The 70,920-nt window shown below is 45.0% G+C and overlaps 7 protein-coding genes across 7 annotated transcripts; 5 read left to right on the top strand and 2 right to left on the bottom strand.

The window, feature by feature from the left end:
• Positions 1-16,571: 16,571 nt before the first annotated feature.
• On the top strand, positions 16,572-18,572 carry PtA15_10A16 (uncharacterized protein; the record flags this gene model as incomplete). Its single annotated transcript, XM_053160319.1, has 10 exons — positions 16,572-16,653; positions 16,773-16,938; positions 17,005-17,434; positions 17,542-17,556; positions 17,647-17,667; positions 17,734-17,829; positions 17,910-18,011; positions 18,087-18,290; positions 18,362-18,437; positions 18,517-18,572. The coding sequence occupies 10 exons, from the start codon at positions 16,572-16,574 to the stop codon at positions 18,570-18,572; spliced, it is 1,248 nt and encodes a 415-aa protein (XP_053024152.1).
• An 805-nt stretch (positions 18,573-19,377) lies between these two features.
• On the top strand, positions 19,378-21,482 carry PtA15_10A15 (uncharacterized protein; the record flags this gene model as incomplete). Its single annotated transcript, XM_053160308.1, has 13 exons — positions 19,378-19,539; positions 19,624-19,720; positions 19,806-19,816; positions 19,923-19,946; positions 20,015-20,110; positions 20,186-20,250; positions 20,331-20,423; positions 20,514-20,565; positions 20,636-20,658; positions 20,742-20,756; positions 20,821-20,872; positions 20,955-21,096; positions 21,175-21,482. 13 exons carry the CDS (start codon positions 19,378-19,380, stop codon positions 21,480-21,482), a joined length of 1,140 nt encoding a protein of 379 aa, XP_053024151.1.
• An 8,583-nt stretch (positions 21,483-30,065) lies between these two features.
• Positions 30,066-30,784, bottom strand: PtA15_10A14 (uncharacterized protein; the record flags this gene model as incomplete). Its single annotated transcript, XM_053160297.1, has 3 exons — positions 30,066-30,405; positions 30,471-30,584; positions 30,696-30,784. 3 exons carry the CDS (start codon positions 30,782-30,784, stop codon positions 30,066-30,068), a joined length of 543 nt encoding a protein of 180 aa, XP_053024150.1.
• Positions 30,785-31,525: 741 nt separating this feature from the next.
• PtA15_10A13 (uncharacterized protein) lies at positions 31,526-31,729 on the top strand (the record flags this gene model as incomplete). Its single annotated transcript, XM_053160286.1, has 1 exon — positions 31,526-31,729. The coding sequence occupies one exon, from the start codon at positions 31,526-31,528 to the stop codon at positions 31,727-31,729; it is 204 nt and encodes a 67-aa protein (XP_053024149.1).
• Positions 31,730-33,170: 1,441 nt separating this feature from the next.
• PtA15_10A12 (uncharacterized protein) lies at positions 33,171-38,219 on the top strand (the record flags this gene model as incomplete). The annotated part of the gene is made up of 22 exons (XM_053160275.1): positions 33,171-33,764; positions 33,827-33,937; positions 34,006-34,076; positions 34,147-34,235; positions 34,343-34,681; positions 34,746-34,766; positions 34,848-34,859; positions 34,936-35,108; positions 35,199-35,606; positions 35,677-35,732; positions 35,814-35,864; positions 35,938-36,010; positions 36,079-36,196; positions 36,284-36,295; positions 36,370-36,616; positions 36,703-36,788; positions 36,859-37,071; positions 37,150-37,367; positions 37,450-37,565; positions 37,625-37,796; positions 37,884-37,949; positions 38,043-38,219. 22 exons carry the CDS (start codon positions 33,171-33,173, stop codon positions 38,217-38,219), a joined length of 3,423 nt encoding a protein of 1,140 aa, XP_053024148.1.
• A 1,745-nt stretch (positions 38,220-39,964) lies between these two features.
• PtA15_10A11 (uncharacterized protein) lies at positions 39,965-43,006 on the bottom strand (the record flags this gene model as incomplete). The annotated part of the gene is made up of 8 exons (XM_053160264.1): positions 39,965-40,004; positions 40,078-40,156; positions 40,231-40,995; positions 41,069-41,340; positions 41,713-42,385; positions 42,451-42,702; positions 42,787-42,862; positions 42,992-43,006. 8 exons carry the CDS (start codon positions 43,004-43,006, stop codon positions 39,965-39,967), a joined length of 2,172 nt encoding a protein of 723 aa, XP_053024147.1.
• A 2,128-nt stretch (positions 43,007-45,134) lies between these two features.
• PtA15_10A10 (uncharacterized protein) lies at positions 45,135-51,347 on the top strand (the record flags this gene model as incomplete). Its single annotated transcript, XM_053160253.1, has 8 exons — positions 45,135-45,952; positions 46,029-47,322; positions 47,397-47,599; positions 47,668-50,425; positions 50,545-50,698; positions 50,802-51,011; positions 51,088-51,134; positions 51,231-51,347. The coding sequence occupies 8 exons, from the start codon at positions 45,135-45,137 to the stop codon at positions 51,345-51,347; spliced, it is 5,601 nt and encodes a 1,866-aa protein (XP_053024146.1).
• Positions 51,348-70,920: the final 19,573 nt, after the last annotated feature.

Raw genomic sequence — 70,920 nt, 5'->3', positions numbered from 1 at the left:
TTCCAAGAGTCCACCCCCTCTCATCAAGAATCCTTTCCTAGATCCTTTCCCAACAAACCAAACCGCCGCCGAGGATCTGAACCCCGGCAAAACAACTCGAAACCACTTCCACAGCTATCAATTCGAATCCGTACAACTCTTTCTGGACCAATCCGTGAGGGCAGTCACCCCGACACCTTTTCCCCTCCCAGCGCTGCCGCTGGCCTAGCACCAAGCAGAGCTCCATACCGCTTGCCTGGAATTGAAGAAAGCCTTGATCACGGCTCCTGTCCTTCTCACTCCGGATCCTTCTAAACCTTCCATCATTGAGACGGATGCCTCTGACTTCACCATTGGCGCGGTTCTCCTGCAACTTGGCCTTGACAACAACAACCATCCTGTTGCTTTTGAATCCAGAAAGCTAAACTCCGCCCAACGGAACTACCCTGCTCAGGAACGCAAACTGCTCACTATTATTCACTCTTGTCGCAAGTGGCATGTCTATCTGGACAGCGCCGTAGCCACGACCATCATCTACACGGGCCACACCTCTCTCCAGTATCTTCACTTGCAGAAATTGCCTTCTAAACGCCTCTCTCATTGGATTGAGGAGTTCTCCGAGATGGACATCAAAGTTAAATACAAGAAGGGTTCCAAGAATATTGTTCCCAACGCTTTGTCCCGACGATCCAATATTCTTGTCATTCAGGAAGTTTCTGAAGAGCTTCATCCTTCTGATTGGCCCCTGCTTATCCCTTACATTTTGGACAACAACCCTATCCCTTCTTCTATCTCTGACGTTCTGGTTGAGACCACTAAGGAAAACATGAAATATTTTTCTAATGATGCCAAAGACAAGACTTTGATCTATGTAGGACGCCCCGGAAGAACTGAAAAGTCTCCTTTTGTTCCTTTTCTCCATTGATTGGACTTGCTTACTCAGGTTTATGACTCTCTTGGCCATCGTGGTCGGGACACAACCTTATCGCTCCTTCGCGGACGAGGATGATGGCCTCATAGGGCCACAGACGTTAAGGATTACATCTGCACTTTCTTGGTCTGTCAAACGTTTGAACGACCTCGTCACTCACAGCAAACTGCCGAGCAGGTCCCCTTGCCCCTGGTTGGACCTTTTGAGCACTGGTCCGCTGACTTTATCTCAATGCCCAAGAGTAAGCCGAGTGGATTTAAATGGATCCTGACAATCATTGATCACTGCACTTCTTGGCCAGTGGCAGTTCCAATGAAGGAAGCCACCTCCGCTGCCATTGCAGACGCCCTCCTCCAACATGTCATCATTCCTTTTGGCACGCCAAAACAATTTCTTACCAATTGCGGTTCCAACTTTCTCTCCAAAGGGCTTCTCAAATTTCTCAAGAGTGGAAAAATCAACAAGCTCAACACTTTGGGATACCACCCTCAAACAAACAGAGAAAACAAGTGCTATAATGGCATACTTGAGGCGGCTATTTTTTGTCTCAACACAACTGGGGACCCCGCACAATAGGAATCCGTTCTACCAATTGCTCTCTATTTGACTCGGATTCATGTTAGAAACAGCAGTGGTTTTTCCCCTTTTGAATTGACCTATGGCGTTTCCCCACCTCTGGCTTTTGAGCAAAAGAAGATGATTGCCTCCAATCCTGTCTGTCCCGGAGAAACTGAACTCTGTAATAAAATCAAATTACTTAATGAAACCCGCTGCAAGGCTCTCTCTCCAACGTAACAAGACGTTCTCTCAAGAACAAAAAGGCTTTCAATGACAAACTTGGTTTGGATGTCATTACTTACGACTTAGGCCAATCGGTTAAGCTCTGGAACAAAAAATACACCAAAGGACAACCTTGGTGGTTTGGCCCTTTCAAAATCATTGACAAACTCAACAACAATGTTTATATCCTTGAATCTCTGGATGGCAAAAAGTATCCCCGTCCCGTTAATGGCAATAATCTCCGCCTTTTTTCTCTACGCTCCCTTATCTCAAACAATATGTGGGTGACGCCTCCTTCTATAGCAAAGGATATCCGCCAAAAAGACGCGCAAGTTGCAATGCTAAGGAAGCCCTTGTGAAGACAAAAGCTATTGCCAACCTTAAAATTCCCCCTCAACACCTCGGTGTTAAATTTGATGGTAAATTTATCAACGGCGGGACTAGGTCAGCCCCTTAACTTAAGGGGGGATGTTGTAGCCATCGGGCTAGCTTGGTAACCCGACCGCTACTTAGCGGCTGGTTGGCCTGGCCTGGCCAGGCCCCTTAGCTCACCTTGGTTATGGTAACTCTGGCCCAGCCCAACCTGGTCCGCGTTTCAGCCACGTTCCTTGTTTCCTCTCTGTTTCATACTCTGTCTTTGCTTATGTCATGCGTGCATCTACCCTTGTATCTTTCCTATAAAAGGTTGTCTCTTTTGCACCTTCTTGCGAATCATCCTATTTTCAATCTACATACTTCTATCTACAAACGTTCCAAAGCTAGAATCTATTGAGCCCACATCCTGTGCCCTGCCCGCCACACCAGCCATCAAGTGACACAACACTCAATGGCCGGTTGGGCCTGGACCGGCCTTGCAAGGGTGTTAATGATTTTTATTTGAATACGTCTCTGAGTTGGAAGAAGCTTGTCACATGTACATGGTGACAGTGACATGTGGTCCTTCCAGAACCCGACAAAAGGGATTTGTGCCCAAATTTTTGCAGGTTGAGAACTCCTGGGTGCAAGATCAGGAGATTCTTGCATTTGGGGGCATTCAAAGTAGTGAACTTAACACAAGTCCCTCCCGTGCTCGCGGGGTGCGAGCACCTCTCCTTCGGAGACGCTTTGCGCCTCTAACTTAGCTAATTTCCCTCCTCGGGGGAGCGCAGCAACCTCCGAAGGAGGGACTTACGTGCTAAGTCGACTCCGTGGCCTGAGAGCATTTCAGCTTTTGGTGGGCAATTTTTCACAATCAACCTCACGCACTCGTCTCTGGACGCTTTTCCTTCTAGTTTTCATTTCTGGGACCACGCAAGCGGTCCCCATGTACCTACTATTTTTTTTGTCTCCATCCCATCAGCTGCCTTCACTATCCTGATGTGTAGATTTTTTATTTCCTCTTGGGCATTACACTTGAATTCCAGGCACTTCCACACATTCAAACTGTATTCACTGCTGAAACATACTATGCTGTGTAAATTTTCAGACAATGCAAAGAGTTATGAAGCAGTAATGACAATCCTTTTAGTAAACGCAACGACGACGGCAAGACAATTCAGACTCCCAGCAACACACCTTATGAAGCAGTAATGACAATCCTTTTAGTAAACGCAACGACGACGGCAAGACAATTCAGACTCCCAGCAACACACCTGCGGTAACGCAGGGATGAGTTTTGTTTTTATTTTGATGATGATGATGATGAGGGACGCGTGCAAGAGATTTATGTTAGTCTCTTCCTCACGGTGATTATGGTGTAAACGCGTGTATAAATTTCTTTTGATATGTAAAGGATAAAACTATGACAAGTATAATGAATAAGAAGAATAGCGGACCTTATGAAGCAGTAATGACAATCCTTTTAGTAAACGCAACTACGACGGCAAGACAATTCAGACTCCCAGCAACACACCTAACACACAGAAAACAAGTAATAAAGAAATAATGGAACAGGAAAAATAATTGTTAGATCCAAGATATAAACGCATAACATTAAGACATAGAGAGAGGCATACCTGCGGTAACGCAGGGATAAGTTTTGTTTTTATTTTGATGATGATGATGATGAGGGACGCGTGCAAGAGATTTATGTCTATATGAATCAGAAGGGGAAAATGGAAAAGGGAATAGGGATGAAGAGAGTTTTGAGTTAGTTCGGGTGGTTCGGATTCTTGATGATTGTTAGATGGGTTTGATGTGCTTACTAGTCTCTTCCTCACGGTGATTATGGTGTAAACGCGTGAGGAAAAGACTAATAAGGTTGGGCCCGCACGGTTTGTTTTTGATAACAGTCGAAAAAGAGGTTAGGGTTCTGGGCGATACTTTTTCGGATGCTGATGAGAATTGAAACTCTTTTTCTGCGTATTCATAATGGGAACGCGGGGTATTCATAATTTAACAGTCCCCCTCAATTCGAACAGCATCCTTCAATCCGATCATATTCCGAAACTTGTAGAATGGGGTTTTTCCTAGGTTTTTGGTGAGAATATCTGCTATCATATTTGAGGCGTATGTATGTTTCATCTTGAATGTCCCTGCCTGAACGTGTTCACGGATCCAGTGATGTTTGATGGCAACATGCTTGACGCGTCCGTGATGGACGGGGTTCTGGGCTAGGTGAATTGCGCTCAAGTTGTCACAGATCAGCTCTAGTGGAGTTTGAATAGGAATGTTCAGTTGCTTCATTAGTTTGGCGAGCCAAAGCGCTTCTTGTCCTGCTTCAGTTATTGCTCGATATTCAGCCTCCGTAGATGAAAGCGCGACTGTCGGCTGTAGACGACTGCGCCAGCTAATCGCGCCATTCTTGAACTTAAAAACATAACCAGTGGTTGATCGCAGCGTAGATTTGTCACCTGCCCAATCTGCATTTCTGGCTACCTCAGGGAAGGCCCATCCAGGATTTGCCGATAAGTTTTTCGCCACGCTGAGATTGATAGACTATTTTTAGTGTTGAGGTCCCCTTGAGATATCGTAAGACGTGAATGAACGCGTCCCAGTGCTTTTGATTTGGCTTCTCAAGAAAACGGGAAAGAACACCAACCGCGAAGCTGATATCCGGTCTGGTGCAGATAGCTATATACATTAACGATCCAATTGCCTTGCGGTAACGTTGATTCCGTCTGGTGAACTCCGAGGATTCTTCATCTGTTGACTTGAGTAATTTGACGTTGTAACCAAAGGGGGTGCTAGCAGGTTTACAGTTGAGCATATCGAATTTTTCCAAGACGTTTTGAATCATGCCCTGTTGATGTAGAGAATAGTTTCCGTGATTGTCGCGTTTGATCTCAATTCCGACCGCAAATTTTGCAATTCCCAGGTCTTCCATGGCCCATTTCTTCTTGATCTCGCTTTTTACAGACGAGATTTCATTGCCAGTGATAATCATGTCGTCCATGTGTAAATATATGATGCTTTCTTTCCCACTTCTGGATCGGTAAAAGACGCACGAGTCTGCTTCAGTTTTCTTGAAACCAATTTCCTTTAGATATTTTTCCACCTCTAGATGCCATAGCCGCGCGGATTGTTTCAGACCGTATATAGATTTGTGTAATCGCCAGACTTTTTCCTTTCCGCCTTGTTCAAAACCTTCAGGTTGTTCAAGGTAGATTTCTTCATCAAGGTCGCTGTTAAGGAAAGCGGCGACTGCATCCATTTGTTCAATGTCCCAATTGTTCCTTGAGGCGAGCGCCACGATGAGTCGGAGAGATGAAGGTTTACCGGTAGGGGAGAAGGTTTGATCGTAATCGACACCTTCTTCCTGAGTATATCCTTTGGCGACAAATCTGGCTTTGTATTTAGAAATACTTCCATCGGGAAGAGTCTTGACTTTGAATACCCACCTTCCCTTGATTACTTTCCGATTTTGGGGTCGGGTTGTGAGACTGAATACTCCTTTAGATTTCATGCCGTCAACCTCTTTGGTGGACGCCTCCAGCCAGCGTTGTTTGAATTTGGATTCTTGAATGTCTTTGAATCTTTTGGGTTCAAATTTTGGATCTTCAGAGGATAAGGTGTCAATCTTGAATTTGCTGTTAGCCAGGTACGCACGGCTGGGGAGCTGACTAATTCTGGTTGATCTTCTGACGTAGTTAGGGTGATCAGGATGTGTGATCGGGGGTTTTGGAGGGATGACTTTGATCCTTTGGACGGCAGATGAAGGCGGATCCGGGCTTTGACTGATATCAATGGCGTTATCGTTAGAATCATCAGAATCATCAGATTGGGATGAATTAGAGCTAAGAGGAGATGTAGGTGGATTTTTGCTAGTCTCCTCCTCAATGAAGAATTGATCTGGATCCGTATCGCCTCTTTCCAGAAAGGATGTCTCGTCAAAGGTTACGTCATGAGTGTTGATGATTTTGTGATTCTCGTAATCAAAAATGAGATAATTTCGATTGAACTCGTCAAAACCGACAAGGAATCCTTTTCTAGACGTAGGACTGAACTTATTATCCATGAGCTCCTTCCGGTTATGGATGAACGCCAAACAGCCAAATGTTTGAATGTATCTGAGGTTGGGTTTGTGTCCATACCATAGCTCGTAAGCACATTCAGGGAAACCGTTCCTTGACCGATTGAAAACACAGTTTTGGATGTACACCGCCGCAGCGCAGGCTAGGCTCCAGTAACGAGTAGGAACACTGCTCTGCAGCATTAAAGCGCGCGCCTTTGTTGAGATTGTCCGCATGAAACGCTCCACAAGTCCATTCTGTTGGGGAGTGTAGGGGGCTGTTGTATTCTTCACGATGCCGAGTGATTCGCAGAAAGGGATCAGGAGCGAATTGATAAACTTGCTACCACCATTGGTTGTTATCATTTTAACCTTCTTCTCACAGTGTCGCTCAGCTCGGAGAATAAATGAATTAATTGCATCGAATACTTCTTCCTTAGTTTTTGTTTTCAGGAAGTAAATGAACACCATTCTAGTATATTCGTCAACTATTAACATGAAGTATGAATGATTGAAGATACAAGGCGCTCTAATGATTCCACTGAGATCTATGTGGATGTTGTCTAACGGGTGCTGAGAGTATGGTTTATTGCCCAAGAGAGGAAGTTTTGTTGACTTGCTTATCTTACATGTTTCGCAGTTGATGTCGGGTACCGAGTCAGTCATTAGAGTTTTCTTGAGATAGGTTGGATTGATATGTCCTAGTCTGTTATGATCTATGTTGCAAGCGTTCTGGTCAGTTTCAGTTTCAATCAAGAGTTGAGGTGAAATGTTGCTAACCGGTTTGATCTTGACTACCATGAGATTATTCACGTATTGCCCGCAGAGAAAAGTTTCATCGTCGAAAGCAATTATGAATTTCTTCGGGTCGCTAGGGTCGGCCACTTCAATTGCCCCCTTTTGCTTCAGAGCACCGGCAGCAATAAGATTGTTTTGAAGAGATGGAATGTATAGGGAGTTTCTGAGAGTGAATTTGTTAATGGTGACGCCTTTGATAACAACGTCTCCACTGGCCTCCACTTTGAGTTCTTCCGCACCAGCTGTCATAATCGAGTCGGGTTGAATTGAAGTGTTATCAACATTCTTGAAGAACAAGTATTCATTGAACATGTGACTAGACGCGCCGGTATCCCATATTGCTTCGAATTTGGGATGCACTAGATTGGCCTCGTGTCCGTAGGCTACGAAGACATAGTTCTTCTTCTTGGGGGCTGTTGAAACACCGGTATGACTCGCAACATTGACAGGCGGGCTAGTAGGCTCTTCGTCAACAGGCTCGGATGATTTAGCTAGATTTGCGTGATTCTTCAGTGGATTAAGGCCACGTGATTCAAACCACTCTCTCTGAGCCTTCGCATTCTCCGGTTTCTTAAAACATTTGGACGCGGGGTGAGGACCTACGCATTTGGGTTTATCAGAATCTCGTTTGAAAGTGTTGTGTGCCATCTTGAGGTTGCTTATGCCTTCGCTGAGTTTGTTGCTGGATGTGAAATCGAATTCGCTATTCTCGTCTTTGTATTGCTTAAGCGCTGCGATGACGGCTCGACTAGTGATAGGTTTAACAGTCCGTAGAATATTGCGGACTTCTGGCATGTGGCTGCTATGTAGGGAGTGAAGTAGTCGTCTTCCAAGGTATGATTCATCGAAATTTCCTCCTCTGTTGAGAAATTCGTTTTTAAGTTTGAGGAAGTTGTTGATGTGGCTGGATATGGAGGTCTTGTAGTCTTGTTTGAATTTTTCAATCTTTGCTTGAATTAAATAGATATTCGCTTTGTTGTCGGCTTGATGGAAATCTCTGACTATCTTCCATAGATGTGCGGGTCCGTGTTCCATTTCTGGAACCATTTTTCCGGGTCTTGCTTGTGCGTCTGGGTTTTCTTCTAGTTCTTCTTTGGTTGGTTCAATCATTTCTTGAATTTTGGCGATCTTGACATCAAGAATTCCGGATCGGAATCGATTTGAATTGTCTTCATCCATCCGAGAGAACAAGAACTCGAGAATACATCTGCAATTTATCTCGTTAATCTCGGGGACAACAGCGTAGTCTTCATAGTATTTGTCCTGGAGATATGGATCGAAGTAAATGATCTTAAGAGCTCCCGTGATTTGTTTCAACCAAGAGGAGTAATTGTCGTCTGTTAGATCTTCAATCCCTTTGATTTTGTTGAGAGTTGAGGACATGGCGAATGCGTGCGCTTGATCAGTTCCAAGCACGAGACCTCCTTGACCGATTGCATTTTTCGCGGCTGCCTTTTGAAGGTTCGCAATTCGTGTCTGTTCTGATTGTGGTTGGTCGGCCATTTTGATCTCTCGCTACCATGTAAATTTTCAGACAATGCGAAGAGTTATGAAGCAGTAATGACAATCTTTTTAGTAAACACAACGACGACGGCAAGACAATTCAGACTCCCAGCAACACACCTTATGAAGCAGTAATGACAATCCTTTTAGTAAACGCAACGACGACGGCAAGACAATTCAGACTCCCAGCAACACACCTGCGGTAACGCAGGGATAAGTTTTGTTTTTATTTTGATGATGATGATGATGAGGGACGCGTGCAAGAGATTTATGTTAGTCTCTTCCTCACGGTGATTATTGTCAGGTTGCGAAACCAAGCGCAGAAAGCTTCCTAAACTGTAAGCTTCCAAATCAAGAAGAAACTTGCGCTGTTGCTAAACCATGAAACCAGCCCTATCCCAAAAAACTAACAATACACCAAAATACCTTACTTACCGCAGCCTTGGCCAGCGTTGTTTCAGCCTCTAACCCTGACCCTTGGTCAGGTGCGGCGCAATCCCATCCTGAACCCTGAATACATCAGCAAGAAAGGACGCCCGACTCGTCGGGTCCCTAACCTGTTAGTACAGTGAACTTTGCCTATAAAAGAGCCTGCTCGACCAGCCCAAAATGCTGACACCAGCCTCATTCCAATCTTTCCTTCCTCGCAAAAGATCCAAGCAAAACTTGCACGCTCTTAAACTTTGATTCCCGTCACTACCTCAGACCTTAAAACTATAATCTTAAAAATATAAAAAACATAATTCATCCTTTTACTTCTTCTCGTCTAATCTTCATTACGCTCCAAAACTCAAAATTACCAAAAACATCCTTGTTTCTCCACGCACGCCTGTGTTCTTCAAACCTTTGCCCATCTATCTCCAACTACTCGCTACCTACCGCTTCGGCTCTTTTTCTTCCTAAAAAATCATCGACGCACTCTTGTTGCCTCCACACCTCATTCCATTCATCTCACAGAAGTCTTCAGACTACCGCCCTTGCTCTTAGTTCTCCTAATTCTTACAGATTTACAGTCTCGAGGCACAAACGAACTCACCTCAAACCCTTGGAAAAACAAGAGCAAGGACAACCATGACTTCAACTAAGGAAGAACTATCAACACTTCCGATGCTCGTCGGCAGCAGCAACTACCCCATGTGGGCGCAACGATTGACGACGTACCTTGGCCACAAAGAGCTTCTTGCCACCGTAAACGTCGACCCCGGTCAAAACCCAACTGCAAGCGCTACCAAGAAACTGAACGAAGCTGCTTTCATCATCAGCTCCAAGATCGGCGACCGCATTTACCACGGCATCGTCACTCCACAGCGCGCCTCAAACGGCTATGCTATATGGACGAAGGTGAAAAGAATGTACGGCTCCAACACAATTCACAACCGTATTCGAGCAACAAACAAATGGAACAATTTGTTTTTCAACGGCAATATAAACCAATTTTTGGACCACGTCGAACAATCCCTCGCTGAATTCGCCGCCATCGGCAAAATCACGTCTGAAACCGACATCTGCGGTTTCATCATAGCTAAAATATCGACCAGGCGCCCCGGCCTTACTGATCCATTGCTCACCAATGAAATCCTACAAAATGACTCCGAAGCTCTTATCGAGAAACTTTGTGACCTAGCAAATCACGAAGAATTAACGCACAAACCCAACCAAGCCAAGAGATCAGCCGTGGCGTTAACCAGCAACTCCCGCATGAGACCGCCGCCCCAATGCAAAAAAGAGCACAACCCAAACGCTACTCACCCGGAGTCCAAGTGCTGGGCTCTGCACCCGCACCTAAGACCAGTTCGAGACCTTCCGGCAGCCAGCCACAACACCGCAGCTGACACCTCCAAGTCTGGATCTCACTCAGCATCGTACGACACTCCAGCCTTCGCCAACATAACCATGGCTCAATGTCTTTTCACCAAACCCAATCAACTATCGCCAGTTCTAGACTCGGGCGCCTCCCACCATATGCTCAACGATCTCGCATTCTTCACTGAAACAGAGGTCGTCAACATCCCGATCAGCACCGGAAAGGGAGCCAACGATCTCACGGCGACCCGTGGAGGCTTGGCGCAAATATTTCAGTCAACAGGAAAAATAGTCGTCTTGAAGAACGCACTCTACGTCCCGGGTTTGACTCGTAATCTCATATCCGTTGGCCAGCTCATGGAGAAGGACGTTCGAATCCGCAAGGTCGCTAGCAGCTATGAGGTTGTCATCGACGATTCCCTCTACTTCTCTTGCAACCTACTGAATGGAATCTTTGAGCTCAATCGCCCAATCGGCCCTGTATCTGCGCTTGTCACAAGCCTTGCAAGCACCACCCACTCCCAAAACACCTCCCCCTTCCAGACCTGGCACAACCGTCTCGGGCACGCTAGCGTCGGCAGAATAAGAATCGCTGTCAATGATCCATCTCTGAACCAATCCTCGGCCTGCGACGCCTGCATGCTTGGAAAGACCACAAAGCTCCCGTTCAAGGGCAGTTTTGACACCACGAAGAACCCGCTCGACGTTATTCACGGAGACCTAGTTGGCCCCATATCCCCCTCAACGAACTCAGGCGCCCGCTACTTCCTTACACTAGTCGACCAGCACACCGGTTACATCAGTGTAACTCTCTTGAAAGAAAAGTTGGCAGCATGCGAGGCAATCATCGACTTTAAAACCTTCTTCAAAAACCAAACTGGATTCCGAATGAAGAAGCTCATAACAGACGGGGGCGGGGAATTCGTCAACAGGACTCTCTCAGATGAACTAAAAATTGCTGGAATCCAGCACAACGTCGCCCCGCCCTACACACCGCAGCACAACGGCGTGGCCGAACGAGCTAACAAGACCATAATCAACATGGCCCGCTGCATGATGATCCACTCCAACTTGGCAAAGGAATGGTGGGGCGAATCAGTCAAGACAGCCATGATGATCACCAACTGCCTTCCCTCTCTCAGTCGCAGCAAAACTTCTCCGCTTGAACAGCTATTCAAGAAGGTCCCAAACTACAAATTCTTTAAACCCTTTGGCTGTAAGACCTGGATGATCAAACCATCGCAACTCCGCACGGGCAAATTCGACCCGGTCGCCTGGGAAGGGATACTCCTGGGTTACAGCAACGACTATTCCGCCTATCGGGTAGTCCGCCTTCCAGACAGAAGAGTTATTGAAACCCGACACGCCTACTTTGATGAGTCGGTGTTTCCAATCATGTCGGCACTCAACCCCAGCGTCGATGCATGCAGCAACTCACCATTCGCCGAAATCATCGCTACACCAAACCTCCCCTTCGATGGTCTGAATCAGAACACTCCTCTTGACCCCTCCCCTGACTCAGAAATGCACGACGGTGCTCAGGATGAGCCAGGACTCCAGGAATCAGACACAATGGACCTGGACGACCAGGAGGGCACTGAAGACAACGGCGACGCCCCTGAGCTGCCGCGACGTCGACTCATCATTCACGGACCTCGCCATCCCACCTTAATACAAAGTAATATCGACAAATCAAACATCCTCAGCTACTCCAGACGACGACCGCTGACGTTCTCAGCCACCACAGTGGAGCCTAAAAACCATTGACAAGCTATGCTCAGCAGCGACGGCTGCCGCTGGAAGGAAGCTGAAGAAAAGGAGATTCAAAACATGGTTGACCACAACGTGTGGACTGAAATTCCCTATCAAGAAGGAATGAATCCCATCCCCTCGACTTGGGCGTACCGCAAAAAGCTCGGCGCAAACAACGAAGTCACCGAGTACAAGGCGCGCATATGCGCACAAGGCTTCCGGCAAACATACGGCCTCAACTTCGACGCTAAGTACGCTCCAACAGGAAAACCCTGCTCCCTCAGATACCTCCTTTCCTTCGCCACCACCAACAATCTCCTCATCCATCAGTTGGACGTGAAATCCGCATTCCTCACGTGTGATCTCAAGGAAACTGTGTACCTCACCCCTCCGCCCGGCTTCAAACCCAATGCCCGCCTACTGCTCAAACTCAACAAAGCCATATACGGCCTCAGGCAGGCCTCGCTGGCCTGGTACAACCGGCTCAGCGTTTTTCTCACCTCGATTGGCTTTGCAATATCAGCTGCAGACCCCTGCGTGTTCTGGAAAACGGACGAAATCCCAACCTGGATCTTCGCTCACGTTGATGACCTAATCATCATCAGCCGCGATCCCTTGGCTTTCAGAACAAAAATGGAGAAAGAATTTCAAATCAAATACATAGGCGAGGCATCTTTCCTTTTGGGCATGAAACTCGACAAAGCCGACTCTGGCTTTGTCCTTCACCAATCCCAATACATCGAACGCAAGCTAATTGAATTCAAGGTTGCTGAGCTGCCCTCGGCATCATGCCCCCTGAACCCAAAAGCCCATCTTGGCAAAGCTACTCAGGACGACATCGACCAACTAAATCTTCTCAACGTCAACTATCGAGCCTTAATCGGCTCACTCAACTACCTCAGTATCCTGACAAGGCCTGACATCTCCTACGCGGTCAGCAAACTATCTCAATACCTTGAGAGCCCGGGCCTATCGCACTATTCGGCAGCAGTCCAGGTTCTCCGGTATCTGAAAGGCACGCGCTTCACCGGCCTTTCCTTCGTCCGAAGCAGCCCGACTCCTTTGCTTGCCTCAGTTGATGCAGACTGGGCCAACTGCCCCGACTCTCGACGCTTGCACACTGGCTATCTCATCACCCTCAACTCTCATCTCATCTCCTGGAAATCCTGCAAACAGAGCACAGTCTTGCTTTCGTCCACGGAAGCGGAGTACAAAGCTCTGTCGGACGCCAGCAAAGAGGTTGTCTGGATCACCAACTTGATCGGAGAGGTCACCACCAGCCAGATATCCACTCCCTCAATCCTAGTCGACAACCGAGGGGCAATAGACCTCGCACTCAGCCAGATCAGCCAAAACGGCTTCCGCACGAAGCACATGGACTTACGCTTGCACCACGTCCGCGAGCTCATCAAAGAAGGGCGGATTAAGCTTAAGTATGTCAAGTCCCAAAACAACACCTCGGACTTTCTCACCAAACCAGTCGGTCGCACATCCATTCGCAGAGCTCTTGCTCCTCTGACTTTGCAAGCCTCGTCAGATTCTGCTTCTCGCGTTGACGCTCCAAGCATGGCAGCCTGTCAGGTTGCGAAACCAAGCGCAGAAAGCTTCCTAAACTGTAAGCTTCCAAATCAAGAAGAAACTCGCGCTGTTGCTAAACCATGAAACCAGCCCTATCCCGAAAAACTAACAATACACCAAAATACCTTACTTACCGCAGCCTTGGCCAGTGTTGTTTCAGCCTCTAACCCTGACCCTTGGTCAGGTGCGGCGCAATCCCATCCTGAACCCTGAATACATCAGCAAGAAAGGACGCCCGACTCGTCGGGTCCCTAACCTGTTAGTACAGTGAACTTTGCCTATAAAAGAGCCTGCTCGACCAGCCCAAAATGCTGACACCAGCCTCATTCCAATCTTTCCTTCCTTGCAAAAGATCCAAGCAAAACTTGCACGCTCTTAAACTTTGATTCCCGTCACTACCTCAGACCTTAAAACTATAATCTTAAAAATATAAAAAACATAATTCATCCTTTTACTTCTTCTCGTCTAATCTTCATTACGCTCCAAAACTCAAAATTACCAAAAACATCCTTGTTTCTCCACGCACGCCTGTGTTCTTCAAACCTTTGCCCATCTATCTCCAACTACTCGCTACCTACCGCTTCGGCTCTTTTTCTTCCTAAAAACTCATCGACGCACTCTTGTTGCCTCCACACCTCATTCCATTCATCTCACAGAAGTCTTCAGACTACCACCCTTGCTCTTAGTTCTCCTAATTCTTACAATTATGGTGTAAACGCGTGTATAAATTTCTTTTGATATGTAAAGGATAAAACTATGACAAGTATAATGAATAAGAAGAATAGCAGACCTTATGAAGCAGTAATGACAATCCTTTTAGTAAACGCAACGACGACGGCAAGACAATTCAGACTCCCAGCAACACACCTAACACACAGAAAACAAGTAATAAAGAAATAACGGAACAGGAAAAATAATTGTTAGATCCAAGATATAAACGCATAACATTAAGACATAGAGAGAGGCATACCTGCGGTAACGCAGGGATAAGTTTTGTTTTTATTTTGATGATGATGATGATGAGGGACGCGTGCAAGAGATTTATGTCTATATGAATCAGAAGGGGAAAATGGAAAAGGGAATAGGGATGAAGAGAGTTTTGAGTTAGTTCGGGTGGTTCGGATTCTTGATGATTGTTAGATGGGTTTGATGTGCTTACTAGTCTCTTCCTCACGGTGATTATGGTGTAAACGCGTGAGGAAAAGACTAATAAGGTTGGGCCCGCACGGTTTGTTTTTGATAACAGTTGAAAAAGAGGTTAGGGTTCCGGGCGATACTTTTTTGGATGCTGATGAGAATTGAAACTCTTTTGCTGCGTATTCATAATGGGAACGCGGGGTATTCATAATTTAACATGCTGTTTCAATGACTGTAGCCCATGAGTGCGTATAGACATTTAAGTAGCAATGGTTCTTTACGCTTTTTGATTAATCATTTCAACTGCTGTATTTTATGCAGAATCCTTGTTCCATGAGATGTGGCAGTTGATACAGGATTTGTTGTTTCAGTCTCTTTGGACGAACAAAATTGTAAAAACACACAATTAACCAAACATTGAAGGCCCTCACAAGTTCAAGAAGGAGACACAGAGATTCTCCTGGATAAGCCCCTCATTTTGTTGGGCGACTTTGTAGTCACCCAATAAGAGATGGCAGCTGTACAGCAGATTGAAAAAAGAGCTCAATTTTCCTGATGCTCTCAGGCAAGAGGGGCAACATAGCGCATAAGTCCCTCCTTCGGAGGGTCCCTGCGGGACGGCGTCCCCCCTCCACATAGAGAGGGACTTAGTTAAGTTAGTTCGCGCCTCCTCGGAGAGCCTTAGTTAAGCTTGTCAAAGTAGAGCCCCCAGGTTGGTGTTTTTGGTAGTGATTTTTTTTCCTGGAAATTGGACCTGAGGTCCTGCGCGACCTCATTTTAACTTTGCAACCCCCTATTGCTGTAAGCTCGGCGGTTCCGGCAGCCTGAGAATCCGACAAACAAAATTTATTTTCTCAGCCCCCTCCCCTTTATTCTTCCTTATCTTCCATTCTTTGCACTCCTCTCCCATACCCCCGCCCTTCCCCCCACCAAAATGCCCCCAACCCAGCCCCACCTCCCCGCCCGATCGGACACACCCACATCTCAGCCGGACCCACCCAGCAGCCAGCCGGAACCAACCGCGTGCCAGCCTTCCCGGATCCCCAACCGCCCGCGCTTTTTTTTTCCCCAGATCGGTGAGTCACCACGTTTGCCCCTCCACTGGGCCGTCCAATCATTTGGTTTGCTGACCCACCATATCCATTGCATCTCTCAGATCTATTGGACCCGTTCGCCGAGTTAAAGCCACGCGGCACGCCGGACAAATACAACGTAAGTCGGTGCTCTTATCTACCCACCACAGTCTTTTTGTGTGTGGTCTTTTCGTCTAAGTCCTACTCTTATTTGTGATACAATGTGAAAAATTGTTTATATCTTATTTATTTATATATGGCAAGCCAATTCTGTTTGGGCGACTCGTCAACCGCCAGGCAGGCTTGGTCAAACAGCTTTACCACGGCTGATTCTCAACAAGAGGATGCCATTAAGTGGGCGGGGTTTGTTGATGGCAAATATTTACTGGCAATGTAACAAATAGCTTGGCCAATATAAGCAAGGAGTTATTCAGCCTGCTCCAAAAAGCAATAGTGATCGAAACCGAGGTGTGTGCCGTAGAAGGGTCAACTGGGGAGCCGATCGATCCACTCAGTCCCCACACAAGTGACAACTCCCTACGTGCTACATAACAAAGAAGGAAAACACCTCTTCGACTGAAAGGAGAAGAGGCAGCTACTGAACAACTCTAGGTTGGCCTTCACAGGAACACTAACGCCGGGCCTAAGCCCGGACTCGGAGTAGCCATTTTCCCTGCATCATACGGGGACTCAAAGGACTCTACTCAAAGACGTGACATCTGAAGAGGCTCCAGCCCGGCACTTGTAGCACGGCTACATATACTGGCTAAGGGTTGAAGTGATTGGCCAATCCACTCATTCAGTCAACATGAATCTCATCTTCCGCGGTGCCTCGATAGCTACGTTGGTTTGGATTGGTACGATCCTGAAGCCAAAAATCCAAGAAGTCGGTAAGTTATGATAGAAATATCAAGGGTCTCATATCCCTTAACCAAAGTGAGAGCCTGTCTAACTCGTTCTGAATAACCTTTTTTTGGAAAATGAAACCTACTGTGGGATACGTGATCAGGTTTGTTTAGGTCTATTTCGAACTTGCACAACGAGCGATGTTCCCGTGTCGATGGTTTGGAGGCATGTGAAGATATCTTTGTGGACCAGCCAACAGGCTTAGCATACCTTGCATGCAGTCGTCGAAAGGATCGTGCCCACTGGTTACCTGCTATGAATGTGCTCAGGTGAAGCAGTCCACCTTGGCTATTCAGATCAGCTTTTTTTGTTTTACTGATAGTTCAATATCACAGGTACCAAAAACTTCATGGTCGATCTTTGGACTATATCGCACTATTGGACTTGAAAACACTCGAGTACCGACGATTGGAGCTGACAAACTTGCCAGAACTATTGCTTCAAGACGGAATTCACGTTCACGGACTTGATCTGTTTGTCCATCCGGAGGAGCCAATTGAGCCCGCCGAAACAGAATCCGAGTCGACCCCCCCTCGCAAGGCAACTATTTACTTGATCAACCATCGTTCTCCCTATGATGATGATACTCGAGCCGCTGGGACAGCCGATAGTGTTATTGAAGTGTTTGAGACTACCATAGGAAGTGACAAAGCGACCCACCAAAGAACAGTAAAACACAACTTGGTCGTAACTCCCAACAATCTTGTGGCATTGAATGAAAATTCGTTTTATGTCACAAATGATCACCGTAGGAAAAAGCATTGGGTGAGTCCAACCAACATCCCCGTCCCACTGTGTTTTCCTCTACCGGATTGTTCAATTCTTGACTTCTTCTTTCCGGGTGTCTCTTTTGGTATCTGGATGCCTAATAGACGAGGGATTTAGAGGTATGTCACGCTGCTTCTGCTGTTCATGAAATGAAGTCCTCGATAGATTCATTGGTTGACAGGGAGTGAAATTTTCACCCCAAAAATTAGTTATTTTTCTTGGATTCAGCGGTACGTTTTCCGCTTAGCAATGCCAAGTTACCTGGCCGGCAACCCGTTGCTCATCGATGATTATAGCTGGACAGTATTGTACATTGCTCATTTAACGAAGAATCAGTACAATGTATTTCCGCATTGCATGGTCATCACCAATTCCCGAATGGAATAGCTAAGGTCAGTTTGTTTATGCGTTTATTACATTTCTTTCCTTCATCGTTAGGAAATCAATGCTTAGTGGGGTATTTTGTACGCAGGGACCGGGGAACACGATCTACATGGCAAACTCTTTGAATGCCCACTTGAGATTGCTTGAAATCCAACCAGACAATACTCTCATCTTAAAGGACGAATTCAAAGTTGAGCTCGCTTCGAAATTCTGATCAACCTTAACACGCTTTGCAGACTTAATTCAACAAAATAACCTATTCTAGGTGCCAAGGGTTATAGACAACCTCTATGTGACCAGTACGGGTGCAGTGTTCATCGCTAGCATTCCATCTATGCCAAAATTCCAAGCCGTCTTAGGAGAACTTCACAAGGACACCCACAGCTTAGTTTCACCCTCTGAGGTATGGAAATTCTCCAACCAGACGGGTACTGGCTCCTGGCAATCCAAGCGAATTGAATTGGAGAAGGTATGGGTCCATTGAGCCAGGATGTATGACAGACATTATCTAAAAAAACCCTCAAAATTGCTTCCTGTTAGGTTTTTGCCGATGATGGGAAGCAAGTCACCTGTACTACTGGTGTGGCTGTTTGGAATTCAAAGTTACTGATGACCGGTAAGTCGTTTTTTCATGGCGATTCCGTGCTGTCTCGGGTCGCCCTGATCATTCTTTTGATTGCGTTATCTCTGCACAGGAATTGCGAGTCCATATCTGTCTATTTGTGAAGTTGATCAGACGATAGCGAGTTAAAATTTTGAAATCCGTTTCGCTCCCATCTTATTTTTTTTATTTTTGATCTACGCATATTCCAAGAACATGACTTTCTCACCTCTCATCATCATGCCAAGCTGTTTCTGAGGTAGCGCGCTTTAACGATTGTAAACGAATTTGACCCTCCAGGCTCCACTATATCACATGTCGGCACGGCACACATCTGAATCTTCTCTCGTATGAGGTTGTTAAAATAAACAACATACAACGTTACACTGAAGACAAAGTCGGGAATTGTGGTCATGTGTGCCAATTGCATCTCTGCCGTGGGGCAAAACAGACCTTGTAAACGTCACTCGGCAAACAATAGAAATTTCGAGGCGAGATGAGAATGTTATGTCTCACATGTCAGGTATAATGCTTGAGTGTAGGCAGTGACGAATTCCATGGCTTCCGAGACCTTACTACCTGAGCCTGAACGGAGTCAGTTGAATTCCAGCCCTGCATGACTGGTCCATGATACGTACTCAGGTTCTCAATCGAACTGTAGCAGTGCACTCACGGAGCCTCAAGGGTCGATTAGTCGTTTTCAACGTTTCTTGGCCAGATGACCCAACACGAATAGTAAGCCATGGTGTTTTTTCGTTACTTGTTTTTCATATTAGCTGGAACTCTCTTTTCCCTTGAGATCTCGCTACCACCGGCCAGCCACGCTCTTCGGTTTCCGCCAACCGCGACCGGCTCATGAAAATTCAAAAGCACATAGCTCCTCCACTCTTTCTGAGCGACCTCAACAGCTCTATACTTAAAGATTTCACTTTCCCATACTTTACGGAAGCGAGGAATGGCTGCCTCAACTAACGTCCCAACCTTGCAGAATACTTCGGATCATGACTTGACAGGTGTTGTCTTTGGATTCACGCTAGGATTCGGTTTTTTTGTAATTTGCCATGCGGTCAAGCGGACAAGGAAGATATGCGCCTTCACAATAATGACATGGTTGACGGTGAGCAAGAAGAACTTCGAGTGGCAATGATTGAAATAATTCAACCTTCTCGCATGAGGCTGACTGGCTGTGATATCCTTGCAGATTCTGGTTACTTCGATATCTTCTTGGATGGTGTTTTTCAACTTAGAAAACGTCGTACATCGCCCTTTGGCTTACTATGTCGTGTTATCAATTTTATGTTCGCCTCATTAAGGTTTTATGCTCGCTTTCAAATACTCAGACCAGTTTGCTCACTCAAAATACTATCGTCATTATCTATACAGGGTCCATCCAGGTTTGCTGCTCTATGATGAAGAGAAAGAGATAGACGATGATGAATCAAAGAACTTCCAGTGGCTAACATACATCCGAGCTCCTCTCCTCTTTCCAACAAAAATCAGTCACAATGCGTTTTGCAAATTATTGTCAGCTTTTGCCATTCCGAAGATCTTGTAGAAAAACGCGTCACTGATTTTACCTTCGCCTCCTCCAGGTGAACCGTGTCGTACTGATATGGTCGAATCCGGTCCACATTCGTTGGTTGCGATGGGGTGTTTTCATCTGGGCTACACTTATCAATCTCAGCGCTGCAAGTGGTCTCTACTCTAGCCATAGGTTGATTACAAAGCTAATGAATATTTGTGTCTCACTCAATCAAAATCAGATTCCTGTCCGCATTCAGATCTCCGCTGCATACACGAAGTTTGAGACATTTTGGGAGCCTTGCGAGTGTGTTGACTTGACGGAGCACAACTAGGCCTGAGGATGCAAAACTGAGATGCTGTATTATTTCCACCGCCTAAAAAAAGGAAGACACTTTGCTTGCTAACAGATGCTTTCCTCAACGTTACTTTTATTTTCTCCGTCAGAAGAACATTGATATCCAACGGCTTAACAAAATAGTAAGCTGTTCATCAGCCTGCCGCACGATCACCATTTTCTCCGGCGTGATAATTTGGGCAAGCTCTAAAGACTGATTGGTTTCTTTCTAGTAACGAATTGGTGAAGTTTAATGTTCTAGTAATTGGTTTGTCGATTGCACTTGTACGTGATTGAACCTCTCGACTTGTTGATTTCGATATATTGATGTGAAGTTACGTTTGTGAATAAACAGGACCTTGGAATTGTTAGCTCAATGTCAGACTCTACATAGCTTTTTGGTCATTATCGCTTGATCAGATTGTGCAGTTGACATTTTCTTTGTCCCGAACCTCCTTCAGGTTCATGCACGGCAGGTTCGTTCAAGTTCTGTTGAATCAGTTAGCCTTTAACAGAAGCTCATGATAGATAACCACTTAGTTTACCTTACGAATCGCTCAACTCTCTTTCAGGATTCGTCAAACTCAAAACTGTGAGGAATGCCTAGCCAATACATGAAATCTTCAACCGCCTTTACGTATTACGCTTACCTGAAAATTCCTTCTTCATCCAAGGAACTACTCATGAGTGAACTAATCGTAAAAGTGATGCAATCCGAAAACATGATGAAAATGATGACGCAAAGCAATATTGGCAGTGATAGATCAGATGCTCTGATAGGCAATGGCACTTCGGCTTCCTCCATCTACCGGAAAGGTTTGTACTAATGCTGAGTCATCTGACCAAGACCGTATATTGTATTCACTGAACTTATTTATTCATCTGTCACCACAGGAAACAACTTCAGTAACCAAGAAGAGAAATCACAAGGAGCGCGGGACCGAAAGTTTTCACCTTCACCTAGCTCACGTCCACAACTACGCATGTCGTCAACCGCGCCCCCGGGTGGGTTTTACCAGGCAGGATTAAGTTCATTTGCTGATCTAGAATTGGGACATTCCTCAAGCGTTGATTTACACTCGCCTTGCTGTACCTCCCGGAGTAAACCGCTTTCAATCAACGGAGGATGGGAAACACTGTCCCCTACTGCTTCTCTCGACATGCGCAGAAGCAACGAACTTTTAATTCCTGTTAAATCTTAAAATACCAGTTCTATCTTGATTTGTTGTGGCACTTTTATTTGGGCGAGGTTTGGATGAAAAATTAATCTTCAAAACAAACACTAGCGACGTCATCAAATCAATACCATAGACAGAATAAAAATTCATACAGGAGGGATATGCTTATCAAATATTCCATGAAACATTGATGAAGATGAAAAATGGCCATGGAAATAAGTGATGAGACAATTGCCCAGGGAATGGTGACATTTACAACACTCAATGGGAAAAACACCTGGATTAACAGGGATCAATCTGAGAAAAACTGTGTGAAAAATGTTGAAAACAAGAGAAGCCGACGGAAACAAGATGACAACCAAATATCATGATGAAGTATTTTATGGAGAATTTAATTCATGCTTGTGATCTACAAGTACAAAGAAATTCATTCTATCATGCAAAGAATCACATTCTTCTTTTATCTTTGCAATCATGCAGTAGTTTTCCTCTTTATTAAAATTGGAAGGAGAAGAAAGTATTGTTCTGTTCTCGGACAAAATTTCTTCCATTTCATCAAAGAATACTTGAAATTTCTCTAGTATTGAACTGTTCTCCTTATTTTCCTGGTTTATAAAATGAGAAAAATCTTGAGGAGATTTTTGAAAATGTTGTTGTATGTTGTCTGCCTTTTCAAGAAATTCACTTCTGGACTTCATCAAATGATACTTGTCCCTGAATTCAAGGTTTAATATTTCATCTTCCATAAAATCTTCCCCGTAGTTTTGTTCAACAAATTCCAAAGTCATGAATAGGAATCTGTGTTGAAATCCACTTCCTTCACTTTCTCTCTGGTCTCCAACTTGTATGAACAATTTAGATAACCTGGCAATCTTTTTCTTTAATTCAGAGAACTGAAGAGTCTTTTTGAATTCATCCTTTCCATCTTTTGGAAGTGATAGATACTCTTCTAATGTATTAATGAAATGATCATTCTCAAAAATTGAAATCATTAAATCTTTAAACTCCTTCTCACTATTGGCCTCTGTCCCGCTTCTCAAGCTGTCAAGTTCAAATTTTTCATCAAAGATGGCATGTAATTTGAGGAAAAGGTAAAACAATAATCTCTTTTCTTTCAAATCAATTTCTGTTGTCAAATTTCAGAAAATAAATTGAAACAATTACGGTGTCAGTGTAACTTTAAGGGGACTAAAAATATAGGTATCCAACTATCACACTATCACACACTTACCTTCAAAAATTGACTTGAAATATTTAAAGTGACCTTTTCCAAGGAAAGTGTAGTTGCTGGGATGGTAAAAATAATCTTTAGTTTGATATAGAGGTCCAAAGAAAAGAGCTACTGTTGCTATTTCTAGTGTATTTTCTACTTTGAGAAAATTTTGGAAGTCCTGCAAAGAAATAAATTCATACTTTTTCATGTAACATACTGTTTTTAAAACAAGAATTTGCAGGGAAATAGCTTCTAAATAGCTACTCTTGCGGTAATCAACTCCTTTCTTGATTTGGAACTGACCAATCTGATTCAATATAGCACTTAGTTTGTTCACCAGATGTTTTAAACTAATGTCAAGATAATTTTTGGCTACATCCCCAACTAATTGATCTTTTTGGGAATTGTGTTGTGAAATCTCTGAACCTAAATCTTTGTCAAGAGCTCTTCTAAAAGTGTTCCCCAAATAAACACTTTCTGGATTGTAGTTTCCTTTAGGGATGATGCCCATTTTATTTTTCCCCCGTTGCTCAATTATTTTACTTTCCACACACTCTGACAAAATCTCATGAACATTATGTAGTTCTTGGTAATTATGTCTTAAATTTTGGTGATTTTCCAAAACTTTATGTTCTTCTGATTCCTTTCTAAAAACCTTTCTTTCAAAGTTTTTCATAGAAAAATTCAAAAATTCAAGGTCATTAGACATTGACTGTATTTTTACTGTCAAGTAGGAATTGTCAATTCAAGGCCTCTAGATTTGAAGCTCATAGTTGAAGAGAAATATAAATACATTTTTTGGATTTTGAAGGGCTTCCCCCATCTGGCTCATACAATTGCAAGATAAAATATCAGACCAACTCAATGGCCGCGCAAGAGTTCAAAATGGATGTGTGTTTGGCTTACGTATCTCGGGTGATTTGGTGGTTTCCTCATTTGAATTCCAGGACGAGTAAACAGAGCGAGGTTGACCCTCCATCTCGATATGCTGATTTTGCATCCCAGCCATATCGCTAGGGTGATCCAGGTTGATTTGACTACCGATAGTAGTTATCAAGGGTGCTCTCATTTTGGTATCTGGCAAAGTTTTTTTTGTTGTCGTGTAGATTGTGAATTAAGGAAGCAGCCCTCGAACACACTACGCATCAGTGGCCTTGTTTTCGAAACTTCAACGACACATGGGATGAGAGTCCATACCTTCTTCCACCCGATGCGCTGCATTGCTCGTTAATGGGACCACAATATGCATGCTTTGGGTTACTCGCAAGCAGCATAGAGCCAGTAACGTGGTTTGGAAAGACCACAAGCCGGTACACATGACAACTTGTCAGAAAGCGTAGCTTAAAGTGATGCACAAGATAAGATAGATCTCAGAGGAATCCTTGAGCTTTCAGCTGGGGATAGAGAAACCGTGTACCCTTTTTGAAGGCTGACTTCAAATAGTGGAGGACCTCCCGCGCCGTTTACAGGCATGTAGCTGAGCTTATAGATCCTGAATTGACGCCATAGCAAAACCACAACCAGCACACAGAAAGTGATGGATATCAGCTTTAGGAAAACATATTTTGTTTCATCTAAAATTAAGATTTAGGGCATGTCAATCTGCTTCTGCGGGGTCTGCAGAAACAAGGGAAGTCTCTGCGAAAAGATACACCTACCGCGGCTGGTCAGACAAACGGCGCCAACCTGTCCGACCAGCAGACTGCTGACAAGAGCTGTCAGTGTAGGCAGGACCGTGTCCGATCCATCCTCAAGCTTCTGTACGACACGGTTCTGCGCCCGGGACGCGACGGCTAAGTCCGAGCACGAGTAGTACTTGGTGGTATACCTTCTGAAGCAAGTTAAACCCTACCTAAAACAGGTCCAACACGGGGCGGGTCCAACCTCCGAACATGATGTATACCCAGAGACTGTTGCCCAGAGAGGGTTTTAGCGGAGCATTGACCGGAATGGTTGGAGGATGTGAAAACTACAAATTCCTGATGGCGTTATGCATATGTAAATACATTACTGACCTCCCTGGATCGTGACGGACCCAACAAGGTGAAAAAATAGGATATCCCACTCGGTTGGAGGAACGACCCGCAAACCACCGGGCAGTCGCTGAGCGACCTTGGCACAATTTCCTACCGTGGAGCACCCCGCCTTGGAGAGTCATAGTCATGTAGGCTCGGTCGCTGAGACCAAGATTTAATGCGCGATTTTTGGGCCTCCGGTCACAACTTGTACCGGTCCTGCCAAGGCGCACGACTAACCAGCAAAGCAGTAAGGGCTGCACCAGATCGGCAAGGAATGATCCTTCCCAGCGAAGGTTTGCGATTCCTACGGTTAGGATTCCTGCTCGGTGAGCCGGCACATGCTGAGCAGTCTAGAAAAAAGTCTTCCTCAGTGAACAGGGACGTATACCCGCTCGCCGAGTAGGACTCCTCATCAGCGCAGCTCCTAGCTTTCCTAGAAGGAAACGTGACCCATTGCTGATGAGCCAAGCCGGTATACCCACTTGCCGCGGATGTGAATCTCTGCAGCGTCGCACCAGCCCAGGCTACACCAGGGCCTGCCCAAGCAAGGGACTTCTAATTTCACCAAGTGTTGACAAACTGGAAGGATAACAGATGTGAACAAATCCAAGAACATGCCAAAGAGATATAAATTCAAGGAAATATAAAAAGTGTAGCAAAAAATTGAAATTGTTTCTTTTTTGTTGTTGTTTTGAATTAGTTTTTACCCTTTAATATGTATTCTGTTTTTTATAATGATTTTCTTCCAAATACATGAATGCTTTTTGTTGAGATTTCAGCTCTACAAGTGGAGGCGACGATAAGGGGGGGACTATTTGAGGTGAACAGATAGGACCAAGGAGCAGGGTTGAGGTTGTTGAGGCTCAGACTTGATGATTTCTATTTCATGTCCGAGGAGCGGACTTTAACCAAACAACTAGAGAGCCCCCCAGCAAGATCCAAAGGGGGGCCTAACAACAATAACAGGGGACAGGACAGGTGACATGAATTGGTGACAGGGAACAGGAGACAAGTCATGGCCACTTGGCCATACAAATCAGGACAGGTGACAGGAACAGGGGACAGGAACAGGGGACAGGAACAGGGGACAGGAACAGGGGACAGGAACAGGGGACAGGAACAGGGGACAGGAAAAGGGGACAGGAACAGGAGGACCACTCAGTCAAACAGGACAAGACAGGATTTGACCACTTGGTTGGACAGGAAACAGGGGCCACTTGGCCAGACAGATAATGTGAGCAGAAGATGAAGTCAGAATTCTGACACTTTTCTGGTTAGATATTGGATTCAAAAGGTGAAAAGAAATTGGGCTTTGTTTTAGGGTAAATTTGGACAAAATGATGAAAGTTTGCAGAGCTGATAGGTTTTGTAATTTCATTGGATTCCATTGGATGAAAGACTTGATTATTCACATCAATTGTTTTCCAGAGGATCTCTATCCTTCTCATGAAAATTTCCTTCTCATAGACAGTGTTGAAACTGTCAACAAAATCTTGATGTTTGATTGAAATGTGATGTATGTGATTGGATATATCCTCTCTGGCTTCACTAGTGGAAAAATCATTGCCTTTTAAGTTTTTAAAAGTGAAATCTGATGGTAAAGAGAAATTTTTTGGAAAGTAGATTCCATGGTAGTTATCCAACTTTGCAACAAGCTGACTAAGTTCAAATGTTGAATATAATTTTTCCATAAAACCGTCCATTAATTCTAATTGGATTGATTTCAGAAAAATGTCACCATAATTTTTATCAAAGAAATCTAGGAGCAAGCATAGTGTAGCAGTAGGTAAGACATCTTCTTTGATAAGAATTCCAGCTGGCAGTTCTTGATCAGTCTCTTCCCAAATCCTCTGCAGTAGAATGCACACATTTTCAAGCATGTTCTTCAACTTGGATGTTGGAAAATTCTTCCTGAATTTTTTCTTGTCTTCATCTGGCATTAATAGATATTCTTCCATTTCATGAAAAAATGCATCATCTTTGAAGATTGAGTTGCCTGAAGCTTCCAACTGGTCTTTCAATGTTTCTCTTATGACATTTTTGATTCCATCCAGTTGATTACCAAAACTAGCGTGTGATTTGACAAAATTGTAAGTTAACTTCCTAATTTGTTTTTCATTGAGAACTGGAATTGACAGAAATGAAATAATCAGAATGACCAAAATTCAGTTTTATTTACTCAATTTCTCAGATGATATGTTAGTGGGGCGCTAGGGATGATATCAGGACTGCCGTGAATGTTTTAGGTGTTCAGCAGCATGAAGAACTCCAACAATTCAATCTTCAAAGATGGAATGGTTTCTGATTTTCACCATCTGTTGCTACACACCTGAAAATCCCCCCAATAAAAGAGTAAAAATGTTAAAAACTTACCTTGACTCATATTCCTGTAATGTGAAGAGTCTGTACTCCTGTATAAGGTATGCCAAAGAATGTATTTGCTTGGGTAGAATAATTGTGTTCCAAGATTCAGCTCATATTTGTGAATCCATAATCCATATTTATTGAACAAATTTATTGCAGCAATATCTAGTGTTTCTTCATTTCCTTCAAAGAATTCTCTGAACTGTTTTGTAGTGATCAAACCAAAACTGAACATATGATCTATTGCTTGAAAAACTAGATCCTGCAACTGAAGAACAAGTCTGTTGTCCTGATGATCAAAGCCTATCTTCATGTTGATTGGTGTAATATCATGCAGTAGTGCTTCCAGTCTTTCAGCCAAAACCTTACCAGAAGTTTTGGAAAATTCTGAATCATCAAAAAGTATCTCAATGATATCTTTCAAACCTAGGTAATAACCCCACATCTTAGAGTTTTGTATATTCAATGCAGCAGTTTTTGAGCATATTTCAAGTTGATTCTGAATTGAACGCTCTGACTCATTCCTTTTTGATTGGATTTCTACTAAAAATTATTCAGGATCAGAGGGAGTGTTTACCATTTTTTCTTTTATAGATTCCAGATTAAAAAAATGCATGCCTTGTTTGTTGAATATTGATCTGGAAAGCTTTGAAACTGATTATAATTTGTAAGAATTCCCTATAAGCTTTTTCAGGTATATTGGTTGGTTCAGACATACCTGGAAATCCAGTTTCATGTTTGGATTCATCTTGGACAATATCATGGGCATGATAATAAGATGCATCCATTGGAATATGATCTTCTATAGGCTTTAGAGAGTGGTCTTTGGATACAGTTTCATCCACATCAGATGAGCGCAAGTCAGCTTTTCCAACTATGTCAGTGGTGGGATTACTGTACTTGGGTGAGAAATTTGTTTTGGTACCTGTGTTTGTGAAATGTGTAAGTTTTCAGGTGGATGAGGTAGTCTTAATATCAGAGTATAGAGAAAGACAGGATGAATTAAATAATACCTGTGATGGTCAAACTTTCTGAAGGTTCTGGCAAGGGCACATGCATGCTGTAACTAACTTGGGAGGCACATAGTGCCAGCAAGACTATCTGAACGAAACCCAAAGAAATAGGCATGATTTATCCTCAAAAATGAAAGAGACTGTGAGCTGTGGAAAAGAACTGTTCAAGACAAAGATGGGCACTTCTTAAGTCTTTGTGTTTGGGTACAATTGAGGCACCCCTTGAAGCGCTTTCATTTATGGCTGAAATCTCAAACAAATCTCTGTAACATATCTCTTTTGATAAGCTTACAATATTTCCAGTAATTTATGACCGACAGTACTGTAAGATCACATTCAAAACCTCTTTTTTTGGTCCCCACACTTGTGAAAACTGTTTCAGCATGACATTTGCCACATCATTGTATTCAAACCTACAATAGCATTTCTGGCAAGCTATTTAATCTTCTTTCAAAACTTACTATGATTCCAACCACTCATGGATGTTACAGGACATGAAAACCATCACTGAATGACACATGATCATTGGCCGGGCCTGCGGCCATTGGAAACTGCATGGTATGACTGGAAAAACTAGAAACCACTGGAAAATGTATACTTTTCTGACCTAGATCATGCAACAAACTTAATCAATAATGCGAGTGCCAAAAAAAAAAAAACAGCATTTCCTTCACCAAAACAAGGGCAGTATAGCGGAACTAGCGGGAGAGGGGAAGTTGGAACAAGGGAAATTGAACCAATCCATCTTTAATTTAATCTTAGCGCAGGAAATACTGTAGGCTGCCAGCTCGCTACCACGGGGACACGCACAAGCAAGTTTGGAATTGAGCAGTCTCTCCTGCTGACTGGAGATCACCTCGAACGGAGGGTCCGACGGATCCCGCGCGACGCGCTCTCTCTGCAGGTGAGGAGATACGGGAACCAAGGCAGCCGGCGGCGCGGCGGGCGGGACTATGAATGATGCGCAGCAGATACCGTGCCAATTGCAAAATGTAACCTGCTCAAGCTTTTGCCTTCAACCATGATGGTGGTGAGAAGGACCGATTTCCAAGGAGAACATCGAAAAATCTGTCACTGTGATGTAGCAGATTTCCGGTGATTCAACGCGGGGGCCATTCCAACTGAATCTCTGTCACCAGGGCCAGACACTGCCTCGCTTGAACGAGCCACAGGATCACGGCTCTAGTCACACCCGCTTCGAGTCGCGTTCTTTCCCAATGTTGCAGCAAAGAACACGCCACAGCCCCAGTGAGGTTCTTCGTCTAGAATTACCATCAGCATGGACCAATCAATGCGCAGAAACATGAATATTGACCCGATGAATCAAAAGTGAATTGTGTATGTGGAGTGAAGGACTATTGGTTACGCTATTTAGAGGAGTACAAAAGGATGTGTTCTATCAGAAACTGCCAAGCTGGATTTATAAGACACTCTATTCAACCCGCTGTAACAAAACCCCATATGAAAAACACCTCCGGAGAAAACAACAGCCAAACAATTACTTAAGACTGGGCCGAGGAATGGAGGCAGAACCACAGGTTTTTTGTGTCTATGTAAGCACTTATTGCAGTTTTGTTATTATGAGGATGGCTCGGACACCCGTCCAATGGGAGATTATGGATCTATACAAACGGGACAAAAAGGAGCAACAGTGCTGACAAAAGAAGTGTAACAACAACAAATGTACATATATATATATATATATATGACCAGACAATCTTTTGGATTGTGTTTTGGTCGAGTGTTTCTGGACATTGATTTGCATACACACAACGGCGCGCCGAGTCTTATATCTGAAGAGTTTGGACAGGAAACGTAGAAACCCGATGATGCGACAACCAGCAATGATGATGAGAATTAAGATGCAACAGGAGACAGGTTGAATGAGATTGTATATCTGCTTTTATGTTTTTGTATGTATGTAGAATGTATACATACCACATGAGAATGTGAAGGGGGGGGGGGGGGGGGGGGGAAAGAACGACGATGAATATCCGAGTCATTCGAGGGTAGGAGACTGATGGTGCTGATGGAGTTCGGGGGAGGGCGAGGAGGGCTGGAGTTCGAGCTGGGGCGGCTCGGCGGATGATCGCCGGGGGAGGTTCGGGGAGGGGTCGGATGGCGTTGCGAAGTGTTCGGGAGGGGGATCGAGGATGGCGAGGGAGGGGTCGTTGTGGGTGGAGGGGGCGATGCCGGTGTAGAAGCCGGTGGCGGAGGTGCGGATGGAGGCGCCGGTGCGGGTGGACTTGACGTTGGACCAGCGCGAGGAGAGGGATTCGATCGACTCGCGCCTGGAGGGTGCCAGGGCGCGTACGGAAGCGTCTTCGTCCGAGGGGAAACTGTTTACAGCAGAGAAAGTCAATGTTGTGTGTGTGTGTGTGAGGGCAGAGAGGAGGAGACGGACATCTGTTGGTGGTGTAAGGAGGGGCTGAAGCCGGAGGAGGCGAGGGTGAGGATGCTCGCGTTGTCGGCGAGTGCAGCCGGATGGGGGTTTTGGGAGGGGTGGGGCAGACTGTGGCTGGGGACGGTGACGAAGTGGTTCTGGGGCGAGACGGGTGGGGAGGAGTAGAGTGCGAGGGTGGGGGTGGTGGGCTGCGGGGGATGGTTGATGATTGAGGATGCGGCGGACTGGAGTCGCTGGTGGTTCTGGTGGGTGATGATGGCCGCTCTGATCGAGCTGCGGGGGTTGTTGTGGTTGTTGTGGGCGGGCTGGGCCATCGTGGATGAGTGCTGGCTGGTGGCGGTGATCGGGGAGGATGGGGTGTGGTGGTGTGGCTGGGCGATGCGATTGGTGGGTCCGTTGTTGTTGTTGTGGATGGTGTTGTTGTTGTTGTTGTTGTCGATTGAGATGACGGTTGTGGGTTTGGTTGAGGCTAGGGAGACGTTTCCGAAGATGCTTTTTGCGTCGTCGAGGGGGGGCTCTGCTGAGCTGCTGCTGCTGGTGGAGGCTGCTGTTGAGGCTGGCTTGTGCTGCTGGGAGGGTGCGCGTGAGGAGGGGGTGATGGGTCTGATGGATGCGTTTGGGTCTGCGCCGTCCTCGGTGGGTTCGTCTGCGGGGTTTCTGTTGGTGTCTGAGCAGTAGCTGGCTGAGCCGTTGCTGCTGTCGATGATCGTGGGCAGCGGGAGGAGTGGCTGGAGCGAGACGCTGTCGAGTCGGATGGGGTTCGATGAGAGTGAGCGCTGTTTGTTTGTGGTGGGGGTGTTTGTGTTTGTGGCGGTGCTGAGGTTGGGCAGGCTGCTTTTCCGCCTGGAGTGTGTGGCTGGGCTGAGGGCGAACTTGGAGAGGAAGCGGGTCAGTCGCGAGTGGGTCTTCTCCTCCGAGGGGCCGGCCATGGCTGGGTGGGCGTGGGGTGGGTGGGCCGAGGAGTGGTGGGATGGAGATTACATATTATGAGTACAAGCCAAAGCAAACCCCCGGGGGACATGCCGGGGTTCCCCTAAAAGGCTGACCACCCACTCATGAAACCTTCAACCGGGCCAGCAACCACCATGCCCGCCTTCCCCTCCCTCCGCCAGATCTTCGCCGCCTTCCGATCACCCGAGCAGGAGGCCGACCTGTCCAGAACAGCCTTCAGCCGATTCCTGCTCTTCATCCTCGCCGTCACCTCACTCAGCCTGCTCGCAAGCAAGGCCGTCCAGAAAGCCGCCATCCAATCCGCCTGATCAAAAGAGAGTAAGTCCCACCATCCACCACCCACTTCCCCATATCCAAATATCTCCATGATGATCTTCTGCTCGAGCCTCCCTCGAGCGGAAGTCAACAAAATGGATGTTGAACACCCCCCTCCACCCAACCTCCCCGCTTCCATCGAACCCCAAACCCGCGGGGACCAGCGCGTGGTTTGGCAGCTGTTTGACTGGGAGTCGAGCTGCTCTGGGTGATCGCGTAGGGTGATAGATGAAATCAAAGAAAAGGCCAGATCTGAGAGCCATGTCCAAACACATATCAACCTCAACTTTCGAAAAAAGAGAAAAAAGAACAATGCTGATCTCAAACTGTTTCAGGCCAACCCTATCTTCCACGGCCATCGCTCTCGAAAACTCCCCATGGCGCCAGCGCCTCCGACAGAAGCAATCCTATCCGGAGCACCATCTTCATCTGTTTTCTAGTTCTACAAAGAAATATACTGTATCCGGATCAAACCCCTCACTTGCTTGCTAGTTCCACAAATGAAAATCATATTGCGTGTAAAATATTTGTATCTACTTCACATAAGCAGTCGACCTCAGCTGGCCCCCACTCGATGCACTGGACATTTGCAAGGAACTCACGCAAGGATGACGATACGATAATATACCCCATATGCCCACACGGCGCGATAAACGGACTACGAAGCTGAATTGCCCATATCATCGTCAGGCGGTGCCACCCCTTCTTCACATTAGATAAGCGCTCGCCAGGCTGGCGGACAATTGAAGCTCTCGACCCTCTGCCACACAACAGCCGATATCTGGCGGCGTAAACCAGGAAACTCGTATCCAACTTAAGTTATAAGCTCACATCAGTCTGGATACATATTTACCACCCAGCCTTTGTGTCTGGCTGTTGTAGCTGGGCAAACCTTCGCTTCCGATAGTCATCGAGCCTGCGATGGGGATGTGGCCGGTTGGGTCGATGACTCAACCTCGTCGAGACGCTGCTACATACCTGCAACGAGATACATACTGACTTGTATCCAACCAGTCTTGGATACAAGCTTCTTGTGTTCGATACTCGATTAAATAAACTCATATCGCTATCTACTTATTACCAAACAGGCTGCGATCGATTGAGGCGATGACAACCACACGAGTTTGACGTGACTAAAACCCTTCGTAAAAATACCGGCGTGGTTGGAGTAGCAGGAGAAAGGTATTCCTGCTGCTCTGTTGAGTCGATGACTACTGCCTTCACTGGGGTTTAAGCGAAGAAAGAAACATCTCAGACATCACAAAATAGTCCATAGCCTTCACCGAAAATAAGTCATCTATCCCCCCCCCCCCCCCCCCCCTTCATGAACTCGAGCCACTGAACACGCCCTCCACCCGCTACCCTCCCCCATAGAAATTAGAATCTCCAGAGAAACAGTTTAGCCTGACTTGATTGCTATTTCAGTCTGACATTATGGCAGCTGCGATCACGCCAGTAGATTTTATTAGTGAGACCGTAATTTTACCGAACCATCCTGCGTTTGAACAAACGCCACTGCCGTGGAGTCATCTGTTTGAGATTGCACGACTATATCAAGTATTTAGTGAAGAAAAGCGGGCCGGGATCGATCTGGCGAGATGGGTATCGGTGGCAGCGAAGACGAACAACCCGGCGGACCTGCAAGACCTGTTGCTGTCGAAGCATGGCAAGGCCAACCAGCTGGCGAGGATCGGCGGCGCGTTCAAGGAGCTCTTCAGGCGCACCGAGGAGGAGGAAGCCTCGCTGCCCGCCCTCCAGAAACTGGTCGGCGGCTGGCTCAGCTTGGACTTCAAGAAGGGCAACATCATCGTCCCCAGGCTCAACCCTCCCGACCTCCCGAGAGCCAACCAGCTCAACCGGACCTACGGCGCCGATCGGTTCATCCATCTCCGACTCACCGACCAACTCTGCTCCCGGCTCCGTCCTCGCGCGCCCAAGAAGACGTCGATCCAGAAGAACTTCATCGATTTCATCCATGCGCCGCTGAGGATCGGTAACAGGCTCTTCTACTTCTTCCTGCGAAAGGAGGTACGCATTCTCCTGTAATTCTATCTACAAATCTTACGTATTTCTTATTGTTGTTACACCAGAGCTGTCTCTGGATGGTTGCATCGAAAGAGCCAGGTTGGGAATCAACCAAGAGCTTCATCAACGAGATCTTGGATCTAGGGATAAATAAGGACATGACGGTGGCCAAATGGGCAAGTACAAGATCTCATTTACATACTCCATTAACCCTGCTAATTTTTCCTGCATAATTTTCTCCCAGGCGGCGCGTACTTCCCTACTCTTATCAGCTACCCAGGCGTCAATCAACATTGATGCAGAAAACATAAGAAGGTTTGTATCTCACATCCTCACCGTTGGAATCAATTAAAATCAATTGCTGAGACCTCTGTGACTTTACAAGGGTCCCAGACCTGTATTCTGATAGCTTGATTATCTCGGAGGAATTTCTCAGCTCAGTTGCAAATGGACTTCGTTTAGACTACGTGCCAAGTTGAGCATCCCCCTTTCTTTCCTCTTCCTTGAAAAAAAAAAAAAATAGCAGGAAGATCCTTATTTTTGTTTTGAGAGCGTGTACTAATTTGCATCTATGTATCTAGCTTGTATTGAAGGACAGGTTCGGAACAAAACTCTTGTCTGGAGATTGGGAGTTCCAGATGAGGCAAAGAAGAACTGTGTGATCCAACTTTGGGAGGACCAGATTGGAAAAGCGACCACGCATCTTTTCATAAAGTTCAGAGCGCGTTCGTACGACTACGTTGAGAAGACCTTTGTTCCGGTGGAGGAATCCGTCTCCCTTTTGATTGAGAACTGTGTCAACATGGGCACTCGTCCGCCCGGCAAGCCCGAAATTATGACCGATGGCGCTGGGATCATCAGTCGGGCCGCCGCTTCTCTAGTTTGTGAATTCTTTGGAAGGAAGTACGATACTTTACCATGTAAGTTTCAAACTTGAATCATCTGGCATCCATTCCTCAGTGCTGACGGAATGCTCTTCCACAGCGGCTTATCAAGCTCGAATAGGTAAGTCTTGAGGTGATTTTTCAAAAAGATTGATGGAGTATACTAACTAAAGTTTGCTTCTTAATGTTTCCTTGCTGCTAGGTTTTGCTAAAGGTACGTCAAACTCTTTTCTTAAGAAAACTTGGATAATTGGTAACAAGTGTTTTTTTTCTTCTTTCTGATTCTCTAGGTCTCTGGATCCTTCCGCCTGTTTTCCGTCTACTTGACAGCGACATTCCCTGGGTTGAAATTCGCGACAGTCAATGGAAAGCTGAGACGGTAGCCGGATACCCGTTCCATTTCAACCTCTGCCGAATCAGCCGTCCAGTCTCTTCCAGCACGTTAGGAAAGCAATTGCTTCCAGTATGTGTTTTCTTTTCTTGCCATAATAATCCCTTAAATCATCTGTGTTTTCTGTGTTTTTCACGATAGAATAATCTCACATGTTCACAGATTCTTTCGGCGCGTGGAGTAAGAACAGAGACCATCTGTTCGGCGTTGGAGGAACACGTTCAGTCAGCGATCAACGACCTCAACTCGAGTGATCCTCTTCGTCTCACTGAGTTTCTGACTCGCAGTGGAGCGCTCAAATCAGGGAGAAGGATAATCCTTAACCGTCTGGCCGGGGTTGAACACGATCCTGCGGCCTACAGAACATACGGAAAGGGGACCGCCGAGTCTCATCCGGCTGAATATGTGGAAAGTTGGGCGTTTACTACCGACTACCTGCACAACATGTCTCTTGTTCCATTTCAAACTGAGGAAGCTATTGTTAGCATGCTTGCCGCTGGTTTCGAGCCGAAGAATCGCTTCATTGTTACTAGATTGAGGAAAATTAAGGAAGAAAAAATCAGCATTGCTGTTCGTTTTTTTTTTTTTTTTTTTTTTTTGCTGATTTGTTTTACTGATTATCTGTTGGAAAATTTAACAGACCAAGTTCAAAGTTCCAATTCCACAAAGTACTTATATTTATGCTGTGCCAGATCCGTCAGTCACACTTTTCCTCTCCCTTTTCATTTTGTCGCCTTGAAAACTGATGTTGATTGATCCATCACGAAAAAACAATAGGACTGGGACGTTGAAAGAGGATGAGGCGTTTCTCCAATTCTCATCTTTTGAGTAAGTCTCAACATTTTCCGCACCAGTTTTGTTGGCAGTTTATGTTGATCCTCTGGCTTGGAATTCTGTGCAGAGATCAAACAACTGGCATCAAAATATCAACCTTGATTTGCCCAGCTATAGTTTCACGCTCCCCATGTGTAGGGGTACGTATTTGATTCCTTAATGAAACTTTTTCACTTATGCTGATTGAGAAGATTGGGCTCTTGGATAGTCAATCGATGCACGCAAAATCAATCTTGTGGACAACAATATATTACGGGATACATACTTTGACGTGCTTGTTTGTTCGATTCAAGGGAAAGCATCACTCTTGAGTTTGTTGTCTGGTGGTACGTAAATTTCACTCAGGAATTTTGCATGAACTTTTTCCAGTGTGATACTCAAAATTTTCTTGCTATTTTGTTCTTATTTGTCAGGCGACTATGATGGTGAGCTCATAAATTTCTTGTGGTGTAACTTGAAGAATACATAGACTAAGACACATACACATTTATCTTGACAGGCGATCAGGTTACGGTGGTCTGGGATTCTGCAATAGTGCAGCAATTCAATAACATCAACTTAGAAAAAAACCCAAGAGTCAATATAGATGATCTATTCGAACCCGTCCAACTTGGAACGATTAAGGAATGTCTTCTTGATTCCTACCAAAACGATTCAAAAGAGTTTGTCAAGACTGCGCAGATAATCCAGGCCGCCGGTTTGTTTACTCCAAATGATGCTGGCGCCTACTCTATCAAGCATACGATGTAAGTCGATCACTAAATTTCACACAACTTATTTTGTAATCAGAATCCATGGTTATGAAACAAAAAAAAAATGTTTTCTTTTCCAGGACGGAATACGTTCTGGGCCTTGACCACCCGTTAACTCAAAAGATGGGCGAAGTTTATGTGAAGTGTCTTGATGCGCCCAAGGCAGGTATGCTAAGTTTTATTTGATTCATCCTAATAAGAACCCCCAAGATGATAATTTTTGTTATCCACTGAAGGCACCCAGCTCAAAGCTAAGTCGGATGTTCTCCTCAAGAAAGAATACGACAACGCTTTGTCCAAAGTTCAGTTTCCCAATGGAACCAAGATCATACACTTTCCGGTGAAGCGTTATCCAATTCCCAAATACCTTTCTGGCGACCCCAAGTTTTCTTTCAATGGTGCGGCAAGATCTATCCGGTTTGAACTTGGTGGCAAGCCACACGTACTTGGCAAGTCTTTTTTTTTTCTTTTTCTGAAAAAACATCCCAGTCATTCTCTAATTTCTAACACTTTTGCATTGAGTTCAGACAAGATATTAGCAGTAGGATTGAAACTGTTGAAAAACTACAAAGACGAGTTGGATCAGAAAGATATTTCGACCCACAAGCAACGGTTCCTCGACCAAGACAAAGATTTGTCCGAATACTTTCTTGAGCATAAGCGTATGTTTGAGTTCAACAAGACAGATGAGGGCTCACGTGAAGTTTGGATTGGTGTTCTTCTACCCTTGCAAAGAGAAATCAGCGTAATTTAAATCTTCTTTTGATCATGTTGGTGAACCAATCAGAAAATCATTTTGACTTACTTGTGTTTTTCTTTTTCCGCAGGCTATTGCAAAGCAATGGGCAAAAGTGGTGGTTGAAGGCACAAACTCAAACGTGCGGGACAGGATTTGGGAATCTGAGTACGGGCCTGGAACTGGTGCCTCCGGTAAAGGTTGCAAGTACGCACAATTCTATATATTCAGATCCCTTGAAAAATGACTGATTTTTTGCATTTTAGAATCGCATTCAGCGTACAAAAGAGATATGATGAATTTAGTTACAGTAAAGCGTTTGAGTATCTACCAGCAACCGAAGAACTTGAGCGGAACAACACTGATGTGGAAAAAGTAAAGATGTATGCTGGGCTTTTTCTGCGGGGATTGGGCCCCAATGGTTATGCACTTCTGAAAGTCAGTCCTATGCTTTTCTTTCTAGTACTCTTCTTAATGAACCTTTAACTCACATTTGTTATGTTCCATTCTGTTTGAAACCAACAGGCTTCTTGTTTATCAAGCTCTTCCAATCCGGAGTCATTTTGCCCATATGATATTGCATTTCGTGAGGTTTGTTTGTTTTTCCCTCTCTTTCAATCATGCTACATACTTATATTGCCATTTATTCTGCAACTGTTCCGCCTCAACCTCGCAAAACTCAAGATCTGTTATCTGAAAGCAATGGCCAAAAAGAAAAACTCAAAACAAGGCGTGTTAGACTGCATGAGTTTCCGACCCCCTTCCTCAATTGTAACTACTGCTTATCTAACCAATGTGGTCAAAAAGGGCACTATTTTGGGCCGCTCTAAGAACCTTGACCAGAATTTAGCACCTATCTGAATTTACCTCATTCTTCTTGCTTATCCTAATTTCATTATTTTTCATTCTAAACTACGTAAGACAAGTGTAAAAATATTTTCAAGTGTTCTGGATGGCATTCTAAGCTCTCAGACAAACTGTAAACTTATTTTCTTCCTGACTGGATTGCACATCTGTATATACTTGTTTGGGCAAAAGTAGAACTGTACTTAGGGTGTTCAAAGTTGACTTGCATAAAATCATAAAATTCTGAGGTGAAAAAAATATGTACATCCAAACACTCAAATTAGAGCAACATTTCTAAAATGGTACATATAAAATCATCATTTGAAAGTTTTATGATTTTATGATTTTATGTAATGAAAATTTTATGATTTCAACTTTGAACACCTTCTACTATAGGCTTTTAGCAACACTGGATTATGATGCATACATAGTTTCTCTATTCCTTGTTGTCTGTGAAATAAGCCTATAAGGATTGATTGAGAAAAAAAAAACAGAAAGTATGACGAGCATTGAGTTTGTTTTGTCTGGCAAAGCATTGCCACGATCCATCAGCGCAGTGCGCCACAAGGCGCTAATCTTACCATTCGAGTTCGCGGCCAAGCGGGCTTTGGGATCGGCCACGCGCGCTTGGCCTTTTTTGGCCGAACGTTGGCATGTACCCAAACTGGCTTGCAAGACCATATATGGCGGATAGGACCCGCAGCGGAGATGCTCGAGAAGATCCGGAAGCCCTTAGCAGCCAAGTAGTTCTGTTTAACAATGTCAGAAAACATGAGTCCCCAGTCCGGCCAACCCACCCACTGGCACTATGAGTCGGGCATCAGCAGACTCATGACGTGGTGTTTATTGGCGTTTGATTACATGGATCTTATTTCTTTCTTGTTTTCAGTCTAACAAAAAAAAACAAAGACGCAAGCAGAAAAAGAGAGAGATGATGATGGTGATGATGATGATGATGATGGGTAAGAAGGATAAGCGAGCGAGACACAGCAGATGAAGAGAGAGACTATACAAACATGGTGAGTTATAAGATCTTTTCGGAGTCATGATGATGAATGATGATGATGGTTAATAATGATGATGGTTGATAAGAGAAAAAGAGAGTTCAAGATGGGATGGTGAAACAAACCACCCAAGCCAAGCCAAAAAAAAAAAGACGAAAAGAGAAAAACAGCTGTACTGATAAAGATAATAAGAGCATTATTGGGTAAGAGGTCGTGTGCTTATTCTTGTTGATATGTTTTTTTTTCGTGTTAAGATATGGGGTAGTGGTTGGATAAGACGCTCTATGTATCTAAGACTGTATCGTAAATGAAGATCAGAAAAGCCCAAGTGGAAGAGAAAAAAAAGGAGGGCGTGTATGGGTGAATAGTGAGTAGGGTGGGCGAGTGATGTGTATGCCCGCCGCGAAGTCCATGATACCGCGAGAGTCTCGATTGTCGAGTCTCCTCCGCCGTCGTTCGTTCGTCCACCGCCTCGTCGACGACCATATATGTGTGCATGCGGAAACGGACATGCATGTTTCGAGGAGAGAACCGAAACCACCCAAAAAAAAAAGAAAGAAAAGCAAGTCGAAGTACTGAAAAAAAGGAATGAAATGTTCGCAATCGACCGAGAAAGAGGAAGAAGGAATTGTCAAGCAGGTGATGTACATAAAAAGGAGTGTGTGTGTGTGGGACGGTCTCGGAGAGAATTAGGAGGAGCCGTCGGCCAAGATTAAAAAAAAAAGAGAGATCGATTTGTTGTTTCGTGTGTGGTCCCTAACAGGTATCCTTCAAGCGGTTTTTGGGGACGGTATATCTGCACAAAAGCCAACAAGTCAGGTCAACGAGAGTCGAGGATGAGCACGAAGCAGGAAAAGGGGGCTGCTTACCCAGCTTGGGCCCAGGTGGTGAAGTTGGGATTGGTGTAAGCGCCGAGATGACGATTGATGTAGTCCTCCGTAGGCCGATCTAAAAAATGAGAAATGAAAATGAAAATGGGTTCTAGAGGGATAGAAAAGAGAGATGGGAAGGGATGGATGTACCTTTGGGACTGCAGCCGATGTTGGTGTGGCCTTCGCGTTGGTAGATCCGGACGTAGTCGACATACATCTTAGCCGGGAAGTTGAGTTTCTCCCATTCGACCGTCTGGAACTTGTTGGAGATGCCGAGGTTGAGGATGACGTACATGGGCTCGGTGCTGATGGGACGCGGGGAGACTTGAGTGCCGGACTGGCCGGCGATCGCGTTGGCATAGATCGTCCAGGTTTCCTGGGAGTTGTAGGTCCAGCTGACCCTGCCGCCGTCGGCCTGGAAGCCCTTGTTGTACTCGAATCCGAACTGCTGGAATCCTTTCCCCTCGTAGGAGGTGCCGTCGGTCATGGTGATTCCGGAGAGGGACTCCTGCCAGATCGAGCCGTGCCAGCGGTTGATGATCGTCCCGGTGGGGTCTTTGGGCGAGTTGGCCATGTTGGCGACATGCATCGAGCTCGAGTCGTTCATCCACATGTAGCCCTCGTCCATCGGGGCGATCTGGATCGACTGGGACATCGAGCCCTGGTTCCCGTTCGGCCCGTAGGCGTACTGGGCCTCCAGGATATCGATCTCCGGGCCCGACCGGCCCACATCCACCGAGGGGCCTGGATGGTCTTCCCCCTTGCACGTACACGCCGAGGTGCGTTGTCCGGGTAACCAGGAGAGTGCTCCCCCGTAGTCCGGCGATCCTGATGTCTTGGCAGCCGGCGGGGTTCGGCCGTCGGGCATCGTCTGGTTCGGCAGAGTTCCGACATCACAGGCCTCGTACGAGTAGGCTGATCAACAGCTCGTCGGAGATTAGCTTCTTGAGCGATCATCCCCCACAAGTCGAACCAGACAACGACTTACGCCACATGCCTTCATTGCTCGCCCCAAAGCCGGCCCTGGCCAAATTGCCCATCGTCCAAGCTCCGGGCCAGAAGCCTTGGACGCCGGGGGCGCCAGGCAAGGAGATGTTGACTTCGATGTAGCCCTCGGTGAAGCAGAACTTGTTCCAGCTCTGGATCATCCCCGAGCGCGCTCTCAGGTTGTGGTTGGGTTCCTGGTCGATCTGGATCACAAGATTGCCGCCCTTGGTGGTCACTGCGTCTGGATCATACCACTCGAAGTTGGTGGTTTGCCTGTTTATCAAAAGAAGTTTAAAAGAAGTTAGTTATTTTTGTCTATATTCTTTGTCTATATTCTTCTTTCTATTCTCTTTTCTATATTCTTTTCTATATTCTTTTTTCTATTCTCTTTTTCTGTGTTTTTTTTTTCTATGTCTGTTTTTCTATGTTTTTTTTTTCTATGTCTGTTTTTCTATGTTTTTTTTTCTATGTTTTTTTTTATGTTTTTTTTATATATATTTTTCCGTATTTGACTATATTTCGTCTATTTTTTTCTATATTTTTTTCTGGAATATATTTTGGGTAATATGTTTTTTTTGTCTGTATTTTTTAGACAATATGTTTTTTTTTGACAATTTTTTTTTTCATGTAGAGAAACGTATTTACCAGTAGTGCAGATCGACGGCCTCCCAGAACGGGTCGTCGCCCGGCCAGAAGGTGCGGTTGTCGGTGTTGAATTCGTCTGAGAAGACGAGGTTGTACTTCTTGCCGTCGAGCCCGACGCGATGTTTGGCGTCATCAGGGGTGGTGAGGTCGATGAGCCGGGGGAGGTTGGGGATGTCAGGGAACTGGCCGGTGCCGTTGATCCCGCCGAGGTTCCAGCCGAGTGCGGTTGGGCCGCGCCTGAGGACGTAGGTGAGGATGGGGTAGAGCGCAAAGAGGCCGATGAGGCCGCTGACGAGGATGGAGAGCGAGGCGACGTTCATCCAGCCCCTGCGGGACCAGAGGATGAACTTGCGGTCGGCGCGCGAGTCGAAGTCGGGGTCGGGGTCGTGGAGGAAGTCGTCGGGCTCCTTGTTCTCCTCCTTCCAGAGCAGGTCCTCGGTGGTCTCCGAGTATGCCCCGGCGTAGTTCAGGCCGACCGGAGGGGGGAGGGACATGGTGCCGTAGACGTGCCCTGCGCCGCTGTCGTCGTAGGAGACGAGCGAGTCTCTGACTGAGCCCGAGTAGCCGTCAGCCGAGGGCGGGCGACGGGATTTGAGATGGTGGTTGGAGTGGTTGAAGGGGGTGAAGATCTTGTTTGGGCCGGGGGGGAGGAGGGCAAAGTCGACGATGGGTTCTGTGTGGTTGGGTGGGTTAGTTTAAGTTGTGGGGTGAGAGGGAGATGGGTGGAGGAGCGCTGACCATTGGCGCTGAGTCGTCGTGGGTTGGATGGCGAGTAGGGGATGATGCCCGGGTGGGATAGTTCTTGGGGGAATGGGCCGTAGTCTCCGCCGACGAGTCCTGATGCGATTGCGCTGAGGCTGGAGAGATCGGGGCCGGCGGCGGAGGCGGGTGCGCCGTAGGTGTTGGCATAGCTGTCCCTGGGGCGGTGGCTGTTTTTGGAGAGGTGGGGTGACTGGAGGAGGGTGGGTGAGGAGGATGAGAGTGTTGAGGCTGGGGAGTGTGTGGGGTTGTTGTTGTTGTTGTTTGGGGTGGTGGTGGTGGTGGTGGTGGTGTTGGTGTTGGTGGTGGGCTGGCTGTTGAGGTAGTGGTGGGTGATGAGGTCGTCTTCTGCGCTGTCGAAGTACTCTGAGGTGCTGCTGGGCTCGATGGACTCGTTGGATGCGCCGGTCGAGAAGCGTTGGTGGGGGTGTTGCTGCTGTGGGTGGAGGTGGTTGCTGGGCTGGCTGAACTGTGGGGGGGAGGGCAGTCTGTTCGATCGGGTGTGGTCTGACTGGGGGACGGGGTCGTAGGGCATGGTGAGCGGTTGTTTTGTTTTAATTATTTAATTAATTTAAAAGGGCTGATTAGTTAGTTAGTTCAAGTTGCAGTCAGTGCCCACTGCCATCGGGGTGGCTCTTTTATTCTAAGACTCGAGCTGTGTCCGTCGCTCTCCCAGCAGGTGGCTTACCCCCCTCCGCTCGACTCAAACCCCACCAAAACCAGTCCCACCGACAACACCAGCCGAGTACAGCCCTTCATACATACACGAATCATCCAGTGGCTGGCTTCTTCGGCTGTAGGCGAAGCCCCTCGGAAGGAGCCAGAACGCCCTCCACAACCATCCCATAACAAAAACACTACCTCTGCCCACACACACTTTGCCACTCAAACACGAACAGATATTTGTTTTCCAAGCAGAATGTCTGAAGGAAAAGAGCACAAGCTAACTCATCCTGCTACACCGTGCTGCTCTCTCACCTCTGAAAACAACCATGAGAATCATTGTACAATCAATTTCATAAGATCAGACCATGATCTCTCCCCCAAAATACGTATGTATATTTTTGGGCCAGCACTTCATTAAAGCTCAAGGGCATAATCATAACTCAAGATTCCAGTCTCAAAATTATCACACATTCTTCCTAAAATTATAAACCCATCAAAAAACTGAGATCTTTCTCACAAACAAGCTGCTCAGCTGAATCCAGACCTGCCTGTGTACATATAAGAACACATACAACAGATCCTTCCAGGATCACTGTAAGGAAATCTCAAGAGCCTGGCACCCATCAGCATCAAGAATAATCAAACCAACTATTCATACTATCACAGCTTATTCCTAAACGTATTGGGGTTCCACAGTCACTGCTCACTGAAGATACATACACACATAGCTTGAAATCTAATTGGAGTAAGTAACAACATAAGCTTAAACCAGAGTCTACATACCCTCTCTCTTGCACTGCTGACTGCTTAAAGCACTTTGAATTCTGTGTAGGAGAGCTCCCTCATCTGTTCTCTCAACTTGTAAAATAAATATGTATACAAATGCATTACTACCCATAGGATCATATTCATGCACCAGAAGGAATCATAATGCTTCTCTGTTGTTGTCTTCCTTTACAGAAAAAAAATATGTCAAAACTCTCCTAGACAGCCACTCAACCAAGGAGGACGGGCCAGAAAAATCACCAATCCAAAGAGAAACACTACCTCATTTAAACTTCCAATCCATCCATCTTCCATTCGTGCACCAGCTTTCCAGGTGAGTTTCCTTGATGGACGCAGTTCAACACATGCATACCCACCATATCTGTTATAAATCTGACTAGAATCTCACCCAGAATTTCAACCTATTAGGAATCCCAAATTTGTAGTCCAAAGGAAGCAAGAGGTGCTACTTTGGTACATTCACGAGTTTGAGCTTGAAAGTTTGTGGGGGATGCCCCTGATAGGATGGGCTTAATTGGTGCATCAAACTTGATTACATAAGATATTGGATGACTTCCCGTGGGCTAAAAATTCAGATCTGTCAGGCCAGGTTAAACCTTACTGGCTGGTGAGAACTTGATCTCAATCACTTTTCACCAGCAAGTAAGGTTTAGATCTGTGAAATTTTAGTCTGTACGGGGGGCGTAGATTCTACGGGAAGTCTTCCATTGCTGATTGATCCACCCAATTACCCAGGCGATGCAGGACTCTAAATCAGTGGCTCTCATGAGACTTCATTCAACCATGTGCCAAAGAAAAACTAAACTTACAATCCATCCTCTCTAAAAAAACACTATGTTGACCCAGGAAATATTCAAAATCCATCGTGCAATTTCAAAAGTGACAATGATTATATCTACTTTGGAATCCAGTAACATTGCCTGGAGAAGCAATTCATGGCAGGTACAAGCTGGTACAAGCTCTGAAAATGTATCAAAGACCGTATAGTCTCACTGAGTTTCTTCAGGGCATCACTCAACAATCGGTAAACTTGTGGAGTCTATATTCAAGCGGGATGCGGCAGCAGTCCTGACCCACAATCGGGCCAGTCGTTGGATATTGCATATATGCATGCACATGAACCCGAAGCCCGGACATCGGCCACATATCCAACCCAGCCAACCATCATCGCCAAGTCCATCCAACAGACATATACCGACAAAACTCACCAGATGGCCAAGAAACGAAGAAATTCCTCATCTGGCGGCGAACCGTTCCAGAACGCCGACCTGCCGACCACCAAGCAGAAAAAAATCAAACGGTCTGGGGATCCCATCAACCTCAAGCCGATTAAGGAGCTTCCGAAGGGCAAAGTCCCCAAGGACGAGCGCTCACCGGACAAGAAGAAGAACGTGCCTTCGAAAGATCCGATTCAAAAAAAAATCTTCAAGGACCAAGACCAGCGAAACCCTCAAAAAATCAAAAACAAATCTGCCGATCCCCCGCTACTCCCAACTTCGACTGCAGATGAGATCGATTTTCCTCGTGGTGGCGGAATTCAGCTAACCGCATACGAACAGGCGGAAGCCAAGAGGGATGGTGCACAAGAAGCTGAACAGCACCTCCGTTCACTAGACTCGTCGACTCAACCGAAACCTCACTCGAAAAAACGGACCTTTTCGGAATCAAAAACTACCGACTCGGGCAAAGGCAAAGGCAAGAAGCGTGCGCAGGACGACGAAGCCAGTCATCACCTTGCAGATGCCTATCGAGTCGAGCATCTCAACCACAAGCGGCTCATTCCCGGGATCAAGCTTGCCGGAATGATCATCCAAGTCAGACCGCTCGAACTCATCGTCGCACTCCCAAGTCATCTCATCGGCCACGTCCCGATCACAGAGATATCTCGTCACTATACCCGAAGACTAACTGAACTGGCCGAAGAAGACGACCAATCCGATGAGAGTGGTAGCGATGACGTCCAGGCCGAAAATTCTCTGAAGGGATTGGATGAGATGTTCACCGTCGGGCAATGGATCCGTTGCTCTGTGTTAGTAATGACTCGCATCAATCAAATTAAACCTCTATATCCACAGCATACTGACGTTAACTATGCTCTCATAAAGTATCAAAACCACTACTGAAACTCCTAAAACCCACCTTCGAATGTCGCCAATAGTCCGCTCCGCATTCAAAGTGACCTTAACGATCGATCCCGTGCATATCAACTCCGGAATCGACAAATCTGATTTACAGGGCGGGATAACCCTCACAGGCGCCGTCAAATCAGTTGAAGACCGGGGCTACATCATCGATCTTGGAATTTCAGTCGACCCGAATGTCGACCCCGCCACATCGAAAGTACCCGCAAATCATATCACCGCCTTCGTCTCTTTCATCGACGCCAGCAAGGCTACCGGAAAGGACCACGAGGATCAGCCATCACAACAGTGGGAAGTTGGGCAAATAATTTGGTGCAGAGTCAACAAGCTCTCCGAAAACGGGTCAACTTGCATGGTTTCAGTCAACGCTCAAGATATCTCTCGCTCCGTACTCACCGCGGCTACCAATATCGATTCTATCCTGCCGCTACACATGGTCTCATGTCTTGTTACCTCAGTCATACCTGGCCAAGGCCTCAACGTGACCTTTCTGGGTTTTTTCAAGGGGACCATTCAAGTCCCCCACCTAGAATGTCATTCAACAACCGGACTGGAACTGAGTCAAAGGTTCAAGGTCGGCCAGAAGCTTCGTGCCCGGGTACTATGGGACACGATTCCTTCAAAAAGTCACGTATCACTTGATGGCAATGAGTCGATCCTAGGACCTAAAGTCTTCTGCTTGAGCTTTTTCGAGCATGTGATCAAACTCGATTCCGAGGGACTGCCGCCTCACCTGCACAATGGAGAACGAACGAAATGCGACAAGGTCGATCAGCTGCTCAGATACCCAATCGGCTATATCTTTCAAACTGTGCAGATCTTTCGTGTTGATGAGGAGTGGGGAGTTTATGTGACTTGTATCAACGGCGAAGATGGCCTTGCGATCGAAATCGATCCACCGGTTGCCTTTGCTCACATCGCTGCGATCTCCGATTCGTTTCTGTCTTGTCTCTCAAAAGACAGCGGTCCTTACAAGAATGGTTCGACACACCAGGCTCGAGTCACCGGCGTCTCTCCTGTTGATGGCGTCCTACAGCTCACTCTGAAACCCTCGGTGATCGAGCAACCGTACATGCGCTCCGACGACATTCCGATTGGCGCATTGATCAGTGGCACAGTCAAAAAACTCACTTCCACCAATCTCATCATAAAAATCGAGGGAGGAAATGAAGCGGTTGTTTGGCCCGATCATTACTCTGATGTCAAGCTTCGCCACCCCGAGAAAAAATTCCTCGCAGGGGCTAAAGTCAAAGCTAGGGTTGGTCAACCTTGACTCCTCTCCTGATTTATGATAGTGATTATCGTTCTGATCATCGATGTGCTTTGGATCAGGTTCTTTACACAAACCCGGAAAGAGATCAAGTCGTCTTAACTCTGAGGAAAACACTTTTACGATCCGATGACATCATTACCTCATATGACTTAGATTCAGTCGGTATATGTACCCATGCGATGATAACGAAGGTTGAGGACACATTCATGATTGTTGAATTTTTCGGTCATGTTAAAGGCCTAGTTTCTCGTGCTGAAGCCAAGTGAGTACATCGACTTGAGTTGCTGAAAAGTAAGAGAACTGACACATATTCATTTTACATTTCCACAGTGCAGGATACGTCGAATCAATGAAACCACTCTTCAAGCCCGGTGGTTTGGTCAAAGTCAAGATTATACATGTTGACGTTGAGAAACGTCACATTATGGCGAGTGTCAAGCTTGCAACCTCTGAAGGAGCTAAGAAAGTTTCAACTGTTCTGGAGGTTGGAGATCCGGTCTGCGCCTTTGTCACAGCAATCCACCAAAAGTCTGTCCAATTGGATTTATACCGTTCCGACGCCGAGCTCAGCACTAGCAATCCTCTCAAAGGTCAAATAAATCTACAAATTCTTGCTGCTAAGTACGCCCTCAGCCCTGAAAAGTTGCAAAATCATCTGAAAAAAGGCGATCAGGTAAAAGATTTAGTTGTTAACCAGAAACACGAAGAAAAGAACCTCTTGATAGTCGGGTATAAACGAACGTCAGTAGCTCAAGACCAGATGACCGGAACTATACGATTCATCCATCCAAATAGCCTCGTTTTAGACCTGCGCATGGCAAATCAGTCGTCGTCAACTGGCAAATATGTTGAAGGCTTCCTACCGATCTCATCGCTCGCTGAGCATCGGAATATTCCTGTAGATGTTTTGAAGGCACAAATTTTCGTGGGAGAAGAGATCCAGCCGTTACGCCCGATTCACAAGGATCCTCCGCGAGGCCTGTTGATCGTCGGCTTTGCAAACTCCGAATCTAGCGAATTTTCCTTCACGTCGCCCGAGCCACAGGCGCTTTCGATTTCAGACCGTGTTGTTGGGAGAGTTTCCAAGATCTTGGACAAGAGTATAATATTGAATTTACGGATCGAAGGTACCGAAGGATATGCCAAAGAGCAAGGTATTATTACGCATGGTGCAGTGGCGAAACGTCGCCAGATATCTGAAGAACAGCTGCGATCGGAATTGAAACCCGGTGATTACATCTACGACTTGGTTGTTCGTAAGCAGGCGGAGGGCAGCGACCTTTATTACTTAGCGTTCGCTCCTCCTCAAAAGGCTGTCACGACTATCGACCTATCGGTTGGTGATCCCGTCATCGGCACCGTGGTAGCCATCCACGAGAAAAATGTGATACTTTCTTTGCACAAGGAAGGGTGCGAAGGAGCCGACGCCGCCAACCAAGGAATCATTTCATCGTCGGTGCTGGCCGGCCACTGGAACGTGGGCGTGCAGAATCTCAAGCAGAAAGTCAAAGAAGGCCAGAAGATTCACAAGCTGGTGGTCAAGAAGACGGACGCTGACAAAGGACTTGTGATTGTGGGATTCGCACCAGCTCATCTCTCGATCCCACCTTCAACCAATCAATTGACGATCGGCGAAACTTTGAGAGTACGTGTTAACTGTAGAAATGCCATGGGCCTGGAAGTGACGCCCGTGGAGACCTCATCAGTAGCGGGGAGATTTCTCATTGATTATACCGACACCACCGACGATTACGATGAGCAGTACAAGCATGAAGACGGCTCTGAAGTAACTGCTCGCGTCATACAAATCGATAAGAAATCGCACACAACTTATCTATCCGTTCGGCCCTCTGATCTCAACAAACCGACCGAAGAGCTGCTCGAAAATTCTGTCAAAGACCCACCAATCCGCCGGTCGGGTGATCTCCGCATTAATACAACCATTCGAGGATTTGTACAAAAAACCAGCAACCTCGGCTTGACCCTGCAAGTTGGCACGAACATCCGTGCCGAAGTCCCTGCTCTAGAGTTGTTTGATGAAGAGGTTCCGGACTGGAAGAAAAATTTTCGAAGCGGTCAAGTCGTCACAGGAACAATTATGTCGACCCATCACGGTAAAGTACGAATTAGCCTCCGAAAAAATCCCCGCGCTCCCAAAGGTGTCCTTACCTGGGACAAGCTCCAGGTAGGCCAGATAGTCTCAACCGAAGTCTGCAGCATCAAACTGTACGGCATCTTTCTCCGAATTCCAAAGACTCAGATCAGTGGTTTGTGTCACAAATCTCAAATTTACGACACTCAAGAGCAGTCCGACAACCACAAAAAGGATTGGAGCAAAGTCTATAATGAAGGTATGACATTGAAGGCTTTGATCCTTACACTCGATGTGCCAAACAAAAAGGTTAGGTTCTCCATCAAACCCACAAATGTGAACCCCGAAGGCAACAAGGACGGAGCAGGAGATCAAAGTCCAGAAATTATCGAAATAACAGACCATGACTCGGATGAAGACTCAGATTATGACACCTCACATCCAGAAGGCACGTTACTCCCAACTTCCAACGTGAACCTAGACGGCGGAACAACGCATCCTTCGACTGTTAGCATCGATTTCACTGAATCATGCCTACCGATATCTAGCGGCTTTAGCTGGGACACCAATCGATCCGGCACCAACGATGCAGAAGAGAAAGATGAACTATCAACCGATACCGATGACGCCCCTGAACAGCTTCCAGCCTCAGAATCTCCTACTGCTACAACCAAACAGCAGTCGGTAGATGAGCTTGAACAGTTGATATCAGAGTCTCCCAACTCATCTCGCCTATGGACTCGACTAATTTCTCTTTACATTCAGAAAGTCGACATTCCTCAAGCCCGCGAGACGGCGAGAAGAGCATTAGGGGCAATCCACTATCGCGAGGAAGTCGAGAAATGGAAAGTCTGGATTGCGCTCTTGAAGTTGGAAAATAATTACGGCACTGAGGAGCAGTTTTCTAAAACTTTCAAAGATGCATCCGTATCATACGATACTAAGACCGTATGGCTCAAGGTTGCGGAAATTTATGCTGACAGCGGGAAAACGGAAGTAAGTCGTTCACTTCGACCTATCTCTTCTGATACCGCCCCAGTCATGACCGCATAAGTGGCTGGGTGGAAGAGGTGTGGCTTGAATTACTAACAAACTGATTTTCTCTTGACTAACAGAAAGCAGATGAGATTTACAATCAGGCGCTCAAGAAATTCAGTCACAGCTCTAAAGTTTGGTCCTTATATGGTGGATTTTGCCTAAAAAATGATCGGCCAACTGAGGCTTCAGACTTGCTATCTCGTAGTCTAAAAAGCTTACCTAAGCACAAACGTAAGCGTGTTCAAATTTTCACGTCACTGAAACGATGAGTTCTTCCTTTTGGTTGAATGGTGCGCTCTCATGCAAATCAACCATGGCTTTCGTTCCTTGACAGACCTGAAGACCACGAATAAATTCGCCCAACTAGAATACAAGTTCGGTGATCCAGAGCGAGGCAGAACGCTTTTTGAAGGAATGCTGGATAACTATCCTAAGCGGCTAGACCTCTGGAATGTTTACGTAGACCTCGAAATCAAAGCCGGTACTGCGGCTGCAAATATTCGTTCCGTTTTCCAGCGCATGCTGGCTTTGAAATTAAAACCAAGTGGGTCACACGCATCCTCTTTTCCGAGAATTCTCAATAATTTTATTAACGAGATATTTTCTGTCCGTTCAAACAGAACGAATGAAACCCATCTTCAAGAAATGGCTTTCCTTCGAGCAAACAGTAAGTACAGTCTTACATAAAATTTCCCAGATCTTGGAATTACATCATTTATTTCTGACATGGTTGATTTGATGGTTGATTTGATGGATCGGTTAGCATGGCGATAAGGAGAGTCAAGATCAAGTCGTTCAACATGCTCAAACTTACGTGGCAACATTGATGGCGTCATCTCAGCCAAACAGGCAAATCGAAGGCTCTGATGATGACGAATAGATTCTCTGTGATTTTAGTGATTTCTTATTTCTGGCATACATTAGTTTACATCTGGAAAGAACATACCAATTACACTAGATATAATGTTTTGCATTACACGTTCTAATTCATTTTCAGCCATCTTTTTCATCTCATTATTGGTGCAATCCGGACAGGAAATGTGTGCACACCTGCCAAAGCAACACTGCTGCTCACAATGTAAAGATTAGCTCACATGAATGTGCATCATTTGAACCCTGATCCTGGGCCATGTGTGCCCTTATGTGAACCGCCTCATATTATGCTTGATTTTGGGGATTCGTCCTGCGTGGTTACGGGGGTTGTGTCTGCGATCGCAAAAAATGGGGGAAATATGACAGGCGCTAGCTTAACAAAGCCACTCGAACTGAGGTCCGGGGGACCCGCGCGGAGCGCCCTCCGTGGACCGTAGGAGAGGCTTACTTGCTATGCTGGTAGGAGCAGAATTGATATTGGGTCTTGATTAATCGACTCCCTACTTTTTGACTTCCGCGAAATTCAAGTCCCTCGATCGGAGGCGCGGCAACGCTGTGGCGAAGAGACCCTGCGAGCTTCGCGACAGCGTTCGCGGTCTCCTTGAAAGGAATTTCCAGCGGGAATTCCTTTTGGATTTGCCAACCTATGTGCATCCAACATCAAGGTTGGACACATGATATTCAGACCTGCAAGCGCAGTCGCTTGCAGGATGCCACGAACCAAGCTGTTTGGTAGCGTATTGGCAAATCCAATACATATTGTGTTTTGAATAATGCTTGAATCTTTCCTCAAATTTTCTGGTTTCGTTATGTAGTAACTTTATTTTAAACTTCACACCAAACTGTAAAAGCCAGACCCAACTTTAAACAAAACCTTGAAATTGACTTCCGCCCAGGATGTCTTTGTGTCACGACCCAGCGCTCGGTCGGCCTCTCCCTGCCCGGCCCATACTGGCAGAGGGCAACGGCCGATGGTCATGGCCTGTGGTGGGTGGGGTAAAGAAGCTGCTCTGGTTCTGAAAATGAACTCGGTATTTCTCTAACCCAACTCCTTCACCCCCTACTGGAGGAAATTGGCTCCGGGGGTGGATTTAGCCTTGGGCCTCATCTGACATCTGTCAATGTCAGCCTACGTGATGCCAAGGATATTATCCTTCTAGCTACACGTGGTGCAAAGCAAAAGATTAGAGTTATAAAACTCTAAGACAAGGTTATAAGGGTTAATTCCAACGTAATTGTTGGGAATTATGGCGTAAGAATAAGGCAATTTGGGCCAATTTGGGCCAATTTTGACGTAATAAAATGAATATAATTAATTTTAAGAGGGGCCTGATAAATCAGGGGTGTTTAATTCCTCTAGAATGAAGAACTGGGGCCTGTAAACAGGGGTGTTTCAAATCCCAGAAAGAAATGGCGGAGAATCTCAAGAGAAGGGGCTTAAACTTACTAGTATAAGACCCTAGAGTCACTTGAGGTTCTTCAGGCGTGAAGTTGGGCAGTTGGAGGCGCTCAGAGGAGGTAATCTTGAGGGCAGGGTGGTTACTGGACAGCTTCAGGGCGGAAATTGGGGCTAAAAATCACAAAAGTAGGTATTTTACCTGGCAAATCACAGGCTATTGAGGCTGTTGAAGGCGGGTAAAATTCTAGTAGGTAATGTAAATCTGGGGAATCTCCTTTTGGGCGGAGAGAGGGCCCTTTTTATAGCCTAGGCAGGCCTCCAGGGGCGCCCAGGGGACATGGGGACACTTGTGGGCGCATTCTGAGGCAATTTGGTTGCGCTAGAAGGCGCTGTGGGTCGTGGAACCTTGGGGCTTGGATACAAGGGCTGCCAAGGACCATTTACAGAGGTTCTGCGTGATTTTACACATGCTTTACACGTCATGGGGGCTGGTTTGGGGGTTCTGTGACACTGTGCCACAGAAGGTACTAGAACTGGCTTCTGTGCACTTGTACACGTGCAAGCAGTGCTTCATACATGTTCTGGAGGCGCTTATTAAGTGCTCCAGTTCATTTGACCTCTTCTACATATTTACTACAGTTGTAATCTACGTGTAGTGAGGCTTGGGAGAAGCTGGGGCGCTTTCTAGTGTCTCCTGAGCACGCTACAAGAGTTCTTTTCAGTCTAGAATGTTTTTATATTGAATGACGTGGTAATTACATCTTGTTTGGTGTTTAATTACATGTGTACAAGACATATAACACATGTAATATTGCTATTGGGGCGTATTCTGGCCCATTCTCACTTACTAGTAGCCTAGGCGCGGTGGTTACGGGCCAGTTCATGCAATATGCATATATGTACACCTTGCGCGCGGGCTTGAGCTCTAGGCAACAGAGCACGCGGGCTTGGGTGCGCCACGCAACAAATAAAGCCATCTTTTAAACTATACACAACACCTCAGTTACGTCACTAAAACTGGGTGTAAACATATGTACTTATATATATGTATGCATGCAAGTGCATTCACGCGGGGCGTGATGCACTTGCTTAAACTTTGAAGTTAGTTTACACAAGGAAGGGATAATAATTAAGGGTACGTGTAAGTGAGGTATCCTAGGTTATTTTACCCGTAGAATCAGAATCTTCTATAATATTTTACTTATTGATTACACAAAGCTAAGTAATCAATTATTTACATATGTATTTAATGTTTTTGCGTAGTTTTACATATGTAAGAGTAATAATGTCTCTTTCATATGTAAAACTACTTTTTATATTTTCATTTGTATCTTGTCACGGTGGCTTTGCCATAGTAGCCAGCTGACAGTCAAGATGCACCATGTAGAAAGGATGTCAAAAATATGGAGTTGACCTCGGTCAACAAAACCAGAAAATTTGAGAAATCATCCAAGCTTTATTCAAAACACAATAGTTTGGGTGGAAATTCCTCCCAAGGAAGCCAAGCTTTTTCGGATTGGCTGCATGTACCTCACAAAACAGTAGGCAAATCCCTAACTTGACACAAGTCCCCCCTGGTGGGAGGCTCGCTGTGGCTGGCCGCGAAGCGGCCCCTCCCGCAGGGAGGGCCTTGTGCACAAAGTCAAAATTTTGGCTGAGAAAGAAATCATGAATGGCTGGAGGAAAAATACTTAGCATCACCCAGCCTCCCCCTCAGCTCCTGTGGACCTGCCCCAGAGCCAAATTACACTTCTCAATCTCAGCTTTCAAATGGCGCTGGTCTCATCTCCTCAATCCTTATCATTTTTTCTGTACTAATGTTTTAAAAATAAAAAAACACAAAGAAATGTAAACCAAGGAATTACAACCATCATGCCTTGTGGATATTGGATTCACAAGCCTGCAGATATCTGCAGATCCTACACCTGTAGCCACCCAATTGTTGCAGATAGGATATTCAATTGTGCATATTATCAGAAAATCCAAAATTGGATCTTCAGTGCAATGGAATATCCTCCAGGATTCCTTTGACCTCCAAAACGGATTCCTTCAATCAGTTTTGGAGTTTATGCCTCAAAAACTTGGGGGAGGGTGCCCATCAGCACTTCCAAGAAAACTGTCTATTCAGTTTTTCTTGTACATATTTTGGTGAATTTTAAATTGTGTTTTTGTGTTTTTAGGATTGAAAATCCTTCCTTTGTCTGCCAGCCTGCAGACATTATTCATAAGCCTCTCCTACGGAGAGCCCTCTGGGCGGGGTCCCCCGGACCCTCCGTTCAAGAGGCTTAGTTAAGCTAGGGCAAATCCCATTTGGCTGGGTAAATGTTCAAAATTTTCAACTCTTCATATCCTGACTCAGCTATAGGCTATCAAGGTTCTGAGTAGACAGTTTTGTCCGCCTACATCAGCACTTGCACCTGCCACCTTCCTGAGGTTGGATCCCTTCAAAAACTCTCTTGACGCCCAAATGAAACAAAAAGGAGTTCATGGGTTTTGGGAGGGCATTGTTCAAACAGGCCTTGGTCAAAGCCATACTTTTGACGCCTGTCAAAACTTAGAAGCTTGTACATTTTTTTAAAAAATTGAGTTCAAGTGTTAGAGATAAAAGAAAGATACCAGCATCTTCACCTGACTTGGCCCCAAATGACCAGTCCTTGTGTAGCTTCAACAGAGGGACAAGCAGAAAAGGCTGAAAACAGAAATCTGCTGCCTACCTTTTTGCAAGGTAGGGTGTAAGTCCCTCCTTCAGAGGGTAGCTTTGCAATAGCGCTCCTGCGCCTTCAATTGAGGGAGTTAGCTAAGTTCGCGGCTTCCAACTCCCAAAAGGCGCAATGCACATATGTTGGGAGAACAGCTTCTTGATTTTACTCCCAGGTTGTGTGGACCAAAAATTGACCCCAGCGCATTTTGGGAGTCAGAAGTCAAATTTATAAATATTGTTTGGGAGTTGGAAATTTAATTTTTTCAAAAATGCCAAATATACGGTTGGTGATTTATATAGGCAAGCGTGGTAGAATTTCCACTCGGGGATAGTGCGGGTGGGAATGCACAGAGCGGCTCAGGCAGAGTGCATTCCCGTGACATAAGCACTGAGGATGATGTCAGGAAAGCATGCTAGGAAAGCTTACGGAAAGTCACGCGCGGACCAGAATGCACAGATTGCGGATTGCGGATTTTGGATTGGGTAGTTGGATCAGAGTGGAAAAGATAGGGCTGGACTGCGGCGGATCACACACGTGGACTGGTAGCAGCAGCGCGTCAGCAGGTGAGCCACAACAGCCAAAGCGGGTTCCACCAGCGGGTGGAACCGGGGTGGAGGCGGTGACAAGAGACCGACTGGCGGGGGCTAGACAGAGGACGGTGGGAGATCAAGTGTTGGAGAGGAGAGGAGTCTGGGAAAGTGACGTGCGGAGCTGGAGGACTAGTGCGGGAAAATGTCAGACGTGCGGGATTGGGTGGGAATGGCAATGTGCGTGGAGGGAAGGACGGGAAAAGGGGGCTCACAGATTTTTCTCTTCTTTTCCTTATCCTATTATCATATCATCTTACGGACTACTCATTATTGTGCTTACACTTACGGACGTACTAGAGTTAAGGAGATATCCGTGACCTTAGCTTTACTGTAAAAGTTACTTGCAGATTCTGTGCTTACGGAGTGCGGAGCTTTATTCACTTGCGTATTATTACGCTATAGATCAGGCTCAGAGAGGAGCGCTGAAGGCTAGCGGATAGTAGCAGTGCGGAGCCAAGTTACCAACAATCACACAGCCCAGACACTAATATTCTTGAAGGAGGCGGTCAGTGGACATTTCCACCAACTAACCAGCCTTCATTCTCACAACGGACTTGGTTAAAATACTCCAAAAAATGTGCAGAGGACCAGAGGACAATCAAAAGCCTTTCTATTGATTTGTCAAAAAAAAAAAAATAGAAAATGTTGATTCCTTCACCCGCAGTGCGCGAAGTGTTTGAAAATTTGTGCACTGCACATTGCATGAAGGTTTTTCCGCAGTGCACAAAGTAAGTCCGTATATATATATATATATAGGGACTTGGAAAAACAACCCCTGTTTTTTATTTTGGGAAAACAACTCCCATATGTTGCTGGGACCAAATTGTGACTGGGTCTGGACGTTGACCTAGCCCCTTTTTTGGGTGACGTCGCTTTTTGGGAGTCATTTTCCTAAAACCGTTTTTTTGGGGAGTTGTTGCGACTAATTAGTTATATTTTTTTATTATCTGCCCCACCCATAATTTTTTTTCCCATGCACTACATGCATAAAAATTTGATATCAAAGAGAATTGTGCATAAATTTATAGCAATACCATGCCATCCAAACATGAGATATGAGGGGTGCACATTTTATGATCTGCCATATTCATAACTTTTGTTTATCACACACCACATGCATAAAAATTTCAGATCACGGCATAAAATGAAACCCCTGAAAATTTCAGCAATATTGTGCCATCAGAACATGAGATATGAGGGGTGCACAGACAGAGTAGGAAAATGACTGCTACCCGTACAACTTTTTTCTTACAAACCCAAACAGTCTGAAACTTCCAGGAATTAATGGTTTAACATTAAGCGGACTGAAGGGTGCTTGCTAAAAAAAGATTTGGGCAGCATTTTGGCCCCCCAGTACCATTTAATGAAACTACAGGTACATACTGCCCTGGATTGCTTGGCTCTTTAAGCAATTGGCGCCAAGCAAGAGCCAAGTGATGCCTTCAACCATCTACAGCGCTCCTCCTTTTATACTTTTGCCTCAAAACTCACTGCAACGCGCCTACTGTAAACTTTTCCTTTTCCGCTCATATTGTCCATATTTCCAAAGAACCAATGAGAGCTCCTTTTCATTGCCTTTTCCATATCTGTTGTGTCCTCTAAATCATCTGCCTTTGGGCACTGATTAGTTAATGTTACTATGCGCAGATCCCATATCACGAGTACTTCTCCTCAAATTATCTTTACCCGGGCTCTATTAATGTCTACTTGCCTTAAAAAACTAGGGTCAAGGCACCCCCTATCTCCTGCCCAATTGGGGAACTGTAGAGTTTTCCGCGGATAGGATATTCATCCGCACCTCATTCACCCATCCTCGCCCTTTTGCAAAGGCTGCCACCACTCTCTTCACCAGGGCTGGTATATTTCTGGGCCCATAGCCTGCAATAAGAAGGCACAAAAATAACTAACCACGGCGCTATAAGAAGGGCTACACCTTGGTACAAGATTTGACAGGTCCGGCAGATCCCAATGGTGCACGATTGCGTTGACCAGCTGCTTACCTGAAAATGGACAGTGCTCCTGTTGAATAAGTCTTGGGATTCTGCGTCTATCTGCGTCTAGGAGGAAAAGGCAATGAAAGATAACCGCTGCCTAACGCTGGCCATTTTTGGAATTCAACAGATCGGCCCCTGCCTGGCCAAAATTTTGGGACTTACATCAGTACACCTTCATGAAAACCAACATCCCGGCATATTCAGCCAAATTGGGGAAGAATGCTTGTGCAAGTCGCGCTTGGGAGTGTGGTGCAATCTGCCCAGTTGTTTTGTGACATTGACATATGGAGCACAGGGCAGCAGAGCCGCCCTTGAACCCTAGTATTTCAATTATGCATATTATCTGTGATATCAAATTATTAGCAATATTGTGTCATCATAACATGAGATATAAGGGGGGTGTAGTTGGCTCAGTAGGAAATTATTGCTAACTATATAACTTTTTTATTACACAACCAAACAGTCTAAAAAGTTCAAGGATATTTATATGTTGTATATAATCTGTGCCATGAAAATTATAGAAATATCATGTCATCATAAAATTACATATGAGGGCTGCACATTAGCCATCATGCATTACCAACTTAAAACCTAATGTAGACCCGGTGTGGAACTACTCTGAGGGAAGAATAGAGCTTGAGAGGGATTTGGTGCTTGAAGGGCTGCCTCTCAGGGGAACAAGAAAAAGAATATAAGAGTATGGACTCTTAAGGAAAGTTGTGGCTATGGAGATTCTTGAGGTATGTCTAAGGGTTTACTTTCTACTAATCTAATAGCAAGGTAAAGGTAATGTAAAGTCTGTCCAACCTGATCTATTTGGCATAGACTTATCAAGCTTGTCCACTCTGATTTAATGGCATAAGCTAGGCTAGTGAATGGTGACCAGTGATCTGGATTGCTGGGACAGGATCTGATGGGGAACAAAAGGTAGGGCCAAAGAGGGCAGACTATATACAAAATATTATGGGGCTGAGTTGTGGTTGGAAGAAAAGATGAACAGTGAAAATTCTCAATCAAGGGGCTGAGGCTGAAACTGCTATGGGGATGGAGAGTTCTGGAATGAGGCTGAAATGTGGAGAGACAATGAAACATCAGAAGAAAGGGATTACATGTCATATGAGTGGCTGAAAAGGGAAGGGCTGAAACCAAAGGGGACAAGGGTTAAGCAAGATGGGATCTCCATGGTTATTACATGTGTGGCTAATTCCAAATTGGGGTTGTTATACTGGATTGGGAAGGGAGGAAAAGATGATGAATATCCAGGGTCTTTCCTAATAGTCTGGCTCTGTCTGATGGGTGACTTTCTCCCACTTGTGCCAAGCTGGGTGCTTGAGGATTATTGAGTTGGTTAAGGTGGGTATCCAGAATGTGGGGAAAAAGGGTGAAGAGAGAATGGGGGGCCTGTTGATGGGTATGAGTTGTCCTGGCCATGATCCTTAAGGGAGGTGGGTGCTTGAGTATTCCAGAGAGGGTTATATTGAGGGAAAAAGACTTTGATTTTGGTGCCATATTCAGGATTGGCTTACCACATCCACCCCCAACTTTGATGATGTCCCCATCATCCAAGCCAAAGAAAAAGCCAAACTGGATATGGGAGGAAAAATAAAGGAAGAAGAGGAAAAAAGGGAATATGTAGCAGAAAAATGGAGCCAAAAGATAAAGCAGAAAAAGCCAACAAAGTGAGGGGAAATTGTTTTTGAGATAAGGAATTGTTTAATTAATTTTATTAATGTTTTTATGATTTTTGAGTGACTTATCTATAAATTTTCCTATTTATCTATGTATGTTTTTAGTAGTTTAATGGTTTTCTGATATTTTTTTTTTGCTATATTTATGTGATTTTGTTCACCCCCAACTTGGGTGAATTATGCTGGGTTTTTGCACTTGTTGGCATGGAATCCATGAACCTCTTCAACGGCGCTAAATGCCTTGAGGGCTTTATGTGGAATATAGGTTGTGGTGGTCTTGAATCGCAAAACTGAACAAAAGTCTGGGCGTGCACTTCGATGGAAGCAGGAAAACTTTACAGTTCTGTGAGCGCGAAATTCCACGCAACCACTCGGTGAATCGATGTCAAAAGGAAGATAGAGTGGAGATGATCGCCAAGGCGGCCGCGATGCCTGTCTTGAATGCTAATGCTAAAAAAATAAGAGTTTTGTGTGTTTTTATTTGAGCCAATAATATGTTTGTAATGATGAGTGCCGATGGGTTGTAGTGAGTTTTGAAAGCCAAGCAACTTTCACCGGGTAGCAAGCTGATATGTATCACAAGAATTGCTACCGATGCAAGTTTAACATCTGAAAGGCCGACTCGAGGGCCTCAATCCGGGATGTAAGAGCTTGCTGAAGTATAGTAAGCTTCACCAGGGTCCTGTGGCCTAGGCGAACCAACGTACTGAGGGTCTGGGAAGCTGCAAAGTATCTCTAAAAGGGAGTGCCTTGAGCCCGGCATTCCCCTGTTCTTCGTGATTTTGTGTTCTATTGCTGCTTCTTTCTTTTTCTTTAATTATCCGTTCTGAAGTTTTAATTATCCGTTTCGAAGTTTTATGACATCAACACCAGTCATCGAGACAATGATAGCTGTTCCTGTTGGTTCGCGAAGACAACCACTTTCTTGCTCTTTCGGTAAGGTTGCAAAGTCGCCCGATTCCTGTTCGCCCTTTTCTAGCCTGTTTTATGACGCCGCGCCATTCATTAACCCGCTGTCCACTGTCCATCGAATCCAAACACCCGCGCCGCCTCCTGTCAACAACTTCCGCACGGAGAAGTCCAAACGATCCGTTTCCAAACGTTGCCAAAGCAAACCAGTCGGCCTCGCGCCATCGGATCTTGTGCTTCTATTTCCCTTCAGTACTTTCTTCTTTATTTCATATATGAAAGTTCCTAGAGTTTGACTAAAACCAAGGTAAGACATGACCTTCAACTTTTAGCAAGGATCCAGATGTACTTTAGGTTAATTTTGCTGATTTTTGAAAGGGGAGTTGAGAAAAACCAAGCTAGAGGGGGTTTATGCTGAATACTGGTTGACTTGATTATTTGCTTTAGGACTTTCAGAGAAAATTGGGCTCCAGGATCCTTTTGACTTGTGTAAGGAGGTTTGAAGAGTGGAAAATCAAGATGATAGGGGATAAATTGGTGAGTAGGAGGATAATGGGATTCATTTTGATTGTTTGTTAGAGAGGCTGATTCTAATTTTCTTTTTGTGGTTTTACCAAGGTCTTTGTGAAAAATAAGTCCCCCCAAACTACTAATTAATGGATGCAGTATATGAATAGAGGTGAGTGAGGGAGTTTTGAATGAAGTTTTCATAAGGAATTAAGTTTAAAAAAATGAAAAAAGGTATCTGAATGTTGAACTGACTCCCCACTTCTACTTTTATTTTTATTTTTATTTTTTAAGAACAGCAGGCCTATACTCTTGAGAAAAAGGGCTTCACATGTGAAGAAGCAAACCTTCTTTTTAAACTTGTTCCATCCAGTTCTTCCAGGTTGTATGAGCCTCCTTTTTTCTGCTTGGTAATTCTATATGGACCATTCCATTTATTTTCAAATAATTTATCATGTTGAGAGTCAAGAATTTTATTATAAAGAAGGACAAGTTGGCCAAATCCAAGAGGTTTTCTGAGGTTTTTCTTCTGATTCTGACTTTCCAAAGATTTGGATCTGGACTCCTTTAATTTTTTGTAAGCTTCCTGTAAAATTTCCTCTTTTCTTTCCAGTTGGAGGACCCTTGCTAATAATAACTCTTCTTTTGTTTTGATATCTTCCCAGTTGGTTCCAAGATATGTTTCTAATTCCAAGTCCACAGGTAAAATAGAAGGTTGTCCAAAGAGTAATTCATAAGGGGAGTATCCAGTTGTCCTTTTGGTTGAGATTCTATCAGCAAACAAGACCAGAGGGAGGTAATGTCTCCACTTCTTTCCATCTGTTGCACACAGCTTGACCAGAGTATCCTTAAGATAATTGGTGGCTCCTTGGGGTAATCTGGTGAGTTGAAAAATTCCAAGGGGGTTTTCAAAAGTAGTTAAAGGTCTTGATTCCATGGCTAACTCCCTCTCATCATATCCTCCCATTATATCACCCAGGCCATAGCAGGCCCTTCCAGTGAAAGATTCAATGAGTTCTTCAGGATTTGGTGGGATTCCAGAGTCTTTGATGGTAACCTTGTTAAGTCTTTGTAAGTCATGAACAACTCTGAGTTTTCCATCATGCTTTTTGACACAGAAGACTGGGGAGGAGTAACTGGAGCAGGATTGTTCATAGAGGCCAGTTTTAACTCTTTCTCTTACTAATTCCACAAATTGGTCCTTAATTGCTGCAGGGATGGGGATTGGTTTTTGTTGCCAGGGTTCATGTTTGATGACTGGGATTCTGTAGGGTTGCCCATAGGTGTGTTTGAGTAGGTCTCTTCCTTTAGCACAAAAGTCAAGTCCTAAATAATTACTTTGGGTGGTTGCTGAATGGGTTGGGAAATCTTTCTCCCATTTCTGATGTTCTGGATGAGCTATGGGAACCAAGTAAGTCTTACCTGCTTTCATAATTGAAAGACTTTCTGATCCTTCCCTGTTGAATCTGATGGTTGCTGATACATCTTTGAGCCAAGGTGTTCCTAAAATTGGCTGGATATCTGCTTCTGAAACATAAAAGTGAGTGTTCATTGACATATTACCTATTTTGATGGTGACTCCTTCTGCAATTCCAAGGATTTCACTCTTATGGCCTCCAATACCTTTTAAGTTCATGTTCCTTTGGGTGACTATTAATCCCATTCTTGCTGCAAGATTCCTGGGAAGTAAGTTGACTTGTGATCCATTATCCAAGAGGGCCTGAAAGTTTTTTCCATTTATAGTGGCATCTACATATCCAAGAGGGCAAGCATAGTGGGGTGATTCTGGCTCCAGTTCTTCTTCTTGTTCCTGGTCTTCTTCTACATCTCCAGAGTTGGTTGTTTTGGAAGGGGGTTCCAGAGGTATCCTTCTAGGGTTGATCTTCTTCTTCAAAACATCCACAGCTCCAGGGGAAATGGCCAGAAGTTCAGCATAGGATAATTCTAATCTGCCATAAGTGAGCATCCTGCTAACTACCCTTTCTTCTGCCTCAGGGTATTCCTTAGCTAATGGTTTCTCTACATAGGTCTTCCTAGTTGGTTTTTCCTTGGGAGTTTGGGAGTCTTCAGGGGTTTGGATCTGGACTTTCTTGGCTGGGGATTTTCCTTGAGGGGTTGGAAGAGTGGGAAGGGGAATGGGGTCCTTTTTGGCATATTCCAGAGGTTGGTCCATGTCCATGTGGTCTTCCTTTTCCTTTCTGACCTTCTTGTTGGTAACTACCTCTTCTGGGTATTCCATACCACTTCTAGTCCTTTTTCCAATGTCACAGTCATAGGTGGATAGGTCTTCAGTTGGGTCTATTTCTTCCAGTTGTCCAAAGGAGGCTTGAGGTTCAGTAGAGTTGCCAGTTTTGAGGGTTCCAGCAGGTAAGTTTAGTATTCCAGGTTGTTTCTGTTCCTGGTGGTATTGGTCTACAGCAAACTTGTAAGCTTTGTTCCTTTCCCAGGGGACTATATTTCCATCAGGCAGTCTTACATTATTACCTTCTTTCTTGAATTTTCAATTCAGTTCATCCAGATTGGCCAGGTTGCACCTAGAAAAGGAGTGGCCCATTTGGTGGCAGTAATTGCACTTGATAGTTGTCCAGTCCTTATCCTGCTGGGCTGGTTTGTATGGTACATGACTTTTCATGAAGAAGGGGGAAGGTTTCTGGGTATGCCAGCTGGATAGGGTTTTAGTGAGTTCCTCAACTTCTTTTTCCTGTGTTTTGTATTTGGGAGAAGCATTGTTAGTAGTAGGATTGACATAGTCAATGCCTTTCCAAACCTTTCTCCTAGACATTACTGATTTCTGATGGACTTCTTTATGGATATATGAGAGCAGAACTTCCGTTTCAGGCAGAATGTCACCACCATCCTTGGAGGTAAGCATCATATTGTTTCTGACCAGCTCCTTTGTGACAGCTTGCTCTATTTCCTCACTAAGGGCTTCTAGCAGGTTATCTCTGAATTCCTCAATACTGGAACTGTATCCCATTCTTACCAGGTAGTTAGTGATTGCTGCAAACTTGGTCCTAAAAATTTTAAAGTGTTCAGTAGTACTAATACCCCCTCCCTTAATGGCAGAGTGTACTAGGTCCTTAAGATCATGTCTGGTATATCTGACTAAAGGAAGTGAAGATCCAAACCTGTTGAGTAACTCCTTTTTTAGCAATTCCCAGTCTTGATCCTCATAGCCAGTCATTTCTTCAACTTCATCCTTCAGATCCATGCCTTTGATAAAAGGAGAAATTTGGGTGACTAGGTCTAAGTGAGTAGCTCCATCAGTTCTTCCAGCTGCTTCATATCTTCTGATAAATTTTTCTATGGGCATGTTGGATCCATCAAAGCAAAGATCCTTATCCAGTGGTTTAATTTTGATTGCTCTGTGATTTCCCCCGGAGTACCTTGGCATAGCAGGTTCTCCTTCCAGGTAATGTGTAGTAGTAGGTATAGCTGATCTAGGATAGGATGGTTGATTTATGGGAGCTGATTCTGAGTGTCTGGGAATAAAATTTTCAGGAAGAAGATCCAAAGCAGGGCTTCCAGTGGTAGAGGGACTTCCATTTCTCATAGGTCCAGGGTTTGCAGGTATGTTGTTTCCTCCAAAGTGTGTGGGATTAGGCTGATTGAAAAATCCTCCAGTATGGGCTTCAGGTTGTTGAGTTTGTCCAAGGTTGGGTTGTCCTCTAGGTTCCATTGTATTTGCTCCAAATTTTTTAGGTAAGTTGTTTCCTCCAAAGTGGGTGGGGTTGGGCTGATTGAAGACTCCTCCAGTATTGGATTCCAAGTCAGGTCCAGGTTGTTGAGTTTTTGGTCTAAATGGAGGGATGACCATTTCTTCCAGGGTCTTGATGATTAATCCAGTGTGGGAGTTACTTCTGGCAGGTCTAGACATGGTTAAGGGTTGATTGTTAAGTGAGTGGATAGAAGGAGTTGAGGAGTTGTTCTGTAAGCTGATGATATGGTTGTTAAAAGTAGATAGCCTAAAGGATTGTTCTGAAGAAGTTGATGAAGGTATTTTGTTGAAAGTGGTAGGTTTATAAGGTGTTAAAAGTATGTAGTTTAAGGTAAGTAATTTGTTAAGTATAAAGTTTTTATGATTTCACTAGCTAATCCTGTAACTGTATTAGACTAGGAAATAAAAGTAAGGACTGAAAACTAAAGATCTTCAGGCCACTGTTGGGACACCACTTGTGGAACTACTCTGAGGGAAGGATAGAGCTTGAGAGGGATTTGGTGCTTGAAGGGCTGCCTCTCAGGGGAACAAGAAAAAGAATATAAGAGTATGGACTCTTAAGGAAAGGTGTGGCTATGGAGATTCTTAAGGTATGTCTAAGGGTTTACTTTCTACTAATCTAATGGCAAGTTAAAGGTAATGTAAAGTCTGTCCAACCTGATATATTTGGCATAGACTTATCAAGCTTGTCCACTCTGATTTAATGGCATAAGCTAGGCTAGTGAATGGTGACCAGTGATCTGGATTGCTGGGACAGGATCTGATGGGGAACAAAAGGTAGGGCCAAAGAGGGCAGACTATATACAAAATATTATGGGGCTGAGTTGTGGTTGGAAGAAAAGATGAAACAGTGAAAATTCTCAATCAAGGGGCTGAGGCTGAAACTGCTATGGGGATGGAGAGTTCTGGAATGAGGCTGAAATGTGGAAGCAAGATGGGATCTCCATGGTTATTACATGTGTGGCTAATACCAAATTGGGGTTGTTATACTGGATTGGGAAGGGAGGAAAAGATGATGAATATCCAGGGTCTTTCCTAATAGTCTGGCTCTGTCTGATGGGTGACTTTCTCGCACTTGTGCCTAGCTGGGTGCTTGAGGATTATTGAGTTGGTTTAGGTGGGTATCCAGAAGGTGGGGAAAAGGGGTGAAGAGAGAATGGGGGGCCTGTTGATGGGTATGAGTTGTCCTGGCCTTGATCCTTAAGGGAGGTGGGTGCTTGAGTATTCCAGAGAGGGTTATATTGAGGGAAAAAGACTTTGATTTTGGTGCCATATTCAGGATTGGCTTACCACACCGGTTCTGCTGAGCTTTATATCAATTTTATTAGCTCAAAGAAAACTCCTGAATCTATCCTTTTCAATGAAGCAATTTTCACATGTTTCCGTTGAAGTTCACAATTTTTACAGCGCTTTCTGTCCAGTCTTCTGCTCCAACGGTGGCGCAAACACCCCTGGTTAAACCTGACCATGCCAAATTGATACATGTGGTGACATGGTACATGGTGCAAGCATTTTACATAGCATGTAAATGTTACATGGTGTGTACAGTTACATGTCAAATAGTTCATGTGTACATGTCTTATGTGGTGTGTGCATGTTGCTTATAGTTTACATGGTGTTTGTGCATGTCAGCCTTAGAGATAGATCAAGTATCCAAAAGACTGCAATAACGTAGTAAATAATAATAATTATTAAATTATTATTGCAGAATCAGATTCCTCATCATAAATTAAGGGGGGTCACCCACTTAAAGTACCCCCTTATTCCTATTCCTTCATGTACTAATTGTATAAATAAGAATTGGCCCCATAAAAGCGCCCAAAATTAGTATTACATACATCTAAGTTTATTGAAACCACAGATTTGCCAAAAAAAAATTCAAGAGTTTCCCCTGTACATAAGCATTCTAAGTTTATTAAAACCACAGATTTTCCAAAAAAAAATTCAAGAGTTTCCCCTGTACATAAGCATTTTCCCAAACAAATAAAAGGGTTTCCCCTACATACAACCTAAAAAAACTCCAAACAAAAGTAACAATTCAACAATTTTCAATCTATTTACATAAAAAGCAGCTGATTTTACAAACTCCCAGCCTGTGACATGCCACAGGTGAAAAGAGACCGGGTTTAACCCGCTTGGCCTGGCGCAAGTGCGTGGGGCAAAAGTCAGGGCTGGAAACCCCTCAGCCAATTGCAAATGCAATCGGGGAGGCGGAGGATCACCACCAGTCTGCTGCAGGTGCAAGCGGAGGGAAGGTCACCTGGGGGGAAAGCAATCCTGAAGGATCTGGTGGGATTATATACCCATCAGACCAACTGAAGTGTACGCGGTAAGTTGGCCTTTCTGGTACGTCCAATAGAGGACAACGGTTGCGCGGGTGGAGTGGCTGATGCATGGCTATACCATGAGAATGCTGTAGCTTGGTCTGAACATCCGTGCTGCATTAATGATCAACAGCCATGCCAACAATCCCATTCCCTGCAAGTTTCTTCGCCATCTCCAACTCCTATTGTGGCCTCGCCTCCTTTTTTGGCAACCTGCGGTCGCTCCTCAGAAGTGGACTCCAACTACCTCCACACATACTCACTTCGCTGACACACCAAGACACATACAATGTTGTTTGACATCTAGGACAAGTACTACAAGCAGTCAAAGAGGGGAAGATTGTGTGCAGCAGCGGACCGGGCCTCCCAAAGATTGCAAGGCCTGCTGCTGGTGCTGCTGACCAGATATCTTCTCAGGAGGGCCCGGCCGCGTGGTTCAAACCGGCTCAAGCTCTACACCCAATTCCATTTGTTGCTCATTTACCACTCCAATCCGACCTCCGCGCCATCCTCTGCGAACAGCAATCCTCCTTGCTTGGCCCTTGCCCACCCCCTGGCTGCTGAGTTAATTGTCTCTCCCTCCGCTCTTTCTCTCTAAAACTTATAATTGACCCCGCCGCACTTGCTCTGTTCTCTTCAACGGCCATCTATAGATCTGTTGTTTGCCTGAGTATTCATGCTCCAAAGCCTAATTGAAAGCTGTCTACTCTGCTCCCAATGGGCAGACAACCAGCTTGGTCTTTAGAGATTTCACACGGACCAACTGAATGTAAGATGAAAAGCCAAGCCAGGCGTTATAAGAACTGGCAAGTGTTTATACTGACGACCTGACGGATGATCAGGGTGCTGGATTGCAGCCAGATTGCGCTCGGATTCACGCCTCCAACTGCTTCTCAAACAAGAACAACCCAGCCACAACCTTGGTGCCCGCTTCAAGGGAATCGGCTCGCTGTGGCGAGGGATTGTGCCTACCCCAAAGGTCACCATCCTGGACCGAGACCATGTAGTTTATATTCTTGGGTTCAATATGCTACGCTCGGCCTCATCCAACCACCATTTGACTCCCTTGACCGTCTCAAGGCTGCCGGGCGGAAACTCGGCAGAGGGGTCAGCTTTAGAGAGTATGATAATCGGGCCAGCGTGCACCAGCTTGCCCTCCAGAGCTTCTTTGCGAACTCCCTCAGTGGCTCTTTGGCTGCGACTCTTACTAATCCATTCAATGTTGTCAAAACATGTAAACAGGTGTCCCCTTACTCTCCCTCACTTTGAGGCCCCCATGAATGCCCAGGCCGTGAGTTTTTTTGTTGATTTCACCAAGTCAACAGGCACGTAAAGGGTGATGGCTAAGTTTGACTTTCTTCTTCAATCCTCATCCTGCTACTGGTCATTATGTCAATTTAAAATAAATTATTGAAAAATATCAAGCAATTAACACTTGAATGACATGCACAATGGCAACAATACTGACCAGGTTGGTATTGTCATTGCTAACTGAAATGATGATCACATTATTTCAAGCCTATATCTCTTAAATCCTTTCCAATAGCTTACTTTTGTTGTACATTTTTTTCTTAGCCATGTAGCCAAAATCTTCATTAAGCTGCAATACCGCTTACATGTTGTGTGTAAGGAAAGTAAAAATTTGATTTGATTAAGAAAGGAGTAAATTTTGTGTAACATGCAGGCATGGGTCCCCAAGAAGAATTATGGAAATGTGTATGTTGTAAAATGAGACCTCAAAGATGTAAGCAAACTCTGGCTACATGAGCACATGCTGAGATTCATATCAACTTCAAGGCATCAAGTTTTACAAGGCAGAAAAAAATTGTTTTGATGTGCTTCATTTTCAGAAGCACAAATTTGTACTTTTCTCTCCCAAGTCCCTTCCTTCCTGGAGAAGCAAGTGGTATATTTCTTACCCAATGTTAAAAACAGATTGCACTTGTTCATAAAGTCCTGAAAAACTTATTGGTCTCAAGATGGCAAGCAAGAATTGTTGAAATTCTTCATAAGCCACAAAGCTGCCAACCAAAGCAAGGAAAAGAAACCCAGTCCATAAGAGTTTGATGATAATAATCAAAATATAATGAAGTTGTTGTGAGCTGTAGCACGGACTCCCTGGTGCAGTCTCTCATGAACATGGCTAACACACACATGTCCATGATGATTTCATGGACCACAGATTCATGGTTTTAGAGGCTGGAGTCCTTATCCTGCAATGTACCATATACAAAGACCCTGAAACCCAGAACCCCAAAACCCAAGATCACGTGTTCCTCTCCACAGACCTGACCATAACAAAATTGAATGTACACAGAGGTTTTAAACCACACATTAATCATATTATTTCAATTGAAATTCTGCATTACAGCTCTCATGAAGGTATTTTGAGTAGCAATGTCCACAGGATGATCAGTTTTGAGAAGAGTAGATGCATGTGATCCAGAACCTTGCATCAGACAGAACCCATGCCACACAGAATCACCAATGGCAGTAAACAAGCACTTTCAATGGGTGGAACAGCTGTGATACAGCTGATAAAATAAGGCTGTGCCCCTGGAAGTGCAGCGGCGTAGCCGCCTTATACTCTAGTAAATTTAGTAAAACAAACAATGTACATAAAATTAAACTGTTGTACATTAATGAGTAATATTACTCGTGTAAAAATACCCCGTGAAAGTATTATGTAGACTTCTACTGAAGCTCTTTCACATGACAATTGGTTATAAATATGTCATGTGACAGAGTCAGGGAAATTAGTCTATTTTAATACAAATGAATTGCCCACAGCCAAGCCCTTTTCACGGCTACACCCCAGGATACTCCCATAGGGAGAAAAGGACTCAGTGTTTACACCCACTGAAGTCCCCTCTATAAATAGAGGCCTATTTGGCCCTCAGGAAAGATCCCCCAGACCATTCACCGCCCATAAACTGTAAGTTTGCCGTGAATATTCTCCTCTGCTACATTTGTATCCACTTTTCCTTATAAACCATCCCCAGCACGTAAAATCCACTGGATTAAACCCTTTAAATCATCAAAAATCCCTTATTAGCATATTTAAAGCTTTATCCTTATAAGTAGTTGCCATAAGACCACCGCCTCTGTCAAGCAGCCAATCAGTTTAAGCGCTTACCACCTACTTTTACGCCAAATTAATTCCCTGTCATTAATAATTACATATGATTAATTACATAATTAATTCCTCCTCTGTTACAGAGTGTTAAAACCCTTGTAGTGGCCATATTTGCCACGTAACAAGTTTGGTAATTTAAATTACCAGTGTTTACATCAGCACAGTTATAGTGCTAGGGCTCAAAACCCTTATTTTTGACGGGTTTTTGCCCTAAGCTTCATAAACAGAGCTGTCAGTGCATGTCCTGGGTGGTGTGTAAATTTTACATGTTATACCTGGTTTACACTGTTTGTCAACTTCTTGCATGGGGGTTACATGGTGCAAGACATTCATGTGGGTTGTGTGCTGCGAGAACATGTTACATTTTGGACAAGCTTGATACATGGTCTACTTGGTGTAAATGTTTCATGGGGTTACTTGTTGCTGAAATGTTTACATGGTGCTTATCTGTTGCAGAAATATTTTGTACAGATGTTTTCCCAATTTTTGGGAGTTGTTTTTCCAAGTCTCTATATATATAAAATCCAGGCGCAAAAACTCAAAGGAGCTCCGAATTGACTCCAGAGATCTTTGAAGTTCCCGCCTGCAAGGAGGGGACGTTGTTGTTGGGTCA

Source organism: Puccinia triticina, chromosome 10A, assembly GCF_026914185.1.
Source record: "Puccinia triticina chromosome 10A, complete sequence".
Lineage (NCBI taxonomy): Eukaryota > Fungi > Basidiomycota > Pucciniomycetes > Pucciniales > Pucciniaceae > Puccinia > Puccinia triticina.
This window is presented reverse-complemented; position numbering and strand designations above follow the sequence as displayed.